This window comes from Poeciliopsis prolifica, unplaced genomic scaffold, assembly GCF_027474105.1.
Source record: "Poeciliopsis prolifica strain line A6 unplaced genomic scaffold, Auburn_PproV2 SCAFFOLD031, whole genome shotgun sequence".
NCBI lineage: Eukaryota > Metazoa > Chordata > Actinopteri > Cyprinodontiformes > Poeciliidae > Poeciliopsis > Poeciliopsis prolifica.
Genome location: NW_026562406.1, coordinates 2,800 through 74,888, shown reverse-complemented (window position 1 = coordinate 74,888; position 72,089 = coordinate 2,800). Strand labels below are relative to the sequence as shown.

The following is a 72,089-nucleotide window of genomic DNA, read 5'->3' as shown; positions in this document are numbered from 1 at the left end:
ACTAGCAGCGATGCATTTCTTCAGATGGCAGTAGTAACTCAGAAAGGAGATGGAGATTGAGCTTTTCACTGATTATCTGTCTCATACTGTCATGACATGGTGACAGTTTTTAACAAATATGTAAATAACATATTTTTAAATAAAAGTTATATAATGCAGCTTGTCACCCATTCTTTAAAGCTACTGACCTAATTCAACACACTATGAGGACAGTGGACAGTATGAGGACATACTTATGTGGAAGTTGAGGTGGTATCTCAAGAAATTTGCAAGAAATTCTTACCTAGTTTTTTTTCTTTCGGGAGAATTACTAAATCACAGTCCCACCACTTCATATCAAAGGGCGTGTTTCCTCACATTAGACTTGTGGCAGATCTTTGGCCAAGCGTCCGTCCTTCCGCAGTCTGTCGTGACCTTGGCCTCCCACCACAATGAACAATGGGTCCCACTGTCAACCTGTTCCAGCACTTTCCTTTACCTGGCACCAGACCAGGTTCATGGGGTCAGTTTGCTTCACTTATATCACAGAGTCAGCGCAGCCATCCGCTCCGAGCGCTGAAGAAGAGGCCGACATGGAAAGCAGTGGATACTTGAACCCGGGATGCGCCCTCTGGTGACTCTGAGCTAAATAAGACGGTTGGGTGTTATAGCAGGAAGTTCAGTTCTCTTACTACAGGGCAGTGACCTGATATTTTTACTCTACTTGTTACTGCATCCGTCTGTGCTTTGGAATGGAGTAAAAATATAAAATGTGTAAATACCTATCCACCTACTATATCCAAGTTTATTGTACTGTAGGTGAGAACCATGTGACTCATCCAGTTTCCTCTCAGCCAGTTACTGCCTCTAATTTATCCCGACTCTGGAGTTGCTGAAATGCCCTGAGTCACCTGCTTGTTTGGTGGAGCAATGCTATGGTGACACAGCCAGAGTCCTCTGTCACTCCTCCCACTCACACTGTTGTTATCCGCTACTGTATCGCCATGGAGAGCTGCCAACAGAAATTTATCCTCATGCAGATGTGAAGAGCAATTTACCATCGACCCCGCGCTCTGCTGAGTCTTCTCTGTAAACAGAAATTATTTCAGTGTGTGAGGATTTCGTAGCGTTAGTCTCGTCAGTGAGGCTAAACCTTTGAATCGTCAAAAATAATAATTTAATCAAACAGCCCAACGGGTATCATGAAAACATTCAACAGCAATTGCTCACCATTGTAATTATGAACCGTTGCTCGTCATCAGGTTTAAAAATGATGGAGAAAAACTCTCAAAGAAAAACGGCATAATTATGTCAACAAGGAAGCGCTGAAATGGTCAGGGAAAAACCTCCAAAAATAAGATTTTAATGGTTGTCAGGGGCTTTTCAAATATGCAGGAAAGAATCAAAGTAACACTCCAGGTATGTTTTTGATGACGGAATAACATTAACATTATATAAAGCTCAAGAAAGTATTTATATTTATAAAGGATGAAACTCATCCCAAATCTGGCCATGCACAATAAAATAAGTAAACTTATCAACCTAAGGCTTCTGGTGATTGTCTGAACTGAAAGCGTTAATGGAATCAAGTAAAAACATTTAGAAAAAGAAGGAGCAGGACAAAGATTATTCTCTGACAATTTAAAAAGTTATGGAAGTCCTCTGTCTTTCATCAGAGTGCAGAGTGATGCTACCGATCCGGTTGGGGGGTTAAGGACGAGCACAGTCCAGCGTCCTGGTAGGGGAGCATCGTATCGACAGATGAACGCTCGGTTTGGCCCAGTAGGCCCTCGCGGTGCAGTCAACCATGAAGGAGAGCTGGCCGGATTGATCCGGTTAAGAGACGGCGCTCTGCAGCGGCTGGGCGTCCGCCGAGACTCGGTGTTCAGTCATTTAATCTGAGCTGAGAGCAGCAGGGGGCCCCTGGAGGGAGGGAAGGAAATCTGAACGGGGCTCTGCATTAAACTGTTTCATCACATTGTCTGTTGTGGTCCATATGTGGTCCATATTGTCATTGCAGGAAATGTTGAAACAAAGCAGACCACAGAATAAACAAGAGTCATATATATACAGTTTCTGCAAATATGGCTCAGTTCATTTAAACAAGCATATTTATGTTGCATATTTTGAATATAATAAAGTATTTTCTGGGACAGCAGTGTAAAGATTTATCATCCTGTGGGTTCCTTCTATCGGTTTGTGCAGTATACTTTGAAATGGAGGGAAATTATTTAACCCTTGTGATGTCTTGCGGGTCAAAACAGACCCATTACCATGTTTATCTGTAGAAAAAATACCCTAAATTATCTATTTCTGGCTTGAAATTTTATGACTTTTCCTAAATTGACCCTGTCATGAGAAAAAATGATACTTTGTTTTTGTTTATTTTTCCAAATGAGTTGTATACCACTAGGGTACGGTACAAAAATTGTCTTTTGGGTCATTTTTGACCTGTGCATTTTAGAGGCATTAAAGCACCAGAAAAATAGTTCAAAGGCCATACACAAACTCTGTCTAATACATACACACATACATCAAATAAACTGGATTGATGTATGAATTGAACTTGCATTTGACCTGCACCTGGACTATCAATGTGCAATTAACCCCTCACATCACACGTTCCCAAACACAACAGAAAACTATATCAGACATAATAAAAACAAGTCATCTGGAGATCCAGATGAAGAACATCTGGATCACAGTAAAGTGAGAATAAAGTTTTCTGAAATCTTCTAGAACTTATTGTTCACCTCTGGAGACATACAATGGGCTTTTCCTTGTAATACAAACACACACACACACCGACACACAGCCAGTCTTCTGAGACTCCCACCTGCTCCGGATGTCCATCCTTTTTTGTGCTGTTCTTACATAAGCCATGTATTCACTGCCAGCTTCCAGTAAAATCCTTGAGTGAAATGTAAACACTGACCTGAATAAAGACATGTTTTCTACCACTGTTGCCATTATTGAACATCACTACATCACTTCCCTAAAGCCACCCAGAATCCACGTGGGTCGCTTAACTCAACTTACCATCACTGAAACAGCTGCTTGTTTCCAGGAATGTTTTTTTTTTTTTTTTTTTTTACAGTACTCCATCCCTGTCTCCATAAGGGTTTTGGATGCTGAAGCTTTCTGAAACATTTGGGTCTGTTAGAAGTGGTTACATGTGAAGAGAAGCAAACAAGAAGTGACGCTCTGAAAAATCCCTGCTCGTCTGTTTAAGAGAAAACAAACACCCTGAATCAGTGGGTATGTCTGCATCACAGCGGATTTACAGAGCTGTCATCACTCACTGACTGAGGGGCTGTGTGTTATGAGAGCTTTCCTAACATATTATTTTCTGTTTATATGTTAATTAAATTGGAATTGCACCAAACACATGTTGAAATGTTACATTTTGAATTACATGTGTTAAGAACTTGGATGGGTGTGGATGCTTATTTTATATGCAGAGGAAACTTAGCTTCAGGATTCAATATGGCAGCATTAAATATAATAAATAAAATAACTGAAAAAAATTACTTATGTTAGATACCATGGCGTATTTTTGATTAAGAAAAAAAACATGCATCCACAAGACAAGTCGCAGGCCATAGAATATGATGTAGTAGGTCTGCCGGGCCAGTTGGTGGCACTGTAACACTGACAGAGAACCACATAAAAAATAAACAAAAGAAACACTCAAGGGCCCTGAGAGAGAAAGCTACTTGTAAGTGCATTAACCCCAATGATCCCTGGTTTAAAGGTCCAGTATGTCACTTTTATAAAAATTGTTTTACATATTTAAGTCAAAAAGTCGTGTCTCTATGAAATATAATTGATAATTTGTGGGAAGAAATGTATCTCCTCCACATTCTCCATGAGGTAATGTTGTCTGAAAACGTTCACCACTCCCAACCAAAAACAACCAATCAGAGCCAAGAGGTAGGCCTTTTGCGCTGTCAATGAACCTCGTGTACTTGCTGCTGAATATGCTAATAGCAAACAAACAACTTATCAATACAGAAAAATAATTTATCTGCTGTCATCGGTGCCCATGCTAACTAGCCTGAGTATTCACGATAGGCTCCGCTAGCCGTATCGTAGTAGAGAGCGAGGAGTGGAGGGGAGAATCTAGGCCGTCACACTTGATTGTGATTGACAGCGATAAGACCCGCCTCCTGGCTCTGATTAGTTATTTCGAGTCAGCATTGAGAGAAAGAAGAGGAGCTGGATTCTTTTTTCTTTTCTTTTTCCCACACAGATCATCTGTCTCATATCAAGCTGTCACAATATAGTGACAGCTTCCACCAAAATGTACATTTATAGGCTTTAATAAATGCTAATATAGATAGCATCTGTAAAACATTACCCTGTGGCTCTGTTATGTAACTCAGTGGAGCGTATCTGACAGTCAGAACACAAACAGCAGATTGGAACGTTTCAAACCTCTAGGATTTCTAACAACAAAGATAACAAGCTAGCAAATCATTCCCTAGCTGCTTCAAAAGACAAGTACAGTCCTCTTGACATTTCACTGCCTCATGCACAGTGCACACATAAACACAGATAAGGAGCAGGAAAACTGCCGCTAACTCCAGAGAGAACTCCAGCCACTGACCCTGTTACTTAATCAAGAGACGTCGAGCTTCTGACACTTTCTACATGTGGGGTCTTATCAGTGACCTGGACTCTGTTTAAGGGACAACAATGTTTATCCTCTCTGAGCCAAAAGATAGGAGGAGGCAGCGAAACCTCTCTGCAGGAAGAACAGCTGGCAGATCAGCGTGAGCTCAGCTGAATGCAATGTGTTATTTGTTGGAATGCTTCAATGCCGGCGTTGACCACGAGAACAGGGTCAGAAGCTCAAGGCTTCGGTTTCCATCCTCCCGATGAAACCTTATTGTGAGGCTTTTATTTCTGTAAGCCTCTGGAGACGGAGTCGGGTCATAAATGTGCCAGTTCAGCTACATTCCCCCCACTTTGTGAAGCGGAAGATAACAGCATTTTTTCGCATCTCGATGAAACCCTTTGTCATGCCATCTTGGAAAAAATGGCAGGTGATGTTATTCAGACAGAGCTGTCTGGTTATTGTTCCAATAGGTTCGAGCTTATTGTTCGTATCGGCAAACAAAATTCCCCAACACATACCAAAAAACAAAAAACAAGACACTTCCTCTGAAGTTTGTCCTTATAAGGAGCTGGCTTCTGGAGTGGACTCGCTTTTACATGAAGGGGAAAACAACCGCAGCCCAGCCAACATGAAGCCTGCCGTTGTTTATGAGCGCAGTCTGAAGTGGGGGAACGCCTCGCGGCCTTATCAGTGCGACTCAGCCCCGCTGCATGGGCCATGGGTCACCTCCAGTTGTAAACAAAGTTCAAGAAGCCCTCCTTGAGTATTTTTAGCCCTCTGCCGACTGGAAGGGAAAGATAAAAATCTTCTGAGGCCAAATTGGGAAGAGCAGAAAGCAAATGGCCTACTAAAAATGGCTCCCAAATGAAGTCCTGAAAGCAGGAGTTGTTTTCTGGAGATTTGTGAGAGCTGCATGCAACACAGAGCGCTGTGGGAGGAAATGAACTCCCACGAAGTAAACCTACCTTTAGGTCAGAAAACCTACATTTCTAAATGTGATTACATGTCCAGACTTCAACTAGGCCGTTCTAACACATGAACACAGTTCTCTGACTGTAAGTTTAAGGCAGTTTTTCTGCTTGGAGGCTGAACTTCTACCCCAATTGGACATTTTTTGCATCTATTGAAGTTTTAATGCCCTGTGTTTACCTCCATCTACCCTCCGAATGGTCCCTTCTCCACAGCATGATGCTGACACCAACTTATTTCAGACCGTCTTATGTTAGCTTTTAATTTGGTAACTTCTTCTGGGCTGTATTTTATTGGAGTAAAGGGAATATACATCCGCACTCGTCTTTACAATGTCACTCACACTCATGCTAAAGACAAAAACAATTCACCATGACAGTAAACTATTTATCCACCATGCTAACTAGCCTCAGCATTCATGGCAACTGTAGCGTAGCCGAGCGCAACAAGGACAGCATAAGTGGCGCCTACACAATCATGATTGACAGCACTTAAACTCTCCTCCTGCCTCTGATTGGTTGCTTCTGATCTAGAGTGATCTATCTCTGAGGATGGCTGTAGGACAGGAAGGGGGCAGAGGAGTAAGATTTAAACAGATTATCTGTCTGATAATATGTTGTCAGGATGATGTGACGCCTTTAACAAAAACGTGAAAACATCGCTGCACATTTAACAGTAATAATTTTACATGATGTCATTTTACATTTTATTTCCAATTCTGCTTTATTAATTTTATTTCTCATTTCATCATTTTTTTTCACATTCTGTATCTTTGCAATGCTGCTTTATGCATATATATGCATCGAAAATAAGAGTGAGTACTAGTGAGATTAAGTGCATACACATCCTCTGCTTTATTTATTTATTTTTTGTGCATTTATGATGTAAGAAATATTTTAAACAAACACGCTCATATTTAGCATGGCCATAAAACCCGCCTATTCAGACGGATTATATTTGGGGGTTTATGTATCTGTTTTTGCATGTTTTTGTTTTTTACTATTATTACTTTGTGTGCATATTTGTTTTAGAGCAGTGGTCGAAGTCCTGCTTCAGTTTTCACCACGCAGCTGTTTCTCTGACATCCATGCGAGCCGCGGGCGGCGCCAGCTCCGCTCCCTGACGGCTGATGTCACCGCTGAACGCGCGTCCTGCCGGAGCTCTGCCCACCGGCCGCCTATAAAAGCCAGAGCGCTGAGCTCCTCCGCACTCAGCCGCTTCCCGCTCTGAACCAGCTCCAGCCGCTCTGGCTCTCACACCGCGCACCCAGCAGCTCAGCATCGTCCGAGTTGGAGCGCCGCGTCCGGAAGCGAGAGCCGCGATGTCTTCCTACGTGTCCTCGGAGTCCCGGCGGGTCAGCCCCTCCGTCCACGGCAACAAATTCGACACGGCGCACCGCAAGAAGGCCGTGGCCAACATCTTCGAGAACGTGAACCAGGACTCGCTGATGAGGCTCTTCCAGAAAACGGGAGACATGAAGGCGGAGGAGAGGGTGCGGAGCATCTTCTACACGCAGGACCCGGAGGAGAGGGCCCGGGCGCTGATGGCGCTGAAGCAGCGGAAGAAGGACAAGTTCCTCCGGATCGCGGGGATGGTCCGGCAGCTGCTCAAGCTGCGTTGACTCCTCCACCCGGCTTTAACAGCCCGTGTCTCGATCTCTCGGCTCTGTGTTGAGCCAAGCGAGAAAACATTCCCGATGGGACTGGGGTTCTCCACCGCAGGCGGATGCCCGAGGAGGCGCCGCCGGGGCAGCGCCGCGGCAGCTGCGGCGTTACGCACGGAGGATCCGCCGGCAGCGGGGCCCTGCCTGGAGCAGGAGGGCCGCTCGAAGAACCAGGGAATCTGAAGGGAATACACGCCTTTCTTCAGACTAGAACTCATGCATGCATGCATTCATCCCTCCGTGGATGCGCTGGCTGGAGAACAGCATCCCTGCAGGTGCACGTCACCGTGTTGGTGATGGTGCAGCACAGCTGCAGCGGGAGACTTTATGGTGCCGAAGAACCTGCCTCTATACATGAATGCCTGTACTGAACACAAGCCTTTTCTCTGAACTTCATCTTGTTGTATGAACACTCCAAAAAATGTGAAGCCGCAGCGTGACAGCACAATGATTTTTTACTGATGTGACATTCCTTTGACTGTCCTTTTTCTAAAGAAATAAATCATTGCTTTGTACCGAGTCTTGTCTGTCATCATTAAACGCCTGTCTCCCAGCTTCCCTGCAGCCTCTTTTGCACAACCATCAGCTTTAGATTCTACAGTCTGGCTCTTCAGATTATGTTTGTAGAACTGCATTAAAAATCGTTGGAAACATGAAGCTGAAAAGTCAATAATTAGAGAGATTAAAAAAACAAACAAAAAAAACAACTCAAAAATTCTGATATGTTTGGTTGAATTTCAGAGAAACAAAAGAAAAACAAATCCTTGCATGACCTGTGTGTAAACCACCAGTAGGGAATCGCCCTGCACCAAACAGACTAAATCACTATAGTAACTCCAAATCGCTGTGGTAACCAGAAGCTGACTTATTGTGTTTAACATTAAGAACAAAGGGGACAGTCCACATGGTGAGACTCATGGTGCTGAGTCATGAAATCCATTCCTTGGAAAAAGAGAAGAAAGGAATAAAAAAAAACATCTGTGAGTTTATGTCTTCATTCTGACGCAGACGAAGACATTCATAGAGACAGTTACTCATGAGGAAGTGGTTAATATTTACTGGGCTTCCCCCGTACAGCGCCTCATGCAGCATGCCTCACCAGACCGGCACAAACCAGTCTGGCTCAGGTCGGCCAGGGCGGGGGGGAGCGGAGCATGTTTGCACTGGAGTCTCTTCAATAATCATCAGTGCTCTCCAGATAAGAGCAAGCTAAGGGGGAATTACAGGGCTTAGACGTGTTGAGGCTTTGGTTTGTCACCATCTGGTTCTTCACCATCCCACACAAAAGCAGAAATTACCCCTCCACAGCCAACAGCCAAGGCAGACACAAAAGCAACCCCGCATTTATGAAAACAAGACCTTTTGTGCTCCTGTTTCAACGAGTCGGTGTGTTGGGTGGCTTAACTGCAGACGCACAGATCAGCTAAGTGGATGCCTTGCTAATCTGCTTGCCTTGATAGTCCCGCTACCGGCTCAAACCGGTTTTGCTGGGCTTGCGGTGCACGATGACATCTGACTGCAGGCGCTTCTCACATGTGTGCAGAGTTACAGGAAAGCCCTATATCAGGTGAACTAAGGTGTGGAGGCTTCAGGTGGGAGTTTGGGAAGGAGTGCTACTGAGCTGATGCAATAAACATGTTAATCACCAAGATAGCTGCCCACAGTCGCATCGAAGTGTTAGTCATCTGCAATGCTGCAATGGTGATGATTTTCTTTTGTATAGAAAAAACATAGAAACAAGCTCTCCAGTCATTCAATTAATTTTTTTATTTAAATCAACAGTTTTATGACCAGACTGATGTTTTACCTCTGTGTTGTCCAGTACTTTTTATTTAAAAGGGATTTTTATTTGGTGGGGGGGATGGAAAGTTATAAAACTACAAGAACGTTTTTGTGTCCAGAGGTGTCTTCGTTCATTCTTCTCAGTAGAACAGAATAGAAATGACCTTTATTGTGTAGGTTCACACCAAGACACCGGAATAAAGAACAAGGTGCTGTACAGCAAGGACAACATTTCAAAATAAATACAGTGCCGTTATCTAGAATAGAGTATGCAGTTGAGTATCAGGTCAAAGTTCAAACTCAGATATCTTATCAATCATTTCCTAAAATCTTAAACCAGCACTGTTGTTACGTCCTGTTCTAGTTCCAAAGTTTTAGTAGATGTTAGTGTCCATCTCCATCTCTCAACATTAATGTTTAAGGACTCCTTTTATTTTTTACTACATGTTCAAAATGGACTAAAACAAAACACATTTGGCAGCATCAAAACATAAAATAAATCGACACAAAATGGGGTGATGCATGAACAGTCGCCTCACCCTCCTCATTCACCTCCATGTAAAAGAGAAATAAAACACGTGTGAAACGTGTTTTAAAGTTGTCACATAAATTCCATGGAAACTAATGTAACAAGTAAAAATCCATCTCAGTGGTTATCCACAGCCTTGGCAATTATATCAGAGTTTTATAAATCTAAATGATCCTTCAGTGCAGTTACCACCTTCGATGGGCACTCGCTTTTTAAACTTTAATTTATTTAATGTTTCTGCAAAAGCCCCAGAATTAGCAATGCTAATGGTTGCTCCTCTTTAGCGGTCCTGGCCTGTTACTGTTGTTCCCACAATTAACAAGAATCCAAGGAAGGCTAAATAAAGACTGTAAAATGTAAATATGAAGAACTGTTCAGTAAATTTTAAAACATCAAAGCTTTCTGTCTTTCTGCTAAGCTGGCTTTGCTTGCTTGGAGGCTAACAGCGTTGTCTCCTTTTGCACAGGCGAAAAAAACCCCGTCAGGGTTAAAGGTTTTTTTTCAGTTACTCTCTTCGTTTTTTTGATATTACATATATTCTCTTGCCAAGGAGTTTTCCCCCCCCAGCTTCCTTATCCTCTCAGCGCTATCCAGTTGTTTGGGAAACGAAAGATAAATATTCCAGGTTGCTGTCTGGGCCATCTTTCCCGTGCTGGCAGCAGTTTACAGCGTTGGATTGGAGTCTGTCCTCTCCCACCCTCTTCCTGCCTTTCATCAGACAGAGACGCGGCGAAGGCTTTCATGTGAGCAGGCGCCGCGGAGGACAGACCGAGCCTGGAGGACAGAACGCAAACGGAGAGCGGGGAGAAGATGCAGGATGTATAGCTTAGCGATGGAATTGGCCTACAAAAATAGCCTTGCAAAAGTTTTCGTAACGCTTTCAACTGTCCTAATTCTGTTAGGATACACCCCGAACTTTGATGTATTTTATTAGGATTTTATGTCATGCACACAGAGGAGCACATCACAGTCCAGTGGAGAAAAACAATAATTGATTTTACAACTGAAAATCTGAAAATGCACAGAAAGCTTTGCTGCAATCGCAGCTTACTTACTTGTCCATCTGTCACTCCACCAGGTTTTAGAAACATCTAGTTAAAGTAAAGACTTCAGCATTGTGACTTCACTGTTATTCTGGTCTATTTTGGCTTCTGATTTTCACAGAAACCTCTTGATTCTTTTCACAGGACAGCTGGATCTGTACTGTTTGCTTATAATGTGACTTCTGGAAATTGGTTGCCATGGATTTCATTTGGAGGCATCAGAAGAATGGGGACTGAGCTTCGAAAAGCTTTAAAACCACATGCTCCAGTCGTTTGACTTTGTGTCGGGTGTCACATAAAGTCCAAAGAGACCAAAACTTCAGCTAAATGGAAATGAAGACTTCTGAAGGCTTCATTTCTGCGTTTTTATGTCCGTGATTTTAAGACTTTTTGAGGATTCATGGAAACCCTGCAAGCGGAAGTCCAAGCTTGCTCTCCTTCAGGCATCCTCGTTTCTGTTTACCCAACTGCAGCTGATCCTGATGTTAAACAGGGATCAGCCTCACTTTATTGTCTGAGCTCTTTGCTTACAGAATCTGTCTTCGTTCTTTATTGTCCAACTTAGCCGGTATGTCTATTAGCCAATTCATCCACCAACAGCCGTGTTATATGACCAAGTATTGGAACAATGATGCTAATAAAAGCCAGATGACCTAATGAGCGAAAGGTCAAACAGAAAGTATCTTCTCTGCTTTACAAAGAAGTCTTGACAGAGGCTTCATTTCCTCCTCTTTTCTGAGGAACACTCAAGATTAAAGACGGCAGAGTTCCACATGAGTCAGAAAGCCGGTCACGGCGTCCCAGGAAACGCAGTTAACTGTTGTTTTTTATGTTTGGCTTGACGAGACAAGATACAGACAAAATGAGTGGTGGTGGATTAGTGATTACCAGCAGGGAGGGGCCGTGAACTCGGTTCCAGCTCAGACCGGTTCACCCAAACATCTGCAAAGAGGAACTGAACATCGGCTGCCCACACGGTCCACATTAGTCAGCGTTAAGTGGAACAGCAGAACAAAAAGTCTTTTAAAAAGTTAGCAGCTCTTGATTTAAGTTTTATTTGGATTTGACGAACTGGTTCGGGATGTGACATTTGGCTGCTGTCACATTAACAAAAGGCTCCTCCTGATTCTATGTTTAGGTTGTTTCTATCATTAATTCAGACAGGCTGCTGGATCCTTCCTGGTCACTGGCAGAAAAGCCACAAATGAGTCGCTGGAGATCTAATTTTAACTCGCAGCGTTGGTTTTGTTTTGAGAGGCTGTTTTAAACAAATCTTCAGCCGCCCCTCACCGCCTGATGGAAGCGCTTTGGAGATATGATTACAGCACCAGGATTTATTTGACTTACCACAAAGTGTTTGTAATTCGTCGTATCAATGGATTTCAAACAATGTTCAAAATAAAAACTATCTGAGAAAAGGGTTGATTTTCTGAAGGCGCCTGAGTCCGGGCCCTCGACCTGGAATACAACAAAACTTCATACTGAAGTTTTTTTTCCTTTTTCTGAAAAGTAGCTGAAGCGTAAAAAGCAGATTCAGATAAACCCACAAAGTAAAATTTTTTGTTAATGTGAGGCATTTTAACATTTTTGTGTTAAAAGAGCAAACATCCAGAGCAGCTGTAGAGTTTTAAACCCGTTCACATCCCGTCTCTGGTTTGAAATTCAAAGCAGACTATTAAAGTCCTATTTAATTAGAAAGTTATTGAAACGTTCATATGATTCAGCAACTGTTCACTAAGTGAAACACATTATAGAGACGAAATACACAAAGCAATATTTTTGTAAGCCTTCATTTCTGTCAGTTATAGTAGCATGCTTACAGCTTATGAAGAACAAAATACTTCATATGAGAATATCACAATAAAAACATTTGAATACAGAAGCGTCGGCTTTATGGCAGTTTGTTTGATTCCTGCTTACAGGTCGTTATTTGTAAAATGTGCTTTTCGTCTGACAGTCACGCTTCACCAGTCGACAATCTTCCCAGGCAGGTTTTTTTGTGAAGTGCCCCGAGATCACGTTTGACTTGGCTTTTCTTCGGCAGTGGAACCTTGCACACTGATTTCTTTCAGGGGGGAAATTGTACCTGCTTTTTCCGGATCTCTCTGAAGCTCTCTGTGAAGAGGTTCTGGAGCTCTGTGAAGAGGTTCTGGAGCTCTGTGAAGAGGTTCTGGAGCTCTTTTTAGGCTCCTGGATCAAACCTCTTGATTGATTCCTTGGTCGGACGTCTGATTAGGGGTGTCATGGAGTGAATTTTGGTTATTTCCATTATTATGTCTCACTGGAATAATTAGAAGTTATGAAATTTATATGTTTGGAAAATGATTTTAGTGACAATCTCTTTGCCACAACTGATCGTAAACACTGTGTGCAACACGTCAGCACTGAGAAACGCTTTTAACATGTCAACAGCAGAACCAATGCTTTCTAAATAGTATCAGATTTCATCTGACTTCTAGACTTTTATGACGTTTTTCACGTCATTTTCTTCATATGTCTCATTGTTGCGCCATTTTTTATTTTATCCCCAAATTAACTTGTGGACGAGGTTCATTGGATTTTGTGCCCCAAGGAAAAAAAACGGCTCCTCATCATCTAAAGGCAAACTTGGTAGGAACAAAGATAACTTTCCACTAGTGTTGCAATTCCAGTGAATTTAAAATTGTGAAAGTCAGATCCTTGATGTTTTCCTGGTTAAGAAAAACAAAAAAGAAACAGAAAGAAGTTAAATCGGTTGGAATGTTTTTCATGTTTCGGTTTTGAAGCACCGCCCCCCTCTTGCACCGTGTGTGTGCCAAGCAGCTGGCAAGTTGGCAGTTCAGGATGGGGCAAAAGTGAGAAGGTCACAGTGATGTAAGACATTTCCAGGAAGAAGCTCCGATGTGTGAAATGAATAGAGCAGGCGAGCGACAATTTGCAGGCATTTTTAAGAGTTTTTCTTAAAGCGCCGGCCTGTCTGACTCATTGCGCTTCCTGCATTGGGGTCCCATATGCTCTGCTGCGTCATCCACAGTAGAGCGACTGGAATATTTAGGAATCAGACCAAAAACGAAACAAGAAAAATGTCTCACAATGAAGGAGGAACTCCAGGAATTTGGTACATTTCTCTGGACGACCAGTGCCATTTGTTGGGGACAAAGCTTTTCTGTTGAAAAAGCTGTTGACAAAGCTTTTCGGATGAGTCACTGGTTTGTGGACGGCTGCCATTGCTCTAATGTGTAACTCGCTGGGGACTCGCTTTAACACTGGCGCTGACCTTGCGTCAGTGAGCTGCGTAAACGGTGACCCCTGACCCTTGGACGGCACCGGCAGAGTTGGCGTGCAGACGCCTGTCCCAAACAAAACAATAAAATCAGCATGCTGGCTCGGACGCCCACCCCGGCCAGCGGCGGCCATCCTTCCTCTCACTGTGGCGGCTTGTTGATTTAACAAAGCACAGACTGATGTTGACCGTGTGTGTTTAACAAGCGATACAACTGTATTTGGCAGACCAAAGAAACATTTTGCATGGGGTGTGCTTGGAACATTTTATTACGCGTGTCGCAAACTCATCATCCTTCAGTGCGTCATTACTGTTTTTGATCTTTGGAAGGTTAAATCAAAGCTACGGTGGATTTCCCAATATGTACCGAGGAAACTCAGGGCTTTAGAGAAAAATCAAAGCCACAGGCCTGCTGAGTTATATCTGGCAAATGTCTTAAAGTCAAATACTTTGAGTTTGTTTGATGACCAAATGAAGCTTCACAGTCAGGACAGGAGCTAAACGAAATATCCTGAAACAATTCTAGCAAAAATATTGATAATAAATGAAATGGATATTGGTTTGTCTTGCAGAGATCAGTGTTTTAACCGCAATACTGTATGAAGAATGTTTACTTGAGTACTTCACTACATTTTTTGGGCATCTGTGCTTTACTTTAGTATTTATTTAGTGGATAACTTATTTCTTTCCACTTCACTACATTTCTAAGAAGCTGGTTGTTGCTCCTTCCTTTTGGCTCAGCTCGGTTTTGTTGTCCACTGTTGCTGTTTTTCTTTCTCATTTTGCTTCACAACCTTAAGGAAGAGAGGAATTCTGGGAATGAATCAACTGCAATAATATAGCAACTGCACCAGTGCAGATGGACCTGGTAGTTTGTCTACTCAGAAGCTCGTTCTGTATCATATCTGTGTCATTTATCTGCATTTTGAGGAAAAAGAAAATGCTGAAGAAACATAAAAACCTTAGAAAGAGCTAATGAAAATTGTGGGTGCTATCTCTCTTGACCATTTAACTGCACAAACTGCATCAGGGAAGAAAAAGAGAGAAAAAAAATTTTCCACTCAATTAACTATGCAAGGATCACTGTTATCACCACATGTGTAACATGCAGCTTGTTGCACATTTCACTTCAGCTTAAACCACATGACTCAAACTGCCATTGCTGCTTTTTGTGTTTTTTAAATTTGCATGTGTTGAAGAACTGATGTAAGCAAAGAGAGCCGAGTTCTTCCCAAAAGAAAGGGAACTTTTCTAATCTCCGGCTCTGGAGCTGTTCATGCAATAAGACAACGTGTTCTCTGAGATTGTGTGAGATGATTCCCTGGAGTTACAGCAGAGTTAAGTCGGGATAGGAGTCTCTATTGTTTGCCTGTATCAGTGTGTAACTCTATTCTGTGTAGGTATCAGAGTTTGTGTGTATGTGTGTGTATATGTGTCTGTTTTAGGCAGCTCTGGAGAAAGCCCCTTCCTGTGTGGCGCAGGAGGCTCCTTATAGGGCTGGGTGGCCGGCGGCCCTGCAGACTTTCTGTCTCTCTCCAGTTCCACCAGTGGGCCTTACTATTGTTCTCCTCCCCACTCTCTTTTGTCCTGTCCAGCCTGCCAACCCCTGTGTCTGTTCTCCAACACCTCCACCCTCTTCTCATGTCTCTTACCCTGCAGGTGCAGCTGATCTGGGGCCAGCAGAAAGAGGAAGTGCAGCTCCAGAAACAATGGCAACCCCCAGCTCCTATTTATATATTAAATCTTTGGTTGCTATGCATTTGACTGTCCGTTTTAGTGCTTTGACATCAGTTTTGTTAGATTGTTTAAGTCTGATAGAAAGGAGGAGGGACCCAAATGGTTGAAATCAGATTAAAATTAGTTGAAGCTTTGATAATTTTAGCTCAACAGCATATCAGACCCTGCACCCCTCCAGACCACAGCAACAACGCTGCTTCATTAAGGTCAGAAACCATTACAGAGAAAACACAACTGAAAAAATGAGAAGGAAGACAAGAATATTTATATGAAATAGCAGCTAATGGAATAATGCATTTACAAACCAAGACAAGCAGGATATGTTTTAATTGAACCAAATAATTGTTCAAAATTTAACATAGAAAACAACTACAGCTGACTCAAGGTTTCTTGGCGGTGCTGTTTAGACGTTGAACTTTTTCATAATCAACATATATATATATATATATATATATATATATATATATATATATATATATATATATAATATATATATATATATATAATGCTGTCTTCATGAAATCATTAAATATATAAGAAAAGTAAGAAGGAAAAAAAGACTTTTTCTCTGCACTGTATCTTTAGGTTAGCTACAGAGGAATCACTGTAGCATTCGTAAGAACCAGCACAAACTGGAGGAAATGTAGGGAACTCGTGCTGGCAGCCGTTCACAGGATGAACAACACATCTGCACTGTGATCGAACGAAGTGGCAACGCTGCACTCATGTCATCTCCCCCGGTGAAATCCTATGAGCCGATGATGTCAGCCGTGTGAAAGTCCTGGGAGTGTTAGCGAGATAGCATGGGTTAGTTGTAGCAGCAGAATGCAGACTGAAGTGCAAAGTCAATGTGGCAGACAGATAACATGCAGCAGGGCATCGAGTGCATTGCCTGCATGCTGGCTGCACAGCAGAGAACTGAGCAGACTTCAGATTAAAACCGCAGTTTAACTACAAGTCACATGATTACAGTCAGAACCCCAGACAGTAGATTTTATCATATTTGTTTTTGATTTTTTTTTATTGATTTTGTCCTGATATTTTTCTTGTTTCATTTGATAAACTCTGTACCTATGGCTTTAATGTCATGATAGGCTTATCTCCTAAATGAATGAAAGATACAGCTGAAGTAAACATGAACTGATGAACACAGGAGAAGGCAAGAATATGCAACGTGAACGCATGGCGTCAGGTTTATTGATGTGTGCAAAACAAATTATTATCAGGATCAACATGATCAATGGAAATGGTTTATTTCCATTTAGTTTCCTCTCATCAGTTTCATGCCCTAGTGATTGGACCAGATTGGACCAGAGAGAGTTTGAAACATGATCAAAGGTCATGAGGTGTCTTCTACTGAACAACATGGCGGCCTGCGGGGGAACACGGCACATGATCCAGTCCAAACAGCCATGCTGTGTCCTGAAGCACATCGTGTTCTGCAGCGAGGCACGGCGCCTTGCAAAGTTATTGATACATCTTGAACATTTTCCAATGCAACCTCATACTTCAATGTTTTTTGATTTTTTCTTTTGTTCTTGGGAGAAGAGACGAGGGAGAACAAGATGGGATTTCATAAGATAGATCAACACAAAGTTGCAACGTTGAAGCAAGAGGATCCATCACTTTCAACATTTTTATAAACGGCAGCAGATAAGAGCACAATCTAAGATGTGTGGTGTGCCTGTGAAGGCCTTGGAGATTTGTTAGAGCTGCGTTTTACAACGTGAGGACCACCAGTGACCAAACTGAATGTTGTGGCTTGAAGTATAACCACCATCATTATCCCACTGTAAAACATGGTGGTGGCAGCATCATGCTGTTCAGACTCCCTCTTGTGTCTTTCACTTTGTGATGTTTGCAATATTTAGAGCAGTCCGCTCTTTACAGGTTGATGAAAACTTCAGCTGTTGGCTTGGAGGAATCCTTGATCTTACACTACAGCTGCTTTTATTTAAATTCATTCAGAGCACAAACTTAAATGGAAGGAATCAAAAGGGAGTCGGAGCATTTTCCAAGTAATTTGTGTGAATTATTGTGCATCCTTTTCTTTGCTGGGAACTCCTCCCTGACAATTGTTCAGATTCACAGTTACCGTGGGTTGCAACTACAAGTCACATGATGCAACAACAATACCCTGATTTCCAAAGCGTAAACTGGGCCGGCGGCCGTCAGCTCAGACAGGATCTTGATGGAGCCAAAGGGAAACAGATAAGGCTGAATTGCTCTGTAGCTGATCTGTATCTGAGCAGTGTGAGCGTCAGGCGCTGCGCTCCGAGCAGAGCGGATGCGCGGCCTGTCCGCCGCTGTCACGCTCCGGCCTGCAGGGTGTTTTACATCTCTGGTCTCTGTTGGAACATATTGTGTTGAGCAGCTGCTGAAGTGACTAAATTACAGACAGAAACAATGGCCTTTGTTCACAGGTTAAACATTGTGCATCACCTACCACCTCAATGTTATCTTAAAATTACATCTAATATTCGACTTCTATGGACCTTTGTTGGAGAACTTTACACACACACAGACACACACACTCTCTATGTGGGGGAAAAGCTCTTTTGTTTCAAACTGTGACACTCATTAAAACTATCAACGTCTAATTGTGGGAGACATTTGAGCAAAAGCCCTCTGTCTGCTGAAATTGCACATTTAATAAAAAAAAAAAAATCTTTGCAAACAAACAGGGAATGACGGAAGTCATTTTAAGATTTTCACACCACATTTCACACTGTGGTGTGTGATGTAGAGTTCAGTCTGTTTAGCTGTCAACAAGACAATGAGTCTGTAGTCGTGTTGATGACGCCTGGAGGTGGTAATTATTGTCAGAGGAAACTTCCAGGATTGCATCAGTGTGGCAGCAAGATCAACGGTGATTTCCATCACATGGAACGCAGCAGCTTCATGGAACGCAGCAGCTTCACTGTCATCTCAGAATACAGACTCAGGTTTATGTGACAGTCCTCTGCTGATCCAGGAAGTGCAGCTTGCCTTGGTCATTGCCTTCACCTGGTTTATTGAAGCTGCTGCTGCTGCCCCGGTGTCCACGCTCTCGCCTCCCTCCTGTAAAACGAAGGAATGGAAGCAGCTGAGAAGCACGAGAAGCACAGCAGGTCATTAGCCCGCTGGACGTCATCTGGGCTCTGACCGGGCCGTCCGAGCGCGGATCATTTGCACGCAGAGCAAACACCGACCCAGCAGCTCGGGACACAAGGAGCAGCAAAATCAAGTCAGAGCCAGTTTCTGCAGATTCACTGGCAGTAATCCCATCCATCTGACCTCAGTGCTCATCCCTTCCTGGTAGTGAAAAGGCCTCAGTTAATACGAAGGAGCTGAACACCAGTCATCTCCCATCTGTGACAGATGAGAGGCTCACTCTCCCTCATGGGGTCACGCCTCGGTTAACGCCACAGAGCGTCAGATCACCCTGTAGATCAGCAGGCCTCATTAAATCTGTGTAACGCTAAAGCCCATAAAAATACGCATGGAGGTCCTAAAGTGCCTCAATCCAACAAGTAACTCAGAATGCATAGAAATGTTTTGCTTTATTATTATTATTAAAAATGTTAAATTATTAACAAATAAATTGAATGTATTAAAAACAACAACAAAAAAAAGGTCATTTCAGTATTTATTTAATATTTCCGTTGCTACAGCCTGTCATGAAATAGTTTAAAAAGCACACAGCATGTTAGCATGAACCATATTAGCGTAAATTTGCCTAAATTTTCTGAAACTACCAAAGAGAACAAAAAATCTGTGTACATATGTGGACACAATTCATGCCACAACATGAACTCAAGCGATAATCCACTGCTTACTTTTGCTCTGTGTTTGAGCCAAATGGCTCATCGTGCAAATGTCTTAGTGCACTTAAAATGAGTCAAAACTATTTCACTTGAAATAGTTTTCTCAAGTTATAAGTGAAATATTGTACCAATGAAACAGATGTTTGTTCATCAATATTAAGGGATTATTGACTGAAAACAAGCTCTTACAGCACTAGAAACTAGACCCAGAATACATGGGGAGATTTATTGTTTTGTTCTCTCTGACTGCTTAGTCATAAATCTAGTAAATAAATTACTCATAGCTGTTGGCAGAAATTATGTTGAGTGTTTTCAACTTCTCCTGGCATCGGTACAATTTTAAGTTCCATAAAATATCGGTTGTAAACTTCTAAATCTCACATGGAGGTTCTTTCTCTTTTGTTTCTCTGATTCTCAGCTCGTCGCCTTTGAGTTTGTTTTCCTTTTCTCCCCTCGGGGTCGGGTCGGGTTCGGCAGTATTAGCAGGTCTTTAACAGAAACCAGAACCCAGTCAGCGCTTGCTGACGTTCTGCATGTCTTGTTGTGCGTCTCCGCCGCTGAGTTGACAGCTGATCTGGTAATAGGCTTTACTGCAGGTGCCAGGCTGCCTGGATAAAGCAGCGTCTCTCTCTCTCTCGCTCTCTCCCAGCCTGTGTTGAGGTGACCTGCAGGTTAAGCTGAACAGGTTTGAGAGCGGTTTCTGAGCAGCCTTCTCTCGGCACATGCAGACGGACGCCGACCTGCACATCTTAATCACTGTTGCTGTTGTTGTCCAGTATGCAGCCAAATAGACTCTGTTTGACCCACAACTGTCACTGTTTGTTGTATTTTCACCATAATAAAGGAGCTACTTCTCAGTGAAATGCTGGGAAAAATTGTTGCTAAGCGCTTGATGGACGAATATTGTGACGACTTTCTGAAGGCGAATGTTGGAAAGAACAGGAGCTTCTTAAAGAGACAGAGGCCCAATTTCAAGGTGTTAAATTGAACCTCAAACTTCTTTTGAGTCATATTTGATTTATGTAACTTTTTTTTAATGACAGCTGATTGTGTTATAAATTGTACTTCGCCTCGAACATAACGCTGCCCCTTTAATAAATTGAAGAAGGAAAAGCAAGCTCTGGACACAGTGGAACAAGTCAAAATAGAAATTTTATTTAAACCCCTTTTTACGCCTTCAAATTTTACTGCTGTAAATTTGAGCTTTTGAGGAAGATTCAAATCTCCCCGGTAAATTAAAACTAATTTCATTCATTCGGTCCATGTTGCTCATCTGCATTTAGGAGGAGTGGGGAACACACTGAAAATGTCCGGGGATTTTTTTTTTGTTGTCATGTTTTTGTTTTTTTTTCTCAGGTCTACCTGACCTCACAGTAACGTGGTAAATGACGTGCATCAGGTGCTTGGGGAGAGTTTTACCTGCTGGGATTAATCAGCGTCTATACAGGGGAAGAAAAGGCTGAAAGCCACTATCAGTGAAATGCAGAGAGTGCCATCTGGTGGCAAAGGTTTACCCAAGATGATTTGAATTTTCTAAACATACAAGAACACAGTCTCAATATGATGGATTCTATATGAGAAATGAAAAGTAAAACTCCTTTTGATCAGCCACTGATAATGAATAATGATATTTATCATTTATACTGATAATTCGATAGACTTCTGTGGTCATGAATGATCATAATGAACTTGTGCAAAACTGATCAATATAATTTGATGTTATTAAAAGATGAAGCCTCCCACCATCAACACTGAAGAGAGTACATTTTTACTTTGCAGATTCTTTTAGTGGGGAAATGTTATGTTCATATTCTGAAAGGCACTCTGACTGCAAATGAATGTCTCCGCAGGCACAAGTCTACTGTTGTGTTTCAGCGGTTTCCATAATGTATAAGAGCAAATTGTGCTTTTTTGTTGCCTTTGTTTTACGGGAGATGTGAGTAGTTGTTGTGAATCAGCGCGCCACCTAGTGGACAAAATGTGATAGCACAATTTTCTGCTTCTAGGATCTTTGAATGAACGTTTTCTAGTAAATTCCCTGGTGAGGGCAGTCAGTGACCATGAACAAGCATTTTTGCAGCTGCATGCCTCCTCAGCCAGTTACATGTGGAACAATAAAAAAAAGTTGATTACAATGTCACTTCCCTATGTGTGTTTGCATCCAGCAGCCGGATCTATTTTCTGTCCTTTTTCTTCTTGATTCTTTGCATTGTGTTTTGTTCACTGGTTGTTGTTTCTTGGCTGTTAATTCCTCAGTTTGTCATATGATAAACAGACTGGCGCATGAGGTAACAAAAGCCCAGAACAAACCTGAGGCTTTTGAATCACAGTGAGTGAAGCCCATCAGAGAGAGAGAGAAAAAGACGCTTTGATGGCTTTGCCTCAGTGAGACTCACAGTGGGGCTTTTTTCTGTTCTTCTCCTTCACATCCAAACAGACTCTCTGTCTACGGTAGAGAAATCGAGTGTAGAGCTGGAGACGTCCACCTGAACACAACTAATCCCGTTCTTTAACTGCGACCACACAGATAACATCGGTTTATCCTCTGCAGACTCAGGGATCAGATACCAGATGATTAGGTGCTAATGTCTCAAAGTGGCGTTCCACTGAAGAGATGCTGAAGAAGTTCCTGACAATAAAACCCACCAGGCCTCATTTAGCCAAAGTCTACACACCAACCATTTGTCTAACTTCCTGCACTGTGTTTGGTGTTCATCAAAAGGCCTTTAGCTAGAAACAGATAGACACTACTTAGGTCTTTTTTTCCCCTCTCCACAATTAAAAAGAACAAATTGCTCTGTTCCCATTGAGAACAGGATGTTAGAACAAACAACGTGACAATGATTCCTAATTTACACAGGAATCTGTTAAGAGTTGATTCTTCACCACAACATTGATTTCCCATGTAAGCTGATGGGAACCTGCGTATGTCCTGCTGGAGCATAACCCAATCCAACATGCAGAGAACAGGCAGAACCTTTTATATTGATTTACTTGGTTTCTGGTGAACTAACGCCGCACAGCCAAAATCTTGTAGAGAAATGTTTTCATTTCATTCACTCAGTAATAAATGTGAGTAGTTCATGTAACCACTAAAAGGAATAGTAAATGGAAAGAAGCAAAAAATAAATATAGTCTTATAATATGTGCCCCTCAAATAAAGAGAAAATTAGCTATTTATCTTAGAAAATACACAACAAAACATCAGCTTATTCAAGGCCATATTGCTTGATCATCATGATCACCACTTTACCAAGTATTGTTTGTAATATTGTTCTGAAGGTTGTTGTGGAATAGATACAGACAGTTGGTTTGTGTCGTTAATGAAACACATGAATAAATCAGTTTGAAGCAGTTTTTCTGATTCATTTTACTGCTGGTGTGTTTTCAGACAAATCAGTGCCTGTGTCGAGATGAGATTCATTTTGGGTCACATTCCTGTTAAACACAGCAACAGTCTCTGTCTAATGTTTTCTTTTTTCCTTTACAGATATGTTATTTGAATCGGAGGCTCTTCCACTGTTCACCGGTTGTAAATGTGAAACTCGTCTCTGGTAATCCTCCCCATTAGGACAGCAAAGGCGTCTGCCTGTGCCAACATTTGTATCCCTGTTAGCTCCACACCCACATCCTTCCCTGATCCTGCGTTTTTCTTTTCCTTTTTTTTTCCCAAGCGCAGGTTTAGCAGAGATTTGGAACACGTTCTCATAAATAATACACGTCGCTTTGGCTATTCTTAGCCAGCGGATTCATGCGTCTTGTGCAGCAGATAGTTCTTCCCCTGCTGCGTTTAATGGATTATTGTTTGTCCCGCTGCTTAAGACGGAGAACGGACACCGAGGGAGAAAGCTTTGATATTCTTAGAAAATAACTGACGACGCTCTTACAAGTAGAGGTCATCTCCAACTTAAAAGATTATCAGCGAGAATGCTTCCATTCACCTGAAGACCTTCCTACCTGTTGGATTATTCTGTGATTTAAAGGGCCAATGTGATGTAAAATTGTTTTGTTTTTTCGTTTTTTTTTAGCTTTACATCATGATATAATATTATTCCATCATTAAAAACATACATGGAGTGTTGCTTTGATTCTTTCATGCTTGTTTGAGAAATCCTTTAATCTCCATGGCAACCACTCAGTTGTGCAAAAGGCCTGCATGGACTTAGCCCCGCCTTCATTCCTGCTGTTTCCCCGGTGAAAAGTCTGTCAGAGCGGATAAAAAATACACCGCGATCCATTTCAGACACTTTCCAAAGCTCCTCATCCACACAGAGTCACTGCAGCCATGCTCATATGCAGAAGCATCATTCATTTCCTAGATCTGATTTTTTCTTTCTATGCCCATGTTTGGAGATTATTTTATGCTGTAGAAAGGTTTGATTGGAAGGAGATTTCTTCTTGTAAGGTTTGCTGTAGAAGAACCAGGCTTTTATTGTTTCCTTTCAAACACATTAAACATGTTGTAGTGATTTAAAAATGTCATGTCCTTGGTGCTTTTTTGTTCATTTTAGGGAGAATTAAAGAAAACAGCGTTGGTGGAGTATAAAGATCCAACAAGGTTTCAGATAATTAAGCAAATTTTAATAAGAGACAAAGATAACCTGCACAAATACTAACTGCTGTTGTGAATGACTATTTGATTATTTAGAAAAATCACAATTTTACATGCCGCATATGATATTATTTATGTGATATTATTTGTCATCATCAATCAAATGTTTCAGAGACTTGCTTTGAAAGATGCAAATGCAAAGAAATTGGGAATCTTTTCCTCATAACAAACATCCAGAGAGACTTTTCTGTAGATCTTAGACTATTTAAATCAATTTTAAAGTAGCAATGTAATGCATTTTTCAGGCAGATAAAGCCATTTTACAGCACAACGTAAAATGTTTCCGTCGATTGTCATAAAATGCTGTGACGTGGCTTAAAAGACATTTGACTTTGTAATTTGAAATTGGGCCTCTGTCTCTTTAAGAAGCTCTTTCTGACACTGTCATCACAACAACGTTTCTCCATTAAAGCGTAAAGAAAAAAAAAAGATTCTCATCGGGACTTTGGAAAAGCTCGTTGAAAAGTCTATTAGGTATTAATAAAATACAAATTTTATTCAGCAATAAAACTGATAATCCACAGATTAGAACTTTTCACATGAATATCATTACAGTAATATCAGGACATGTTTAATAATGATTAAACGAATGGGTGCAAAGTCTGAACCAGCTACAGTCGATCCAGCAGGAGAGGGAAAGTCATCATCCATGCTTCATCATGCATTTATGCATTATGTTAAGGTTATAGGCATTTTTCGTTGAAGGGTTCATCTTAGTCCCTCTGTCAATCACTGGTGTGAGTCAGCACCGTCTCGCTCAGCGCTGTCCTTGTGCTCTACCCTTGGCCTCATGCATCATGCATTAAGCACAATCAAATTTGACATTTCAACTTGAATGCAACGTCTGGCGCTTTTCTTCCACCCCATCCGAAGGTGATTATATCAAGCATTCATGAAGTTCAAAGGTAGGGAATATCCTTAAAGGGCCCAGTTCAGACAGCAGAAGTTCTGTCTGACAACCTTTGTATAGAGAGCTTCACGTTTACATGTCTACTGAGTCTGTCCAGCTCCCTGAGGCGCTGCTGAAGCTCAACTTCATAATCATCAGAAAGTTGCAATGAGCGAGTCCTTCTGCCGTTCTCTCCAAAGCAACTTAAGCAGTGTCTGACCGGTCAGTGGTGTTCTTGTTTCTGACTGTGCAATGGCAATATAAGAGGCAAACTGGCTCGCTGTGCCGACCTGATGGTAACGTTAGGCTGCAAGAGTCGGACTGAATGTTTGTTCTGGTGTTTAACTTTGTCCAACACTCTCAGGTAAACGCATGAGGATGTGGTCGCATGCTAATACCAACAGGCCTAATAGGAACCTGTATGTGTGTGTACCTTTTTTTATTTTGCAAATCTTTCTAATGACCATCATTCTATTCAGTTGTAATGAAAAGCAACATATCAAATTAGGTAAAAGTCAATTTTTGCTTTAAAAAAACAAAGCGTTGAAGCAGTCAGAGACGGCAGCTTGTTCAGGTCTCCAAGCTGAACAAGTCGTGGCTGTTCTGCTCCCAGCGGAGCTTGTGGGCCTGTTATAATGCTAAAAATGTTTTCGCTTTGTTATTATTATTATTCTCCGGTAAAATGTCCAGAAGATGCTGGAAATATCCAGATACTGCAGTCTGGTAGAATATTTTTATCAGTTCGGATGTAAAAGAAAAAAAATCTGATTTTGCAAAAGTTATGGGGAAATAAAGCAATGAAAATGTGTTTTGGCTAATAACAGCATCCAGCATGTCTGAGGACAAAGTTACAGTAAGAGGCAAATCTTTATCAAAAGAAGCAAAAAAAACGCCGCACCATTAGCATAGCTGCAGTGAACCATGTTCAGAAATGATCTGAATGATGACAGACGTTTTTTTTTATAGCAATTTATTTGACAGGGTGAGCAATAATCACACTTTTAATGCTAAATTGCTCCAAAGGTTGCCATGAAAGTCCATCAAAAGTGCTGACTTTGCATTAAAGTGTCATTATTTACAAAAACAATGAAAGTTGGCACTTTTAATGGCATTTAATGCAACTTTCAAAGCAACTTTGCATTAAAAGTGTCATTATTTACCCAATGACACTTTGTGACAACAGTCATAGACATTCATAAAGACTCATTGATGTTCATGACAGGTGTTCTGTCAGTCCTATGCACCGCCCGTCACATAAAGGGTTACCGTCGTTTTTACTTTTCTTTTTGTCCCTTCATCATCCCAGAGTGGAGACGTTCTCTGCTCAGCTCAGTCTGACAGCACAGCTACAGTGTCAGAGTGAAGCTTCCATTCAGCCACAAAGAGCTTTCAAAAGGGCTGATAGATGATGTGACAGATGACAAAATGTGCAGACAGACTCTTGTTGTGCGTGGCGATTGCAGATAATGTGACTCCGGCTTTCAAGAGCGATTACATCCACCATGTGAACTCAGCTGTAGAGAACACGTAATGGGAACGACACCGAGCCCTCCACCCTGTCCTGGTCCGCCGTTTCTCAGAGTGGATCCGTCTTTATCTTGAGGATAAATGAAGACGTTTTCGAACGCCTAGAGAGTAACTTTGCTTCACTTTTTCTTAGATGCAATCCACACTTCCTGTTTGGTTCAATGTTCCTGCTGCTGAGCTCGAAACACGTTGTGGAAAGAAAAGTGCAAATAAAAATGTTCTTCATAAAATGATGAAAAGTACAGAAGACTGAGCCTCCTCTTCATAAGTGTTATAGAACAACAGAGTGTCTTAAGTCAGAGGCTTCAGATCTGCTCTGACACAAGCTTCCTGCCAACAGCATCGACAACACATCTTCAAACAGATAAAGAAAAACAAAATTACATCACCAACCAGCTCAAAATTGTAGCATAGTTGATTGGCATCAATTTTTAGTCAATCAAGTTTATTTCTATAGCAACAAGGCAGTTCAAAATGCTTTACGTCATAAACACATCATACAGTCACCGACTGTGAGACCAGAGTAACCGATACTGTATTTTGTTAAATCATTAAAATCATCAATACACATCAAATATTTTTTGCAATGTTCCAGTTATTCTGAATCAAAGGCAGCTCTGAACAGCTGGGGCTTCTCGTCTCGATGTGAGGGAACTCAGTGTTTCGACTGTTTTTCAGTTTTCTGGAAGTTCGTTTCTAGATTTGTGGCGCATAGAAACTCAATGCTGCTTCTCTGGGGATGCAGAGCAAACCAGAACCAGAGGACCTGAGAGGTTCTGGAAGGTTGATTCAACAACAACAACAACAACAACAACAACAACAACAACAACAACAACAACAACAACAACAGAAGGGCTGTAATGTACTTTGTTGCTCATGTTTGCCAAATCAAACTAAAATTTGAGGCTACAGATGGTAAAACATTTAGAGCTGTTTGGGAGCCAAAAGTCCCAGCTGAACCAACAGCCCTGACTCTGAAAAGAGCCAAATTTCACATCAATAAATATGCGTTTGTTTTTGTCTCCATAGCAACATCTTTAAATCCAGCTAGCAGCTCACTTCCTTCTGTCCAGATGTCAAAGATGAAAGTCTAGTGGGAAATATCCGGATGCAGCGTATTACCATGGAGACTGAACAAAACTGATCATAAGTCATTTTTCTTCTTCTTGGAAGCACAAAATTCTCTGTTCCATCATATTCTCCAGAAAAAAGAAATGTGTGCTTTTGTTTCATAGAATAATTTCGTACACACTCCTGCTGGCGGATCACAGCCAAATCTTAAGTAGAACTTCAAAATGCCTAAAGAAGAAACATAAGCAAGAGGCAAAAAATGTAAGAACATTTCTGAAAACAACACATAAGTCAAAAGTTTAAATCTATGTCCATAAAAAGGCTAAATTGTTTTCTGTCAGACTTTCACACTGGCTATGTTTCCACTACAAATGTGTTTAAAACTTTGTCATTATCCCAGTAATTTTCAAAAACACAAATTTGCAATTGTGGGGTTTCCTTTAAGTAAAAAAAACTAAATCAAAATCACACTGGATTAAGTTTGTTCAAGTCATTAAAAACATGCCATGGTTTCATCCTCCAACTACTTCCTGTTGTCGTCTTCTTCGTGGTTTGTGTCAGTGGGAACATCCGGTTGCTGATCATGTGACTTATGAGATGCAATAAAAGTGTTTGGTAAAATAAACCAATGTTGATGTGACTGAAAAACCACCTCCTCGTAGCACTAAAGTGCTTTAGTGAAAAACAACCTTTTTCTGAAATTGCCACTCTGCAAATTTCTTTTCAAAATGTCAAATTGTGCAATTTTCTAATCGGTGAAGACTAAGCTGTGATGGTCATCTGGTGGCAAAACAAAAAGGCTCTGTGGTTTTGCGCAGAAGGAGCCGATGGGATCCAGTGTTTACTGCGTATCTGAACATCAGCAGCATCAAACTAACCTCCTGTTCTTTAATGATAATCATGTAACAGTAAGGAAAACGCTGCTTTAGTGAGGAGAGAAGGGCATGCAGATGGCCTTCGGGGAGCTTAATGAGGCTGTGCTTCACCCTCAGGAAATTATGAAGCAAAAAAAAAAAAAGTATTTTATTAATGCAGCATTAAAAATTGATAAATGTTCATTAGTTTCTCTGGTAACTTTCATCCACTTTGTATGCATTGAGCGGATTTCATTTCCGCCAAGAAGATGAATTAACGGTTTGATGCAACGAGGGCTTAATTTGCATTCACAGATGGCTGAATTAGGGCCAGCATTAAGAATCTGCAGATCAGGACAAAGAGATAATCAGAACCGGCCACTGGGTGCTTGGTGAGGCATCCCAAAAGATCCATGCTCTGTTTTCACAATTTACATAAAGGGGAGTGAGCAATGAACAGCTTTACATTTATTCAGCTCTTCAAACGAAAGACTTCACCCATCAAAAAGCTTTGATCACAAAGACCAGCTTCCACAACTGGAAGTTATGCCTGGAAATTGCATGGCAGCAGTTTATCACTCCCTGCGGCTTTCGCTGCCGTTCCTGAAAACTGGACATTTTTAAGGCTGGTTTTCACAGAAAACCCTCTCAGGTTCTAATCTTGGGATTTTTTGTGCGACTTTATATCTTTTCTATTACAGATAATGGGGATCAGTGGGGAGGCTCCACTGGCTCTGCTGGTGACCCTTTGATAACCCGCCTCCTCAGACTGTGAAACATGGATCAGAAACACAGTGGAGCGCTCTGTTCTGGTCCAAGGGTGAAAGTGATGCACATGTTGGAATTGATCAAATATTCATGCTTTGTTTTTTTTTATCAGTCTAACCATCTGAAATATGCATGTGCTACTCTAAAGGGTTCCCCTCGCTGTTGTTTGGAGCCGACCTCAACATGTAGCCAAAGTTAGAGAGGGACCTTAAAAAAAGTATAAATACATATTTTTATGTCAGTATTTTGCTTTCTATATATAAAAGCAGCATTATTAAGATCATAATGACAGTGATTTCTTACTTAAGATATTTTAAAGATCTATTATGCTTCTGACAAAACATGTATTTTTTGTGCATAGTCATTGTTGGATGATGATATTTAATTTTGGTCATTTCTGTCAATTTTCAGCTCCTATCAGAATGAGCTGTTTTATGGCTTCTTGGCTCTTTCAATCCAAAAGAGCTGCTGCTGGCCACCCCCCCACCACTCCCCCCCAACTCACAACGTTTACACCCGCATGAGAAAACAGCTACAAACAAATGAGCAATTATGCAACTGTATGTCTTTGAAAAGCGTAAGTGGAGCCTCCTGCACAAGAATGCAGCAAGTGAATGTTGTGTAACAGGTCCCCTTTCTTGATCACCTATAAACATAATTAGTGTATAAATTATTGTGATTATAATAGTGATTTTGAACTGGATATGAACTTTGTAATGTGTGATTATTACCAGTGTAAATGAAGTATAACTGTTGCAGTGGTACTAAATTATAAAAATAACTTATTGCGCTTCTTAATATTCTGAAAAAAATAAATAAAAATCCATACTTTTTGCCATATTCTTTATCAAAAAACTATAAATAACTGCAAATGACTCAGAATGAATGTTGTTGCAGGTGTTTTTTATTCTTTTCTCAGACAAAAACAAAACACAAACACAAAGGGAGGCGGGGCTTATGATTCCTGGGTGACCTGTGAAAAACACAACATGTCTGATCAACACAGTTATCATTGCTAGATGAGCAAAGCAGATCATCCACGTCCTTTTTTCCCCCCACCTCTACCTCGCAAAAACAAATTCCACGTGCAAATCTTGATGGTCATATTAAAATCAGTCCTAAAGTCCTCGCTGTTGGGATCTCTTGCAGCAGCTGTGACATCAGCCAGCAGTTCCTCAGCTGTTCGCTCCGAGTCCCGACCTCCACAAAACAGTCCAGCTCTGTGTTCAAGTGATTCCAGACGTCAAAACTCAGAGAGGTCTGTTCGGAAAAAGCACTTTGTATGACAACAGTCGAAGCTACGTTTTGATCAGCACTGAAACTGACAGTGAATAACACGACATTCACTGTAAACAGATAGCAATAATATCCTAAACAGACCCACGACATCAGTGCATTTATCAGTTATAGTTCTCTTAAAACCCTCATTATTCAAATACTGGCTTTAATATGTCTATTAACATGTCATCTGAGAAAGAAAAGTGCTACATAAGTTTAGGATTTTATATATATGTATATATTTGTGTGTGCGCATTTTATAACTAAACTTTCCATACGGGAATCCACAACAATATTATCTTACAAAGCCATGACGGTTATGGTTCAGTCCTTTCCACATACACATTGTGAAAAGCTTTAAAGGTGAGAGGTTTCAGTACAAATGACTTTTTCCTGTTTCTCTCTCTCAGCAGCGTTTATGAGCCTAAAGCAAACAGGTGCTCCTCCCTGAGACGAACACTATTCACATGTCCAAATCTGCAGCACTGACTGCGTTTCACCACCATTATTTACTTTGCTTTAAAAAGCAAAACAAATCCCCCCAGTGGTAGACATCATATGAAATACTTTAAAAGGAATTGAAGCGACCAAGTTCATCATTTATCTCGGTTGAGATGCACCGATCTGATATTAATCATTACCAGGCTTTGGGTGTGAGCCGAAGGGAAAATTAAACCGAAAAGCCAAAAGCAGAGTCTGTTGCTGCCGCCAAGGTTTCAAAACACCAGAGACTCATAATGTAATATTTCATCGGACAGATAGTTGTTCTGTGATTTTAATACAGGAAACGCTCAAATGAGGCACTTCCTGTATTTCTCGGACAGATTTAATGCAGGGCGTCAAAAATCGGATTGGTGTATCTTTACTGTGACAAAAATCTCATTGTCACCAGAGGCTTTAAAGGGGCAGAGTTACGTAATAGGAACTTTTGTAAGCTTTACTTCATGTTAATGTTATTTTCTTACAAAAACATACCTGGAGTGGTTGCCTTTATTATTTTGTGCATGTTTGAGAAATCCTTTAATCTCCATTCAGCTGTGCAAAACGCCTGGATGGACCGAGCTCCGCATTTGAGATGAAGCTCCTCCTCCAAGCTTCCAAGGGAAGTAGGGTGGCATAAGGGCAGAGCTTTGGGTAAATACTGAGCGCATCAAATGAGGTGTTGAGGCGTCCCCACATGGTTGCCACGGGAGATTCGAAGATTTCTCAAACATGCAGAAACGAGTTATGCAACACTCCTGGAATGACATTAAAACACGATATAAAGCTGAAAAACTGTAAATATTTTATAATCCTCCACATTTAAATTCATATTTCAATCTATTTCTTACTCCATTTGTTTTGGTTTATTGATCATTTTTCTCCTTTTTGCATTTCAAAGCTCTGCTTGCAACCAGCAAAGTGGAGACGTTCGTTTCTCTTTCAGGGTGTTGGGATTCTGATCGAGTGGTTAATATTCTCACTTTGTTCACCTTTGTGTAAAAGTTGTTGTAAATCTGGAATCGTCCCTCAAAGCTCCAACATTTTGTGGATTCTTCGTTTAGCAGATTGAGCCACCGACAAACTAAAGCAGCAAAACAAAAGAACAGATGCTGGGATTTATAATGATACTAAACGCCTCGCAAAGAAACGCTATTTCCGCTCAGCATAGTAAACAGACAGACACACGTTACAAAATAGTAAGAGTTGGAGCAGTGTTATTATTGCTATCAACCTATCTCAAGCTGCAAAAGGGTTTAGGGCTACGACAAGAAAGCACTGTATCCAATAAAAGTTTTTCTGTGTGGGAAAAAAAAAGAAAAAAAGACAGCAGTGGTGAAGCCATATTTTTATATCGAATGTATAATTAAAAACGTTCAATTTCTTTCAAGTAGAAGCAAACAAACCCTCATTTCTTCAGTTCAAAGTTCAGCATAAAGTATTCGGTATTCTACTAAAAAAAAGTAGAGCTTTGTCCATGCATTCTGGAAAAGCTGTTGAGCATAAAATCCATAAGATGCTTTCTGAAAGACTGAAAGAAAAGTAAACAAACGAACAGTTTCCATCGGGGCGCCGGAGCTCAGCCTGGTGATGCGGACGGAAGCTGAAGCTCTTCCTTTTGTTTTGATAAAGGAGATGGTCATGCGAAAGTTGTTCCAAATAATAATAATAATAATAATAATAAAAACTTCTTTGTAGCTCCTCTTGGTCTGGGCAGCAGAAATACTCAGAGCGAGAAGAAAGAGAGAGAAAAGACAAATAAAAAAAAACCTGAAATGATGATAAGGCGACTGAATGAGCAGGACAGAGGCAGAGAAAGCAGGGCAAGCTGACCACAGCTTGTCTGACATCAATCCAGGAGTTGGTGTTTTCATCAGCGTCCCACGCTCACTGGACACATATCTGATTCTTCAGACTGTCGGAGAAAAACAGACAGAGACAAATGCCTCGTTATCATCACAGCTACGTGGCGCACAGACACGGTTTGATACGTTTGCACTTTGTAAAAGATATGAACAGAAACGCTTCAATCAAACAATCAAATTTGATTTGTATATCACATTTCAGCAACAAGGCATTTCAAAGTGCTTTAAATCATAAACACAAAGTCATGCATCATGGAATAAACAATACATTGTTACATATTACATTTCAAAATAAAGTTCTAAACAGGTGTGTTTTTAGTTGCGATTTAAAGGAAGTCAGGGTTTCTGCTGTTTTACAGTTTTCTGGAAGTTTGTTCCAAATTTTTGGTGCATAGATGCTGAAAGCTGCTTCTCCTCTCTTGGTTCTGGTTCTGGGGATGCAGAGCAGAACCAGAACCAGAACCTGAGAGTCTGGAAGGTTGATACAACAACAGCAGAGCTTTGATGTATTGTGGTGCTGAACCGTTCAGTGATTTGAAACTAACAACAGTATTTTAAAATCTATTCTTTGAGCTACAGGGAGCCAGTGGAGGGACTTTAAAACTGCTGTTATGTCTCTTATCTTCCTGGTTCAATTTAACTGATCGTTGCAATATCTTCATGAGAGACAGATGCAATGCATTCTGGGAGACATGTTGTTCTCTGTCCACCTGGATTGTCTCTGCAGCTGCTGTATTTCACAGTGAAGCTCTGTGTGTGTTTGAATCTGAGCCCCTCAAATCTGATGACATTAGGTTTGCTGTAAACATGCAATTTATGTTGTTTCTTTTCTTCCCTGGCAGAAAAAAATTGATTGTCTGATTATTAGACTGAATCTTGCCAGTCTTTCCCACTGCTACCCAAAATATCTATGTGACCCTAAATGAATCAAAACAATAAGTATTAGTAAAACAAACAAACAAAAAATTAAAATAACCAACAAAAAAAATCTTTATTTCTGCTTTGTATCAACACAGATTCAAGACATAAGATGATAACTGGAGATACACCAATATGATATAATACCTGATACTGAAAAAATAAAAACCTTGAACAGATATCAGTGACAATGTGCTGAATCGAAAAGTGCAGATCTATTGAGCCTGGTGGTTTATTATATATTTTACATAATATTTAGAATTCCTAATTTCACTCTGTGAACCATCTGAAAGGTTTGTCGCAGTTTATTTTGACACGTTTGACCAAAATAATGTAAAATGATCTCCTAATTGCACTGAGGGAAGAAAATCCAGTTGTTTTTACATGATCGACCACATTTTTGGAGCTGTGGGTGCATTTCAGTGTGCTGCACTGGTGCAGAGTTATGACATAAATGTGTCAATCAGAACAGTTATGTGTAAGAAACAGAAAGACTTTAAGTCAAAGCAGCTGGTCTTCTGTTCGGGTCGGCCGACATCAAGCCTCAGAAATCGGTGTCATACTCAGAAGTGAAAAAAAGTGGATATTACTCATAAGCATTAATCAAAACACTCAATAACATTAAATAATAATGCAACACATTAAAGCCTGAATTGACATGAGCAACTTCATATGTATGGAGAGGTTCTTCCAGGTTTTATGGGTTAAAAAATTCATGTTACACTGGAAAAGCTTTTTTTTTTTTTACTTTGGGAGTCTAAAAATCTTTGCTGCTGTTTGTTTTCTGCTCCATTAAACTGTCAGCTCCAAAATGTGCATCCTCCCCACGCCGACAGCAGGGCAGGCTTCTAAAGGCGCATGGGGCCGACACACACCTCACATCCAGAGTTGAAGCATTTCAGGATTACACAGATTAAAAAAAGCTAATTTTATAAACTAATGCATCAAATAAAAGCTCCAATTTGTTGTACGAAAATGAGAAAATGTCTCTAAACTTATTCTCATGGTGTAGATTAAGCAGTCGATCAACTGCCACTGGCTCAGAGCAACGACGCAACTTGACTGCCTCAGTCCCCCCGGCCTGCTCCCCCTTTACTCTGCCACTTATGCATTCTTGTGGTGTGTGACAAATTGTGTCAGCATATTATTCTGGTGAGGCGTTTTCATGCATAATTCATCCCGGAGCCTTCATTCTACACGGACGTCTTCAAATCCCTTTGAAGTTAATTCCCTCTTCTTGATAAATGGCCTCGCCCGCTCCAGCTGCGCGCGAGCTGATTGTCGGTGTTGGAAAAGTCACCTGTCCCAAACAATTTCGCTGTACAGCGTGGGAGTGGAGAAAAGATTCACTGAGCAGAGGAGAACAGAAACAAAACAAGGAGAACAGAAGAAAACAAGCAGTCCCACCCAGTTTTTTTCACGAACAACCGAGGAAACCTTCAGGCACTATAGAGAATTTTTTACTTTAAATAATGATTTTTCATGCGATGAAAAATCATTATTTAAAGTAAAAAATTTGCCTGGAAAACACACAGGTGTTTTCCAGGCAAATAGAAAAATTTTATAGCACAATCAAGTGACTATGTTACTTTCAGTTGATATAACAGTCAAATATGACTTCAAAGAAATTTGTCTTCATAATGTAACGTCTTGGAATTGGATCTCTTGTCTCTTTAAAAACCATTGCCCTTTCTGAATCTCCGGCTTCAGAAAGTCATCACAGCATGGTTCCTCTATTAACCCTTTAAAAAAAATTTTTTAGCGGCGTTTCACTGTCACTATCTCTTATTACGAGCACTGAAGATGGGCAGTTACACCAGGTGTTTGCTAACTGCTGCTGGCTAGTCTGAAGGAGCTGAGGTGGGGAGTCAAATTGGAGGACCGCTCTGTGAGATGGAGGTTCAGCAGCTTGGAAACTGCAGCTCTAAGGAGGAGCTTAGTCCTTGAAGGCGGAGCTAGATCCACCCAGGTGTTTTGCACAGCTGAATGTTGCCATGGGAGACTGCAGGATTTCTCAAACATCCATGAAAGAATAAAGGCAACACTTCAAGTTTGTTTTTTGATGAGGCAATAACATTAAAACATGATATTAATCTCAGAGAGGTTTATTTCATATATGATCCGGCTCCTTTAAGCAAATATTTTTATTTTTGGAGGTTCTTTCAAAAGCTGCGTCGGGACAGATTTGGACCCCGAGCCTTGAATTTCCCACATGTGACTTAAGGAATATATCCTGAAAATCTGAGCTTCATAGGACGAACCTTTGCATTTTTATAGTTTTGTTTTTTCAAAAAGTTGGTTCTATTCATAAGCCCCACCTAATTCCATCCATAATTACCAGATTGAATTTTATTTTCTACACCACCTCTGACTATGTTTATCTCTCTAAACTGTACAGCCGTTAACTGCTCATGGGTGTGTGTGTGTGTGTGTTTGTGATAATGCTGATAATCAGCTTGGGGAGGACAGAGAACACTGGAGGTAGTATGCAGACAGATTGTCATAATTTTTATTATTCTGCCTCACTTCCCTCAACCCTCTAATTAATTCCCCTGTACTCAGAAACACAGCTGACCATGGAGCAACCCACCGTCAACATCCAAGTGGGGCAAGACCCTGTAAGTTCACCTCCTTTGTATCTTTTTTTTCGCCTCTCATTCTTCTGCTGAACGTCTCCCTGAGGCCTGCTGCTCGATGAGAGAGCAGCTCTCATTCATTTCATTCTCTCTATTCTTCCCTGGAGGGCAATCGAATATTCACTTTGTTCTCACTCCCTTCCAACTGGATATCATCTATCACCTGTGGACAGGGTCAGATCCCTCCCCACAAGCCTGTCACAATAACAATTGTACTGGACGATAATTTGGCCCAGAACTTATTGTGATAAATGATAATATTGTTATTTTGAGACAATTTTCAAGTAATATCGTAGCAGCTGCTTTGTAACGCAAGAACACATTCTCAAAGATAAACTTTCATTTCTAATAACTATTTAACACTGGAAGTGAAAGACATTTTAAATATCTGAAACAAACAAAACAACAGAAACAACTAATAAAATGAATTTTGAAGTCTCTGTAAACAAAATTATCATTCAATAGAAAGGTCACCAAAGAACCAGACTGAAGATTTTTGTCATCCAGGCTTCGGTAGGAACAGAAAGAGACATGAGAAAAATAATAACTCATGGAAATGGAAATTATTGAGCTTGTCTTGATCAATTATACAATTAAATAATTTGTTACTTATTCTGACAGACCTGCCTGCTCATGCAGAGGACTGCCCCCCCCTGCAAATACAAATCCACAAATCTCTAACCTGTCTCTCTCTCTCTGTGTGTGTGTGTGTGTGTGTACGTGTGTGTGTGTGTACGTGTGTATACGTGCATGCACGTGCGTGCGTGTGTGTGAGTGCCTGTTTATTCTGAGCTGACCTGCGATGGACGTGGGACCTGTCCAGGGTGTGTCCCACCTCTCACTCCATCACTACTACAGTTGGACACCAGGCCCCTCTCCACCTTATAAGGGCTTTGGCAGGATGGATTATTATTCAGGAGTTTTTGGTTAATCTTTGTCACTGATTTCTTTTTTTTATTGAGGTGTCTGGATCTAAGATTTCTGATCTGTTTTTTTGTACTGAAGTAAGACAAAGCTTGTCTTAAGTCAATCATTTTTAAATATTGATATAAAAGTACTGTCAGATTATTTCATTTATAACATGCCTTTTTGCCAGTGACCTTTGGGGGGGCCAGGGGCTCAAAGTTAAAAAAGGGCACACAGTGGGAGCAGACATGTCCGAAAATGTCAGAGCAACATTGTAATTAGGTGATGCATTGATGAACCGAGCAGATATTTGAGACTTACACACTTACATTCTTGCACCAAATCACGTGTCATTTAAAGTGTAAACCAGCGCAATAATTTGTCACTTTTCATCGCCACTGACGCTCTGCCTGAACGCCTGGTCAGGACCCGCAATGAATTTTGGGATATGGTTGGTCGTGAAGGATACGCCGACCCATCCTTCAAACTTGGGGAAAAGAAAGACGCATTTGAAAGATTCAGAGCAAACGTTACAGCTGAGTAAGATTAGTCTTTGGATCTTGGAAGGTTCGCGAAGATAGGTGAAATCGTCCCCTAGGACAGATCTCTCTTGATGGGTCCAGAGATCACTAGACCCATGTGATCTCTGGACCCATCACTGGACAGAGATCACTGGACCCATCAAGAGAGATCTGTCAGAATAGAAGTTGAGTTTTCACACTCAACTGTCTCCTTTTTACCGTAAACTTCCCCAGCTGGGGAAGTTTCTTCTTTAAATAGATTGGAGAAATCGGTCTCTTAAAGAAAACTCACAGCAAATTTCCCCGGCCAGGGATGTTTGCTTCTCAGTCGGAGAAGGGTTGAAAAGATGAATATCAAAAACATCAGTTGTCCTGAGAGCTACTTTTTTCGAAATTGATACCAGGAAGTAGTTTGTTGAAAACTTTCCTCACTCCTGTGGTTAATCAAATATCCAGCGCCAAAAGTCAGGGGAATAAACCCTTCCATACTAAAATTCCTTGCAAAACACAGGCGAAGGGTCAAAGAGCTGCTTGTAAATTACCTGATGTTTAGAGATGGAAGCATTTATAACCTCAGACGTTCTTTGTTCTATGACATACTATGTAGATCTTTGTCATAGACGAGGTCATAGCTACAAAGAGCTCACTGTAGTTCTGGTTGAATGTCTTGATTCTGATCCTTGCCATGGATACGGTCAGATCAGTTCTTCATGACTCAATTAACCCTTTGCAACTGAGTCACTTAATCATTTGAAGCAAATTATTAATCATGACGGATGTTGGAAGTGTATATTTCAGGAGGCTAGAGTTAAATATTAAGTTTAGATTGACAAGAGTATATTAAAACCATGAATTTAAGTTGTATTTTTTATTTTTATTCTATCAGGTTTAAAATTTGAACAGGTTTAAAAATGAACAAAATATTCATACATTGGTATGAATATTTGATAGAGGGCACAGACCCCCCCCCCCCTCCTCACCATGGACCCAGAGTCTGAACAACATGGAGGCAGAGAAACTGACTTATTATTAGACTGAGAGGAGCCAGAATAGTTCATTTTGACAAATTATTATAGTTCGCTACATATTATTGCTGAGGGGCAAAAACAGGCCTTCTGACATACAAATTTAAAAATAAATTTAAAAAAAAAAAATTTTCTTGCAAAAAAATCTCCAAAAAACCTTCAACTAGAGGCATTAAGGATAAAAGGGGCAGGAGGTCAAGCCCCTTTGGTGGCGCTCTTGTTGTGCACAAGTGAGGTGAGCTGAACCGGAGAAGAAGAAGAGGTCCCCGGTCGAAAATAAACGTTGACATGTGCCACTTCCAGTTATCTGCTTGAACATTATTTTATTTGACCTAGTGTATCATACACAACACATATGACTGGAAAAGCTCTATATAAGTTCAGTCCATTTACCATAAACTGTGTGGATAGGAATGGGCAGCAGAAAGACATTACCGGCAAACCTAACTCACCTCAGTCCGAAGGAATGGGCCAAAACGCCATCAAACTTTTGTAGAGAGAAAACCCAAAATATCAGTTTGGAGTTTGCTATAATGCAAAATCACACAATACTGACGTGGATAGTGCTACTACAAACGCTGTGGTGGATCTGAACCAGGTAGAGGCGCTATAGTAGAGAGGCATTTGGATTTCCTCCCTTTGTCAGTAAAAATGTCTTATAAGGAGCTTTTGCACAAAACCAGTAAAAATTTGATTTTTATTCTGGGCCAGAGTGTTGGGCTAACTAACCAACCCTGCCATTTGTTTTACCACCGCATAGCTAAAAATACCAGTTCCATTGCCTTTTTAATTCAATAAGATGGTGTGACTCAGTAGATGACATGCCTCCATGCAGGTTGCTGTGTTCTGACTCACGCTGTCCTCCGCTCCGCCAGAAGAATATGGTATCAATGTGAAATAGACGCAGGCAGGTTAAATCTGTCCCGTCCCGCGGCCTGACAGCTGCAGCAGGATTCTCACTGCTTCCCCTTGCCAAGAGCAGCGCTTACCCAAGCAGAGATACCACAGAGCTACGCGCTTTCTGCCCACCTCGTGTTGTTCCTGTTTACATCTGAACATTTCCAGCCTGCGCCTGTTTCAGTCAGCCAGCTCACAGGACTCAACATTTCAAAGCAACTCTATCTGGATCATGAACATTTGGTTTCTTTTTTAAAAATCATTGAGTCTTGTTCAAGATTATTTTGAAATTTTGCCTAAATATTAAAATGAACATGATTTTGGCTAAATAAACGCACAAGCGTCAAAGTAGGAGCAGATATTTGCAAGCCTGCAGTTTGTACTACATTTTCGCCTACATTTGTTCTGCTAACAATGGAGCTTGGTTTGGTTGATCATTTTAATCAAGTCTTATTGGCCATTTTCAATTATTTCTTCTGTAGACTGCAATTAATGAAGTGGTCACTGCTAAAGTAAGTGCTCCTCTTCTGATAATAAACCCCCGATGAGGTAATTTGGAAATAGTTGTCTCCAGATAAACAACAAGACTGTCAGCCAACTCTTATTCTTAATTAAGTCTTGAGCTAATCTAATTTTCTTAGAGCTAATTTGGCCCCAAACCAAATTCTTTAAGGCAAACCTTGGTTTTAAACAAACATATTCACATTGAACTGTTATATTGCATCTAAATAATTACTTATGTTTTGTCTGGTGTAACCCAATTATAATTCGTTGACAGTTATTTTGGCCTCATTTCAATTTCATCAAAAGGAAACATTCACAGTTCATGCATGTGTTTTCCAGGCATATAGCGCACAATCAAGTAAATGTGATATGTTCAGTTGTTATAAAGTGCTATATAGATAAAAAATGACAAAGAAATTTGACTTTTTAAATTAATGTCTTGAAATTGGGCCTCTGTCTCTTTAAAAACTCCTGCTCTTTCTAAAACTCTGCCTTCAGGAAATCATCACAACATGGCTTCTACATGGTTTCCATGGGAGACCAAAGGATTTCTCAAACATGCCTGAAAGAGTCAAGGCAATGCTCCATGAAGGAATAACATTATAACATAATGTCACGCTCAAAAAGTCGATTTTACATACTGCTGCACCTTTACAGGTAAATGTCACAAATTCACCCATTAGCTCTTCACCATGAAAAAATATTCCAAATATTTCCCACAGCTATTTTTGATTTGATTTTAGTTGCTAAGAGAAAGCGTACATTTTAATGTAAATATTAACGGTCTCAGCAGATGAGCAATTAAATTGTGGAAAATGTTTATGAAATCCAACCAGTCAGGATTCACATGTCAGCATGATGCAGAGCAGAGGTATTTATCCAAAACTCTGAACTCTAACAATGTGGTGTGTGAGGGCATGGAAGTTAACCACAGTGACCCTGGATAGAGATCCAGTGACTCTGACAAAGTGCAGCAGACACCCGTGGCTAAACCATGGAGTCTGTTAAATGATTGTCACATCTCCTGATGCCAGCATTTCATTGGAGGGTAGCATCCAGAAAACAGCCAGCCGGGAGAATTAAATCCTGGACTTTCCCACCTGCTGCCCTGGACTGACTCAACGTCTCCCTGCAGAGTCCTCCTACTGAAGCTGCTTAACACCAAGTGGCTTCTGAATTCTATGGTGGTCGATAGCAAGTGACAAAAACCTGCTGCAAAAAATCAAGATTGAGGCAAACTCCAAAACACACACACACGCACACGCACGCCCGCCCGCCCGCCCACCACACACACACCCGCACACACACGCACCACGCCCGCACCACCACGCCCCCGCCCGCACGCACCACGCACGCACGCACACGCACGCACGCACGCACACACACACACGCACACACACACACACACACACAGAAAAACAACAAATGCAACGGAGAAATGCTGCAACCACAGGAAATAATAGAAGCAGAATGAAAAATGCTGAACAAAATAGCAAAACAACAGCAATTTGATGATCGCCAGGTCATGGGGCCAGATTCACACAGTTATCATGATTTAACTGGATGAACACGACAAACAATAAAGAAATGGTGCGTAATATTTCTTCTTTTTTTTCTCAATAATTTTAAACAGAATATTTACATTGATAATGTTACCTACTTCAGACTCCCCTAGCCTGGCCATTCTCTTCGTTCAATAATTCCACTCAATTCTCATCACCCTTCACGGTTCAATCTAAAATTTCTCCCATTCACGTAGATTCTCTCCAGCAGAATTTCTGCCGGGCCAATCGGAGAACAGAAGAAGTTGCAATGTTTGTTGTTGTGAGTTGTAGACTGCCTGTAGGTTTAGCAATGGCAGCACAGGAACTGACCAGAGCCATTCAGTGTTGGTTACTCTTCCACATATTGAACTAACATCAACAGCCGACTCATTTGACTCTGCACTTCTCTCTTGGCAGTGGAGGATGTTTGGTTTCAGAGGGTAACTTCTGGTAAGCTTTATACCATCAAACCGGCACATTAACAACTGGGTGAAATTTAAAACTTTGACAGAGCCCACGCCCGCAGGAAGCTATCATTTCTCAATAGCAGTGGGTCCAGACCCTCCGTGGGCTGTTTTTTTTTTTTTCAGAATAGACGCCCCCTAGTGGTCTGGAGCACTTTTGTTTTGTGAAGCAAGTTTGCAGCATTTGATACTTGCTGTTATAAAACTAAGTTTTCTTTTGTCTTTTTTTGTAGATTATATCAGTGTTTCCTGCAGTCTGTGTACAAGAAAACTAAGTGATTGCTTAACACAGTATAATTTACTGGACGGATAAGCAGGGATGCAGATCTTTGCCAGGTTTTTATTTTTTTAGTTTTTTAGTTCATGTCTTGACAGCAGTCTACCAAAACCTGAGATCCAGTGAAGTGCTCGCTTTGCTGTGACCGATGTGTAAAAACTTGTTGCCTCTCAGCTGGAGCTGGTCTCCTGTGGGAGCCACGGCCACCAGTTGGTTCCAGCATGAGAAAGAAAATGAGCTCAATTAAAGCAAAATGAATCTGTCTGAAATTCCTGTCGGGACTGTGCAGTTCACAACAATATTCTCACCATTTATGCAAGCGCCGCAGTGCGGTACGATTGAAATGCCCGGGAAGCAGATGAGAGCAATAACAACACATGTTGGTGTGGACGGAGCACGGAGGCTTTTAGCTCTTCACGGCGCGGCGGCGGCACTCACTTGTTTTGGTGCTTGGAGCCCTGCAGGTGTGAGTGGTACTGCGCCACCGAGTTGAGCGTGACGCCGCAAACTTCGCAGGTGTAGCTCCGCTTCAGGCCTGCAACCAAACACAAACACATGGAATGAATCAATTCAGGAAACACACGCCGGCTGCTTCTCAGCCTTCATTACGCCGGACTGACACGTCTTAAATCATGATGCGGGAATGTGATTTTCACTCTATTGCACAGTCGGTACATGGACAAGCCATCCAAACCAGAAAAGCAATTCTGCAAGGCAAAAAAATAAATAAAAAATTTAAACGGATGATTGATTGATGCAAATGGATTTTCATCTCACAGGTGGACTTGCAGTGTCTTTTTTATGATTGCGGGCAGCTGGTGATGGAGTGGAAAAAATCTATTAGACGTGCACCTACAGGGGATGGAAGACTTCCGGAAATTGCATTTCACATTTTCATCTGAGAGCATCTGGTTTTTTTCTTAGCACAAAATATTTGGCTATAGACTTTTAGGTTGCCCCCTTTAAACCACTTTAACTGAACTCTGTTTTTTTGCCCAGAAAGTCGACTCGTTTGTGGAGGTGTGCTCTGACCAGAACCAGAACAAGAGCAAACTCTGTTCCTGCTTCCTGCCGTCTTCCTTGTTGATTTTACAAGTAGTAACATCCGGCTGTTGATCACATGACTCATGATGAGAAAACAGTTTCCTTTGCAAGTTTGCGATATACATCTATTTCAGTACAGCTGAACAAACACCAACCAGTCCTAGTGCAGAAGCTTTTATCGAAAGTTTTTTTTTGCTGTGTTCCCATTCAGTAAATTATCTTTGTAATTCCCGTTTGTGCAAAATTCTCTACGACAGAGTTAAAATGGAGGCAGTTTTTCTTTTTCTACAGTCAAACCTCTGCTAGTTTCCCCACTTTTTAACTCCTCCAACAAATGAAAATTGCACTCAGAGTTTCTGCTGTGCCTCAAACGTTTTCTCTGTAAGTTCTGTTCTCAGCAAGTGTTTCATCCAGGAAGATCACAACCTCCTTCCTCTATTTCCTGCGGAGCTGGCCACTCAACAAAAGATGACAGCCAAACGGTTAATAAAATATTCAACTTTGACCTCCTTCGAGGACATCGACTCTTGGGCAAGGATGTAACAATACAACATCTCGGTTGACCCCACCTTTACTAAATTTGGCTCATAGCATTTAGCATTTTTAGCATAGCATTTTTTTTTATTGTCATTGAACAGGATTCAACGAAATTTCTATTGCAACTCCCGTGCAAAAAGTCAAATATATACAATATTAAATAAACGAACACACAATAATAATAATATATACAATAACTAAAGGCACTCAGCCACACCAAAGAAGAAGAAGCAGCAGGTCCAATTATGGTAAAGTGCAGATGATGTGACAGTGCAAGTGCAGAACAATATGGGTGTGTGGTGGTGTTGTTTGTTTGCGCTAAACAAACAAACAAAAAAATCTGTGATTGAGCTTTATCTGAACTTCATGTCTGAACACAACTCAAACGAACCCAGATCTGTCTGCATTATTTGGCGTCCCGAAATGCTAATCAGTTGCTAATATTCTTTTAATTTAATCACACCAGCAGCCTTTTCACTGCGATTACAGATGCGTCGAGTGTTGCTGTGAATTGTGAGCAGCCCGCGTAATCGCTGTCGTGTTGCACTAATCTTATTGTGGCATGAATAATGGCCCACTTGATTGCCTTGCTTTCAAAATTAAGTTAGCTTCCCCATTCGCGTGGCCCACGGCGAAAGGCCGAGAGACAATAAATGTCACTGTGCTCTCATTGAGTCACATTTCCATATCCTCCTGCATCTGATAAAACGTTTACAGAATCATATGTCTCCGGAGATTGAGCTGCTGAAATTTAGAAAGGAGAGTTTTTTCCTCTCTCTCCTTTCTTCTTTCAACGTTTTGGCAGGAGGGAGTGGAAATCTGTATTTTAGCAGCGGTTTTCTTCTGAGACGGCGGTGTCAGCTGTTTTCCCCCTGACTGTTTTCCCATCTAACATTTTGATAGAGGGCAATATCAGCAACCCCCCCACCCCGACTCCCACCCACTGCTGATAAGCTTTCACTGTCGGCGCCACACGCAGTCAGCAGATGACATGAACGTTTTGCAGCAGGTAGCCTTTTTTCAGACTCTTTTCCAAAGGGTGAGATGTTGTGCGGCTCCAGGAATCAGTCAGTGCCATCCACCTGTAACCGCTGCCTCATGACGACGTGCTGCATGAGCAATGGAGCGCCGGCGGCCCCGGGGCCTTGACAGGCTCTCCCCTCCATCACCTTTACTTCCGAACCACTGGGGCGGCGCCGATGAGTCACTGGAAACTCGTCTGTGGAGTTGTGAAATGGAGATTCGGCTCTGGAGGGGAACGCAGGGGAAGAAAAATGGGCTCGCTGGTGTCATTTATATGGATTAGGATGGAATTTCTCTTTTTTTTCTCTCTATATGAAAACTGGAACAGATTGTGGAGCTGATGAATGTGGAAGCAAATTTCCTCTGATGTGTTCCATCTTTATTTAATCTTGAGCTAAAGTTTGGAAAGAAAGTCACCCGACTACAAACTGCAAAAACAAAAGAAAAGCAAGTTAAGACTGCATAAGATCACAATACATCTTGTGGCTATTTCAGATAGCACCCACCCCCCACACACACGTTTGTTTTTCTAATCATTTTAAACTTTTTTTTTATTGACTTCCATTCATTTTAGTAACAGTATTATTGCGTAACCCTAACCAGGCCTGACCTCTCAAATGACCCCGCCTGTGTCAGATCGGGTGTCACAGTTACGTTCAGAAACGTTGCATACAGACTTTCAGACAACGTTCACAGACGCATGACAAAAATAGAGATATTGTTAATAGTATTGGCCACCATCCAGGGTTTAAAGATATTGAAATTGATTAAATAAAATTTCAGCAAAAAGATGAATTTTCCCATAGTGAAACATTCTGACACAAAGTCAGAATGTTTGACTTTCGACTTTCTACCTGCATTGGGCCGACGTAATCTGAACATTTGCTCGATAGCTAGGTTGTCATCTTAAAGTGAAAGTGAATGTTAAAGAAATGCAGCTAGAGATGTTCTATTTGGCTATCTATCAATGATCAATCATTCATTTCAGCAAAACAATTTTTCACTAATATTATAATGGCAATCTTTTCGTTCACATGGGAGCAACGAATATATGTATATGTTGCATTTAACCTTTGCAGGTGACTTATTTTAAACCTTTGAAATATGAGAATCTTCCGACACGTTTTGTTTGAGACATTAAAAGTTGTTTTTTTACACATTTTATGAAAATGGCATATTTATATTTCAAACTTAGAAAATGAAGTACAGTGATTAATCATGATTAGTGTGATGAATCAGATGAAATCTTGCAATACTTGTAGCTGAACTTGTTAGCCAGCTAAAATCACTTTGTGTCACTTGATCAAACAATAGATGTAATATTTTATTGCTACTTTTATTCTATAACTTTGCTTCTTACAATCTTACATATCTTAAATATCCTGATGAGGACTGGATGTTTTAGCTGTACTTGTTGCTCGGTTAAGAATCCTTAATTATGCTGCAACAGCCTGACTATCCTGTTTCCGCTCAGCTAATTGTGAGTTATTAAGTTAGCGGTTTGCAGGGAGAGTGTTGGCAGCGTGGCTGATTGACAGCGCGCTCCTCCTGGTGGACTCCTGGTTTCTAAAGGTGGTGTTGGGCCGAGCTTCATGCGAAATGAGCCAGCTGCCACCTGGCCCATTCACAGGCTGGAAGCTGAACCCGTTCCTGCCCCGGCTGAACGGGCGCCCGCCAAATCCCAATGTGGACCAAGCAATTTGTTTGAATCACAAAGTAGACTGTAGCATGAAATGGACTTCCATAATGAAATCATTGCTCAAAAGTGCTTTCATCCCCTTGAAGAAATAAAATGGTCGCACTTGCCAAATCCCAGATAAGACCGGTCTCTGAATTTGAGCAGAAAGCTAAGATTAAATATCCCGAAGCGGTCAAGCATCTGAATCGAACGTCAGATTGAAAAGCCGGCGTTCTTTCTTTCTTTACTAAGAGGACCCTGATAAGCTCAGCGCAATTTCCCCATCTTTGAGGCTGCTATAGATCTATTTTTATTGTCACAGGGAGCGCTGAATAGAAAGCACGGCTGTGAGCAACAGCTTGATAACTGCAACTTGTGAGCTGCGACGACGCCTCTGAGGAGGTGAAAAACAAGCTAAATCATGTCTGCCACCACCACGTCTCCAATTAACAGCTGTGATGGGCTCCGAGGAAACCCGGCACGTCTGATGGGACGTTTGGCAGAGTGAGGACTGACCTCAGCTGTCTGAAGAGAGAACGGACAAAAATGAGGAAACACTCTTCAGTTCGCAAACCAACCGAGAAACTGCAAAACACACAGTTGCTAGGACACTGATCCATGACGACACGGCTGATAGGGTTCAGACAGTGTGTTTTGACTCTGGTCTTTAATGTTGTCAAGAGGCCAGTTTAGATTTGTGAGTCAGTTATGGTAAATGTCCTGTACTGTTCTGTGAAGCTCCAGTCATTCACCTATTCACACACACGCTGCTGTAGCCACAGCGGCGAGGCGCGTCAGGAAATGCAGAAATTTCTTTGAATTCTGTGCATGTTGAAGCGATTCATCAGAAAACTGTGAGGCCTGAAGTAAACCCGAGCAGACTCTGCGAAAGCAGACCCTCGTGGCTGCAGCCGGACCAAAATTCAGGATGGCGGAGCCGAATCTGCGCTGGTGAGGACGAGGTGACAAAAACTCGTCATCACAATCCTTGTTATCAAAACAAAGCAAAGTCCTGCTCTGTCTCAAATAAAAATAAATAAATAAAAAAACAGCCAGCTATGGAATATCACTCAGTGGCATCATCCATCCTCTCCTTATTAAGAGCAGGACAAAGCACACGGTCCATAAAGAGACCGTTCTTCTGAACAGAACTTGGATTTTTTTGCAAACTAAAAAGTTAAGATGTGTTTCTAGGTACGTGTACAGAGCCTGAAAAGTAGTCAATTTTGTCGCCATGGTAACTCTAAACTCCAGCAGAAGTAATATCATTGAGATAAGTAGAATCACTAAGAAGGAACTGAGTTAAAAGTTGAAAAAAGGAAATAACATAAAGAAACGCACACAATTCTGCACTGCGAGAGAAAATATTTTAGGAGGAAAAATGCGTTCAAAGTAGAAAAGATAATCCATGAGAATCCAGACCAGACTCAGAGCGATGTCAAGCGGGATTACAATTGTGTGTAAGACAAAAACACTTGGTAAGATGTGTTTCTGCAGTGCGCTGATTAGGACTGAAGAGGAAAACCATCCCCATCAGGAAAAATCAGCAGCGTCTGCATGTGGGGAGGAGAATTAGCTGCAGACAAGCGGACAGCAACCGAGAAGGAGGGAATGTCGGATGAAGAAAATCTCTTTCCCAACACTCGTCAGTGCACTCGTCATCATTCTTCCCATCCATCTCTTCCTACTTTCCTCTTGGCTCGCTGGCGTTCTGTTCGGCCCCGCTGCTGTCCTCGCCTGCCTCTCAGATAGCAGAGCAAATGTGCAATCTGACACTAAATGTTGCCATAGGATGAAATATGCATCAGCTTCCATAAAGACGCAGTTTAACGCGGTGCTGCCGGGCAGAAAGTTGATGGCAGGAGAAACAGGAGATGCAGAAGAAAGACAAAGAGGGAAAGTGGCGTTGAGGCTCCGTGAAAAGGCCGTCTGGGGGTTCAGCTTCCGGCTCAGATAACCAAACGATTGAACAACGACCTTTTATTCTTTACAGAGGAGCCGATTAACCATGCAGGTTTCTGACAAGCGTGTACCGTACAGTACTGAACCTTTGCAATTACGTAAGCTCATGTTGATGGTTTTGTCCAGTTGCCTTCATTGTCGTGTCTTCTGACTTGTTCGACTCGCACCAACTTGTCTGTAGAAGTCGCAGCTGTATTTACAAAACATGGAATTAATACCATATGATCCTGTCTCCTCCCTGACATGTTTGTTGATCAAATCGCTGGATTTACGCCATTTGATTTATATGACTACGTCATAAACGGAGCTGCAGTCATTTAAGAGCAGAGACAAAAGAAACGGGGAGAAAACAGGCCCCTGGGGGACTCCGGTGCCCGTGGTTCCAGGACAGGAGGAAGATCCCTCACCTGTCACTGCCAGTCAGTCAGGAAGCTGAAGATTCACAGACAGGATGCTGTACAAACAGCTAACCAGGTCTTAACGAATGAGCTGATCAGTTTAGAGAAGTTCCTGCTCTCCTCTCAGCCTTCACTGGCTCAAATGATTTTGTGAAACTCTTAGTGACGCACAGTAACCGGGAGACAGCCAACCAGGCAATTCTGTTCCTCTCTTGTAAAACAGTATCAGGCTGTCAGCCGCAGCACAAGTCAGAGATCAGATTTACAGTGAGACGGGCTCCAGGTTTATGGGCCCTTCTGGTTCACACAGCCAACATGTTTTCAGTGGAGGAAATGATTTGATGGTAATTTTTTATTCCCAGCTTGAAGAAGAACTTGATGAGCCACATGCGACGCATTACGCTGCTTTCTATGTGGCGTCTGATTAGGCGGATCATTAATATTTATAAAAGGGCCTTCCTTAACAGCGAAATGGAAAACAGACGAGGTGGAAAATAGCCAGGCACAAACGTAAAACTATGTGCATCTGTACGTTTGGAGCAATCAGTGAGATTTGAAACAGTTACAGGTTCTCAGATGTAATTTTGTTTCAACCGTTTTAAGAAAAGAAGAGGCGTTGCTGTATTTTTAGAAACTGCAGAACTCCAGAGTGGCTGAAGATTTTCTGCTCAACAGCAGAGTCAAGATGTAAAACAATAAACTACAGGTTTATTGTTTTACTCCTGGTTTAAAACAATAAACTACAGGTTTATTGTTTTACTCCTGGTTTAAAACAATAAACTACAGGTTTATTGTTTTACTCCTGGTTTAAAACAATAAACTACAGGTTTATTGTTTTACTCCTGGTTTACAACCATTGCACCAACCAAAATGTAATAAGGGTTGAGAAGGTAAAACCTACGAATGGAATGACTATGGATTTTTTTTTCTTTTGTGTGATGAAGCCTACGCAGTTTTTTTCTATTTATGAGATTATGGGCAAAGCATTAAAAAAAATCATTTGAAAATGTAATAACCTCAGTGTGCGATGGTAATAACATTGCTTTTCTTTGGGAAGACGATGTCCTGAAAACAATGTGGGTTACATTGATAATATGTGAGACAGATTCCAGTTTGTTCATATAAATAATAAATCTTCTTCACACTCGAGGGTGACTTTTTAAGTACCACATGACTCTATGATTGGACCAATCCTTTACTTATATCTCCAATAGGAAAAACCATCAGACAACATGGGATGAATTTCCACTGTTATGCTAATGGTTCTCCACAATATCCATCCATAAATTGATTTATCCTGAAGATATAAAAACCCGAATGACACTAAACTTTATTCGTTTAAATTCTGACGGGACAGAAGTTGTCATCTTTGGAGCAGAACCTGTGAAAAAAGAACCTGGTCACTCTGTCACTCGACCTGGACGGCGTTGAAACTCCGATAATAAAGCAACGAATCTCAGTTCAACATGGGATTTGAACGAAATGTCCTGGTCCAAAATAACAGATTTCCTTCTTTTATCTCCAGATTGTAGACTGGTTGGGTGAACTGCCATGCACCCGCCATGCACCCCATGCGCCATGCACCCTGCTGAGGGTGTAGAGCTGGTCCAGGAGTTATTCCTCATGGAGGAGCACTTTTATATGTGGTGACTTGCAATACTAAAATCTACATATGTGCACTGAAAGGAAAAGATGGACAAAGAAATATACTTTTTTTCTTTCATACACAGATATGTAGATTTGTTTGGCAGCATTTCTGTTGGCTCATGGATTTTAAATTGAAGTTTCTCTTGTGTCCGACTGAACCGTTCTTAAGTATGTGGAGAGTACCTTTCATTTCCCCCATGTCCAGGGTCTGGCCCAGCTGCTCCAGCAGATCGGCTCTGGTGGCGTTCTTCTTGTGCTTCTTCCCGTCGTAATGCTGCTGAGCCATGCCGGGGTTGTTGAACCAGGCGTTGCACAGCTGGCAGTATCGATCTGAGTCGCGGCGCTGTCGCGGTGACATCATGGGAGACGTTTCTGGGGAGCTCTTTACATCACTGTGGGATGCCTCTGATAGAAAAACCGGGACAAAACAAACGTGATCATGAGTCTGCAATTTGGTCAGCAAGTTTAAAGAAACGGCTTTACCTAGTGAAGCTACAGGTGAATCTTATTTATCGATGCATCAGTGTCAAGCTGAATTACTTTTATGTAATGATCATGTGACCATTCGGTCATTCCAATCCTCTACGAGGCGATCAGATAATTCTTAGCCAAATTAGTCAGACAGCCAGAAAAACCCAAGATTAGCTTCATCCGCCATGTATCCCTTGGTAAATGAAGCATAATATGAGACGAAGTTATATAATTGTGTCATTTCTGTGATGTTTGTGATATACGAGAAAGCTAGATGCGTAATAATCTGACAAGTAATCAAATCTTAGACGTAAAATAAAAAAAAAACAATCATAGGAGTTGAAAAAATGTCAACAACAAAATTGAATTCAGTTTGAATGTCTTTCATACTTTTACAATTGTGATTTCACTAAAATAATAATTTTCAGAAAAAGCTCTACTTTATGGCCAAAAACAGAGAACAATATTAAACACAGTCATGCATTTATGACAGACAGACAGACCTTACTTCTTACTACAAACCGGCCCATTCTACTGGTTTTATCCATCCTGATGGATAAAATAATATAAAAAGAACAAAAAACATTATCTGGTTTACACCACATACCAGTTTAAACTTAGACATCCACGAACCATTCACACATTGCTTCCTGGGACGCAAAGTGGTTTGTGTCCTCTGTGCTCCTGCAGATCTGGATTTGTGGATCCCACAAAATATCTACCAAAACAGCAACACACCAAATAAGAAGCTAAACTACAAGCTCCCTTACAGCGACTTAATGCTGCCGAGTTCTCTAAAAATAAAAGGATACGACCAGCCATCAGGGGTGAAAACACAAGTTTGTCTTAGCAAGCAGAAAGGGAACAAGGCAAAGGATTTAACGAGCTCTGATCTGCAAAGCTGAACCAGCGGCCGCGGCCCTGTGATTGGAGCCCTCAGAATAACAAGCTGTTATCTTCATTAAATGCCTGAAGAGGAGAAGCTAAATTCTCCTTGGCAAACGGAGGAAATAGCCCGTTCTTCTCAAGGCGGGGCCGTTTGTGCTTTCACGCATGGATGACGCCGTTAACCCCAAACACCGCCCAGGGCTCCCGATACAAAACGCCACTATCAGCTTAATCAGTTTTAACACTCCAGCACTCAGATCACCCTAAGTCAACATTTAGTGCTGTCCCATTACGTACCATTACACCAGTCAACATTTCGAAATGGCAAATCCGGTGGAAAAAACAGCCACGGGGGCAGACTGTGAGGAACCTTTGCTGTCAGCATCTGGCTGAAGCTTCCCCACAGCGGCGGGCGCTCGGTTCTGCACAGCTCTCATCTGAGACTCGGTGGTTGCAGGACGACCTCTTCAACTAACTAATGCAACGTCAGACCACATCTAGACCTTGCAGTCGGTTCAGTGAGCAGTGATCTAAATCAGAAAGCACGGCGATTTAGATCAGGTATGATGGAATCAACAGTCTTTGAACGGATCAGCAACAGCAACATGCTGGCAGTTATCTGGCAGCCCGGGATGACGGATGAAAACAATACAGACGCTGTTCTGAACTCACAGGGAGGGAAATATTTACCGAATCCATCACAGAACATAAACAGTTATTGCAGTCAACAGCGTGATGCTTAAGCATGCATTATGTCTCATATTTATAGCGTCTCGTTTTGTAAGCAGAATTTGAATGATGCTGTACATCATCATCATCAACTAATTTCAGTTCAGTGGATGTGAAACAATGCACGTATTTTGCAAGGCCGTTGTTGGTAATTGCCGTGATTTGATTTGCAGGCGTACAGAAAGTTATTAATCATGAATTCTGCAGTCTTGAGACAATTCTGTAACTACAGGGTGTATTATATTTAATACTCTGGGGGAAATGCATTATAATTCTGGCAGACAGCCAGGCTTTAGCTAAAGCTATTTTAAGGTAGATTTACAGTTGAAGCTTTAAACTGGGTGTGAGGGCGTGCGCACTAATAGGACCTTTGTGCCTTGACCTCACTTCCTGGCTGGATGTTCACCTCCAAATTTTGTGACTTGGCCTGAATGTCACTCAAAATGGATGATTTGGAAGTTGTTCATGTCAAACAGGTTTGCCTGCACCAGCATTGACATTATTCCTCTATGAGGGCTCATTTTTGGAGTAAAAATAAGTAAATAAAAAACTGTATTCCTAATAAAAAAATGTATTCTCTACTACTGCAATTTGCAGAAACACACCAGTCCCGATCAGAAATGACAAGTCAGAGCCAGGAGGAATGGCTTAGCAGTGTCAATCATGTTTATGCACGCAGTGCTCACACCCTTTCTCCACGCAGTGAGGAGCCGTCAGGTGTGCTTGTTCAAACTTAAAGTCCACAGTTTTCTCAGAATGTCCTCCTATATCTTTAGAAGCTGATGCATTGAACTGAATCGTCCTGTCTGCGTCTCCTGCACCTGGTTGCACACTGAGGGGCTTTCATATGACCAAACCCAGAATAATAACAATTACATTAGAGGTTAGTTTTTCAAATAACTGATATGCCCGTTAGACCTTTTTCCAGCGCTGGCTCCGACACACCCACCCATCCGTCTTAAAGAGCCATTGACTGATGGTCTTGTAGGTCTCTACTGGCACTACTACATCATTACTCATATTTAATAGTTAAGGTGAAGCAAAGAAATGTGATATTGGCCTAACGGTGTTGAAAATAACGGCACAAAACCTGCAAATTTAGGCGTTCTGTTTTCTAACATTAAAGTGGAATATAACAGTCATCTTTTCATCACTTGTGGTGCTTTCTGTCTCAATACTCCTGTAAGCAGCTGTAAGGATTATTCATATTTCACATGTTTTCACAATGCAACCTCAATCCAGCATCTTTGCTTTACAGGATGATGACGAATACACCAAAGTCTGCTACCAAAGAGGTGTGTTCTGTGAAAGTGTTTTCCAAAAGTTTATTTGAGCTTATAGTGTGTAGCTTTCAGGGAGGGTTCAGCTCCATTCAGAGTGCAGAGGGTTTTTGCTCGACACTGCACCAGCTGCGTCCAACACTCTAAATGAGAAGACCTTCACCAATTTAAAATACATGTTTAAACATCAGCAAGGAGAAGCTGCAGTTTACTAATCTACCACATGGAGGGGCAACCCACAGGAACACAGCCTAACATGGCTCTTTATAATTTTACATCCATTCATCTTTCCATCTGGGGATGCACGATGTTATTGGCATGGTATCGGTATCGGTATTAGCTGTAAACTGTAATTTTGGATATCAGCCTTTCCATCAGCAACATTCACTGATATAAAAGGTTTTTTATATGACAAACCGGGGACGATTACATTTTGAAAATGATGTAACTTTATGTTATTAAAGCTAAAGTTTAATCAGTAATACCTTTAGAACAAATTTATGTCAGATTATAAATTTTTGGTTAATGTCAAATTGTCATAACGAAGACAATTTGAATGTCAACTTTGTACTAAAAGTGTCATGATTTACTGAATGACACTTTATGACAACGGTCATAAATATTCACGAAGACTTACTTGTGTTCATGACAGGTGGTCATGTCCTGTTTATGACAGTGTTATGACAGTCTTATTCACAACCCGTCAAAGTATTACCAGCTAGAACTAAACCTCCTGTGTTGTATTGTATTGGTCGTGTCCATTATATGTGGGATTGTGTTTTTGGTGCCAGCAGGCAGGAAGAGTTGGATCCAAACGACCAGATAAACAGGACTTCCTGCTGACATTGCTTCTGTAGTAATCAATATCCCAGAGCTCCAGGTGTGTTGGATTTATCCACCAGGATGTGTCTGGGTGTCTGAACAACAGCGGAGCTTTATTAACAGTTTTAGAGAATAAAGTCAGCTCTGTCCAGGAGGCTGCGCTTGTTTTAGTTCCCATTAGCAAAGAACAACACATTTAACATTTTAATGATAAAACCTCAAAGCATTTTGTTTCTGATGGTGAAAGTTAACTGTGCATATGGCTTTGTAATGGAGTAAAAATAATTAGATGTTAAACTTTGTACTTAAAGGTGAGAGTGGGCACTGCAGGCGTCACATTCAAGGCAGTAAAAAAGCCCGGCGAGAAAAAGTGAAAAACATTTGCAAACGTAAAAGTTTTCCCCTCATTTCTCATATTTGCTTGTTAGTGGGAGAGACCCTGGTAGCAGGGTGTCAGCTCAATTGATGGCTGAACCAACCCTCCCTACATTTTTTTCGGGCTGAGCTGGAGCTTCTCCTGTTCTGAACCATTGACCACAGATGGCATCCTTAATGACTGTGTCTGTCACTGACACATGGCAGGGAGAGCAAAGAGCACAGTGTGCTGTCAGAGCACTGCATCATCACGCAGCATTCCGAGCATCTAACTTGAGGAAATACAACAATGTGCTGCATATCTGAACATTTGAAATGCTAAAATGAGAGAGTCCTAGTGTGTTTCTGGCGTATTTCATCAGTGACAACAGGGAAACTCAACGTTGCTGTTCGCCTTAGGCTCTGCAGCAGGTCATCAAACCGGGGCCTCGACTTTATGATGTGTCCCTGCAAACCTGAATCAAATGATTTAATTACATTCTCAGTCTGTAGTCAAGTTCTCCAGAGTCCTGCTGGTGACCTCATTATTTGACTCGTGTGTTGAAGCGGAGACACATCTAAAAGTTGCAGGACACCTTCGTTTGAGGCCTGGATTGGAGAACCGCTGCTCTACAACATCTCTGTTACTAAATCTGGCTTTTTTTTGCTTTCTAAAAATATGCGTTACAGCAGACCTCTGCATATGGTTCACAGAATACTGGCCTGTCCGGGTTTTTTTCAATAGAGCAAATCTGAAATATCTTGGCTATGCATTTCAGGTTGATGTATCCACAGGCAGCACATTATCCTCACTCGCTTTCTAACAGATATATCCTGAGAGGAGGAGCTGTGTCTGGAAGGCGGAGCTACGTCCACTCGGGAGCTTAAAGGATTTCTCAAACAGGCATTAAAGAATCAAGGCAGTAAATTCTGTTTCTGATGAAGAAATATCACAACATGACGCAAAGCTAAAAAAAAAAAAAGATAGATTTTTGATAACACTGCCCCTTTAAATGTGCTCAGTTTCTTTGACACTCGTGTATCCTAGCGTTGTCTGATGAGTATTTGTCAACACAAGGCGAGACAAGAAGTATTCCTCTTACGTCATCATAAATGAAATAAGAGAAATGAAACACTAACCAGCATTTCGATGCACTTAGCAAAATGTAATGTTTCCTGGTTTACTGTGTGGCATCTTTTGTGCCTTTGTATTTTTTTTGTAAAGGTTCTGTTGGCTCTAGTGGCCTTTCTTTCAGAGTGATCAGACAATGAGAGCGAAAGAGAAGACATGCGAAAAAGATCAAACCGGGAATTGAACCTGCAACGGCTGCAACGAGGACTCTGGCTGTGTCAATGCGCCACCACATCACCTGGTATTTTGTGTTTTTAATGCACTTTTAAGCACTTTGAACTGCCTTGTCACTGAAATGTGCTACAAACTATTGATTGATTGATAAGACTGACAATCAGATGTGGTTTTATCATGCTAATAACTTAACAGTAACTCCTGAAGCAAACATCAGCTTGAGAAGAACTATCATGGTGTTTGTGTCACTGCATCTGCTTATACTAACAAAACTCCATATGCTTCTCTTTCAGCTTGGAACTGTGAAAGATTTACAAGCATAATGTCAGGTTTTATTATTTTAGCTGTGCAGGACGCCACAGTTACACACTTCTCTCACGGCAAAGAAAGACCAGCTTGAAACAATAAATCAAAGTTTCAAACTATGGTTTCATTCCAGTTTTCTCAATCCCCTCAATATGCATAGGAAAATGCAAAATAAGGGACAGTTTGGCCCTAAAGTACCGAATAAATTAGTTCAACACAAACTCTGCAGCGAGAACAAACAGCAAACCCCATTTTTCTGCATCCACTTCTGGTTCAATCACTGCCTGAGAGCATAAATATTTCAAGCTGCCTAGTAGATTTAAAGAGAAGCAGAGAGATCGATGCAGAGCCCCGGGATAAAAGTGAACGGAGCCCACAGGTGAACGAACGGCAGGCTGTAAACGCAGCACATTGAGCCGTGTGCTGCAGAGGTGACCCAAGAAAACACCAGCTAGGGATTTCTGCATGGTTTCATTTAGGAATGAATTTTTCAATGTGCTTTCTTTTCTTAAAAGACAAAAAAACAAGCATTCTGTAGCCTCTGCTGGTCTGACGATGCAGCGTTTTTGTGCGTTTTTTTGTTGTTGTTTTTTGTGCTTCACTTTGGAGTGAAAATGCTACAATGGTTGTGCAATAAGAGGAAAATATTCAGCTCCTCCTTTCTGACCAAGACTTTGGCGCTCTATTAAGTAGATTGGGTCTTACCACAAGTAATAAATGAATACATTTAGGACGGTTGAACAATGCATGAGCTCAGATAAACAACACCATCAAGCCGCGCCGCCTTATCGGTCCGCACAGCGCCTCAGCTGCGCCCAGAGCAAAAAGTAAAAACACGGAGCTGCGGAGTGCATATAAATGACCCGGTCAAGCAGAGAGCCAGGATGCGCTCGTAAACAAACAAAGCTCACGGCCAAACTCTGCACATACACGCATGCCATGCGTGTATGTGCAGAGTGTGTGTGTGTGTGTGTGTGTGTGTGTGTGTGTGTGTGTGTGTGTGTGTGGGTGTGTGTGTGTGTGTGTGTGTGTGTGTGTGTGTGTGTGCTCAGTGACTGAGTTTCACACCAATTTGACAGTAAAATGTTTGCAGTTTGTGGCTTCGTGTTAAAGCTCTCACACCCCGTGACCTTTGCTCATTATTTCCACAGCTGCCGATTTGTAAGAAGATTAAAGGTGAGCAGCTGTTAGTGGTTCACAATCATGCCAGCCTTCAGTCAGCCTGAGGTAAGAACTGAATATCCCTACAACCTTTGTTCTCCTCAGTGGGCTGCAGCAGCAAGCGACGGGCAAGTTGAAGAATGTGGGTTTACAAAAAAAAAAAGTACGAAAACAAAACATGAAAACAGAACTAAGAGAAACATAACAGACAGTAAAAACACATTTACAGCATAAGCAAACCCCAAGCCGGGTCAGCGTGTGATTAAATTCACTCAGTGATTTGAGAAAAGCAGATCCTCAGCCAGATGTTAGGCAGTAATGAATGTTTCCCCATCATTTCAGAAATAAAGTGGTGAACTAATAGCCTGACAACATGAGAACGTTCCAACAGCACCAGCGATAATTTGGCCTGTAATTGTCACAGTTTGTGGGTGTTTTGCATTTTGGGGTTGCAGCTGTGCGCATCATGTTTAGTGATGAAAAGATGGAGCGCGTACGCAGACAGGTACTGATGACAAATTTAAGCAAATGTTGTTGTTTTTTTCAATTATAAAACACAAGAAGAAGAAAACTGGGACTTGGAAAGGAGCTAGGTGTGAACCAGGGTGTTAAAACAGAGTCTGGCGCTGAACAGAGGAAAATCAAGAGCTTGGATGAGCAGCAAACAAGTGAAGCACATGAGAGACGTTCTCCATAACCCGACAGCAGACAGTTCCTCGGTTCCACTGGGTTCAAGTCCTTTTGCTGCAGCATTTTATGTTGGTGGATCTTCCAGATCAAATCAGAGTGAATTACTGACTGCTGAGCATCCACATTATTATCAAACTCCGTTATTTATACTCAGAGCATTTTCACAATATTATGTACCTTTGGTTGTGATGGCAGGCTGTTCTCCCAGCAGCAGTTTGAGCCTCTTAGCGTGGATTTTACCCTGGTAGTGAGACTGTGCCACCACTGCTGAGGTGAAGGACATGTTGCACAACGTGCAGCACTTGTTCTTGTCCACGTCGCTCTCATCGCTGCCCTGCAAAGGAAAACAAAGGCACCAAAATGATCTGATGGTCGAGGCACAAACCCAAACGTCAAACAAAACCAGGTACCAGTTTTGTGAGGTAGACGTTGCCATGGAGCCCATTTCCCACCCATAATTAGACGGAGACTGTCTTTACAGGAGAGGACAGGCAATGAGTGCAATCTGCTTTGCTTCATCACCTCATTAATTATTGTGGGTTTGATATCTTCTGGAAAATGTTATTCGGTTTTATATGCAATAGGAAAATCCTTATAGGTCATAAAGTACAGCAGAAAGAAAAATAAAGGTCATAACAAATCACAACATTATTGTATCTTGACCACTTAATTTCTCCAACATTTTGTTCAAACTTTTTTATCATTGACCAGTCGGAAAAAATACACTCCACATGCATGCAGCTAGAATTAATACAGGGAACTATAGATGTATTCATTTTGTAAAATGTATTCATTAAGCGTTTTATAATTAATTGTTAACACTTGCATCTGTCATCATTACAGTCACTGTTCACACATCCATCCACACTTCCTGTCAATTTACACAGTATTCAAATTAATTAAAAAAGCAAATGTGAATAGAGACCCTTTTTTGTTTTGCTTTGTTTTTTGTTTCACATTTTCATTAAGAATGCTGGAAAAGAGCCAGAATGCAAATGCTGCCAGCTGGCACCGACTCCGCCGAGCCGTTAAACACTTCAGTCTTTTCTCTCTTCTCTCGCAGGATCCAATCGGGGATTTCAGCAGTACTCAATTACTTTCAGCAGCACTCCATCACCTTCCCCCGGCCAGCAGAAGGACTCTTGTGTTCTCGGCATTAGTCGATACGGTGGAACTTTTTCCCCTCTGTTCTTCAGAGACACAAAAAGCGAAAATGAAGGTCATCACTCACCAGGCTGTTCAGGGGGGAGAAATTTACTGTTTTATCTGATATTTTCTGTCAGTTTTGTGGGAAGACTCAAAAACGGATTATATTTTCTGTTCAGCAGAGATGCGCCGATCCCATATTAATATCTGGAATGGTCCTGATATATATTTTTCTCAATTGTAGGATCAGGTATCAGAAGCTAAACCCAGAGGGGCCCATCTATTCACTCTAATGCTATGATTTGTCTCGCTTTAATATGAATTAAAGCGAGACAACGTTACACTTGTCTCGCTTTAATTAATAGCAGTAGCAGTAAAGTTTACACAAAATAAAGTGTAAACTTTATTTTGAGTTCCTAATCGCATTTTCTGAACCATTTGAAAGGATTTTTGTAATTTATTTCTACATGTTCAGCCAATGTGGTCAACCTGTCGTATCTTTCAGTTTCAGTTTCTTTATCATTTCTTTCACATCAGCTGTTTTACTCCTAATTGATTAGATTACAGTTGTGTTGTTTTCATCTGCTTGACCAAGTTTGTGAAACTATTGATGTATTTAAGTCTGCTGTGCTGGTGCAAACTAATCAAATGCATTGATATTTTAGTACAATTATGTCTGTGTTTTAAAAAAAAGAACCTTTAAAAACAAAATCAGGACCGTTTTTCTGAATTGGATTGGTAATGCCTGATACTAATCAGGTATCTGTATCCAAGTAAACAATGTGGATCAATGCATCCCCATAAACATTATTGTGAAGTAACAGCACGCAAAAAATAAGCAGAGATTCAAAACACAGAGCTAAAGTTCCTTCTACACCAAAAAGGAAACCACTGTCATTTCTCAGAGAAAAGCACAATTACATATTTTTGTGTTAGACTCTTTTTTTTTTATCACAATGATTACTTGTCATGTTCCTCCCTTGCTGTTTTTTAAAATTACATTTCTTTATGCGTGGATGGAGAAACGTCTCTCGTGTCTCGTCTGGCACACGAAGCTTCACCGATTAAATCGACATTAAAACAGGAAGCCACAGCTTGGAGTGGTTACTTCCATTCCCTGAAATTTCCATAAAGTCTTCAAACATAATTTTTTTCTTTCTTTTTTTTTTACTTGTTTTTTTCCCTCTGCTACTATTTGCATATTTACAAGAAATAACAGCAACCCAACAACCGTCGTTAGAGAACGTTATCCTCAAGAGACTTGATGTTGATGGATGTGTTGGAACAACAGCGGTGACTAAAACTGTGTTCGAGAACGAGGAGAGTTTCTTCTTGCAGTATGTTAGTGCCCGGAGTAACCGGAGCCTTTTAGAAGCCGCAGAGACAAAAAACACGCACACACGAAAAACAATCGGGCCAACAAATCAGCCATGTAAATGTGGAGAGAATCATTGAATCATTTGTAACGGTAACTGGGTTGCGTTTGCTTCCAAAACAAAACAAAACATGGACTGAGACGTGGATCATTTTACTCCTCTGCTCCTATGAAAGCTCTCCTTTACCAGTTGGTTAACCTGTTTACAGACAAAGTCTCTGCTTTCCACACCGTGAGGAATAGCAGCTGAAGGTCACGTGACCCGTAGATCAACGTTTAATTTTCTGCGACGTGAAAGCATCTATTTCTCATCACACTCAAGTTGGAGGGTAATTACGCTAATTAACGTTTTAGCTAATGATGCCCTCGCTTAGAGAGGCAGGTGAAAAAAACGTCCTTTTTTCGTACAAGAAAGGTAGCTGACACTTCATAGTGGAGCAGTTTATGTGATAGAAGAGAAGTGTTTGGTTCAAACACAAAAGCTTCCCCTCAGAGGAATCTACTGTAGATTCATTGTGTGGGAGGTTCTGAACTCAAGAGAGCAAACATCCAGCTGATAGATGAGCTGGATAAATAAGCTGTTATTTAGGTGATTCAATAAAGAAAACCAAACACACGCTCAAATTTAGAATTGTTTGGTTTTTTTTATTCCACAGAACAGAAATGCCAAGAAACTCCAACGCTACCAGACTTAAAGCTGCCGAACATAATTGTTACAAAAACTTATTTGGTCTGTTGAAACTGTCACTATGCCATGATAGTGTAATAACAGACAGATAAAGAGTGCCTTCTCCCAGTGCTAATTAAGAACAACCAATCAGAGCCAGGTGGGTCTTAGTGCTGTCAATCACTCACATGTGTGCGCCACTTCCCCCCTTTGCTCTCCACTACAATGCAGTTTTTCCCCAATTAGCTTAGCCTGTCATGAATGCTAAGGTTAATTAGCATAGCCACAGGTGAAACTGTTTACCTTGAACAGTGAGTTGTTTTCTGTCCTCAGAGGGAGCAGCACGTTCACAAGGTTGATTACACACCTATTATAGCCAATGAGAGTTTTCACACTTCTTCTGCAAAGCATCTCCGCATGAAAATCTGTCAATTAATGGAAATCATCCTCATGCTAAAAACGTGACTTGTTGTATATGAAGTGCCACTCAATGCCATGCAAAATAGTAAATATATATTTGTACCAACCATGTGAGTGTGGAGGGAATTTCACCTCAATTTTCCTCTGAAGAAGGAAAATGTCATTGTTCCTTCTTGACATTGTGCTAATACAACCCTGTGTGCTCTAGACCAGCGAATGAGTGAAACACTTATTTGATTAGCAGCTTCTTTTTACGTCTTTCCCTCTGAATTGCTGCAGCAACACTTTAAATCGGTTTTCCAGTGACAGTCATGGAAAGGTCTTTCCATCAGGATTCAAAACATAACGAATCTACTGGAGGGTAAATTGACTGTCCAGTCGCTAAAGTTTGACTCTTTTTCTAAACTTTCACTCTCAACGTTTTACAGAAACGCTGCGTGTTGTGAGCAAACGACTCCAATGTCCACAAGAAGAGAACCGCAGCTATTCCCCCCTCAGAGTGTGATAACAGAGAAGCTCTTCTGTGCTGTGAGTCATTCTGATACACACACACACACACACACACACACGCATGCACGCACGCACGCACGCACGCACGCACACACACACACAACACACACACACACACACACACACACACACACACACACACACTGAGAGAGAACCCCTCCTCCTGCCCTTGGTCTTGTCCTTTACTAATTCTCATGTAGAAACTCTCTGGAGCCTCTGTTTCTTCAGCCACCAGGGACGCATCAGGCGCAGAACTCCATTTTATATGAAGGATTTCACAGCAGCATTCGCAACAGGAGATGAGATGCTAACCTCAAACAGGCAGGATCCATAATTTCACGCTTAATTAAAGCTGTATAAACGAGGCGCTAATTGTAGAGGAATGCAATTAATGGAGTGGTGTAGGTGTGCGTTCCCAGCCTGACAGTCGCAGCATCACAGGCAGACAGAGTCTCAGCTGCATTGGACTGTTGAGCAGAAGGCGTCGCAGGAAGAAAAAGATCTTGCTTCTCCATTTGTTTCCCCAGAACCTCATGAGTCATCACAAAGCCAAACACACGCTCTGCCTCGGCTGCTGCTTGTATCGAAATCTCTGCTCAACGAGAAATAACAGAATTCTGCACTGGTACAATATAGGACTCTGCCACACTTCATAGAATATGTAACTAATGGAGACAGGAAGGGAGAAGGTGGAGGGGAGGGGAGGCTGAGGGGAGCAGAGCTTGTTTCTATTCACATGAGGCATAATAAAATAATCTTTTTGATTTGCAGGCAGTAGATTCTCTTTGCTGTCAGCGCCGTGCAGCACATTTTCTTCTGGGCGGAAGTGAAACCTTGTTCCCTCGCCTCGCCTGTGTTTGCGCCATTGTGTTGCGCCATCGTGTTTGCGCCATCGTGTTTCGGTGTGTGCCGTCTCACTGCGTCGGGCTGGTGCCGTTTGTTTTTTGCCACCGCTTCAAAATTGGTGGTGAACCCACAGCCTCTCCTCCTTCCCCACCGCCGGGAGATTCCAGCGTTTGATTCCTCGCAGCTAATCCGAGCGCTGCACCGAACCCCCCGGGCCCAACCTGGCTCGGCACAGGATGATGTCTGGGCTCAGTCAGGAGGCCGGGAAGCTCCAGCTACTCGTGTGCACGTCCCCCGAGGTGCACAGAGAAGAAATAGGACAGGACAAGATTTTAAAAAAAAAAAAAGACTGGCTCCTAACATAGCTGTGGACAATCCGGTGTTTTCCTGCCAAGTGAAGCATGCAGGCGACACTAAGCAGACACTATACCCTACAGCTGCTGCAGCACACACAGTAAAGTGACCTTCATATTAAACCTGCAGGCCAAAGCGACAGCAGGGACACACATCCTGCTGGTCTCTTTGGATTAATGTGATATCGTTCAAAAAGCTGTGGAAACAATTTTTAATGTACGTTTTAAAATTTTAATAGAAACATGTCAGGCCACCAATGAATGACATGTTCCCTCATTAGCTTAAGCATGATTTATGGCTTGTATTTTGTCAGCCTTTTGGCAGTGGCAGCTTTGCCTTGCCTGGACAATTTCTTTTTACATTTTTTTTATATTTGCAACCAAACTTTATGCTTTAAAATTTTTTTTTATGTCGTCAAAAAAGTAGCCTGGACCTCATTGAGACTTAGAGCTCTGGATGCTTTCAAGACACCAAACAAACAAATAAAAAAACACATGAAGTGGAGTCTAACTGGTCATCACTGCTGGTCTGCTCCTGGGCGGACTGGCCATCAGGCATACCGGGCATTTTCCCAGTGGGTCGACAGGTTTGGGACCAACAATCCTAACATTTTATTTACTCAAATCAAATCGATCGGCAGCCCACTGACACCGGCCAATCACCGGCCTTCTCCTCGTTTAAGGAGGGATGGATACATTGAAAACAGTGATCATGAACTACTGTTAATATTCTTCAGTCCCTCCAGGTCCTCAGAATTCTGCGATCACGGAAACTATCGCTTACTCTCTCCTTCAGGTATTTCGTACTTCATCATCCTCTCTGACCTGGACTAAATCCGTCGCCCTGTCCAATAGGCTGCCAGCGCATTGCAGGATTATGGCCAGGAGAACCAGTGGAACAAAGAAGGGCAATCTGCAACATATCCTCCCGTTTGTGTGAGATCAGATAACACCTTGTCCAGAGAGTCCAGAGAGTCTTTCATTATTATTAATAATTCTTTATTTATGCTGAAAAATCCCAAGAGATTCATCATCAAATCTGTGCCAACCGTTGCAGAAATATTTCCTGAATTTAAGGTTTAGCCAAGGTGGGACTCATAATTCAACATCAAAGCCCTGATTCAAGATTCTGCACAACAGGTCAGGAGGAAGTTATGAGACCAAAGTTGATTCATCACTGAAGTGCAATCAATAATTGTAAACAATTATTGAATTCTGAGTATTTAATAGTTTATATGCAGTTAGTGAGGCAGGAATAGAGGAGACCGGGGATCCCTGTAAACCTGTTTTGCTTCAGCATATTGAACTCCTTGATTTTTGGAGATGGAGTTCTCAAACTATGACCCAAAATACCTACATATGTTTATTATTAACTTTATGTATCTAACCAGGATAAAAGCTCCTACAGGTCATGGCATCGATTGAAAACAGCAAGTGTATTTCAGACTTTCAGGGGTTAGTGTCAAAGACACAGATGTCCTTTGTTGCAAATGTAAACTACCACTTTACATGTGACGGTTCTGACCTCGTTACGTCTGGGACTGTCACATGATAAAATGTTACAGTCCCAAATGGTTTTGCAAGACATAACATAAATGTAGCCCTCCATGAATAATGTTTCAGAGTCAAAGGATGATGTTACATCCTTGTCTTGTTCAAGAGGCAGTTCTTAGTAAGCCACCTACTGATGACCCATTTTTCAAGGTGCTTTGATTTTTCTAAATGAACTAATTCCAGCATCAATTTTTTTCTTCCTGGGAAAACTGCACTGCGGCTCTCAGGGAGTCTACGTTTCTATGATTTTCAATTATTCAACATTTACGCTGTGTGATCTCACACACTTCCAGCTTCCGGCTACATATGGCAACACTTTTCACTATGAAGTGCTCCACTGCCCTCAGATATGCACGCCTGGGGTCCTTCTTTATGCTGACCTCTGCTCTCAGAGAGAGGCTTTAGCCAAATCACGGACCTTTAATAGACACTAAGAGCAACAATTCACATGAAACCGCTCTGCAGTGAAAGATGGAAGCACTTAGAGAAGACAAATGAAAGAGTGAGGGATATGTTTCAAAGTGACAGGAGCTGAAACGTGAAGTTATGAAGGTGAAACTGTGTTCCACTTTCCTAAGTCTATTTTTTTAGTCCGTTCCAGCTGAGGAAACATATTTAATGCATAACCAGCAGGACTAAGGAGGCGTCCTGCTTTTCAGAGCCACGAGAAAGGTCTGAGAGTTGTCAATCAGTCTTGTGTATGTGCTACTCAGTGTGCTAATATCAGAGAAACAATGTGCCGTTCCAGAAAAACTGTTTATCTGCCATCATTAGTGGCTGTACTAACTCGCCTTATCATTCATGGCAACACGAGGGTGATTAACAGCGCTAAGACCCTCCTCCTGGCCCTGATTGGTTGTTTCTGACCAAGTGGTGTATTTTTGTCAGGGGTTGTGGAACCACAGGAAGCTGGAGTTATTTACAGATTATCTGTGTCACACAAAATATCAGGCCACAGTGACGGTTTAAAGAAATAGGTAAAATTATTGTTTTTGTAAAAGTTGCAAACCGCAGCATTAAAATTTAAACTCATGACTGTCAGAATTATTTAAAACAAACAAAAAAAAACATTTGTTGACTATGACGAAATGAAACATGGGAGGCAATAAGCTATGCATTGTCTACAATTCTCTTCTGCTGTTTAAATTATGTAAACAATCAGCACTAATGTGCAAATAACAATCTGCACCAGCGTTACAGACGTGTGTTGCATCTGTATGCAGTTTATTCTTAGGCTGGCCATCTGTAGCTCATTTTGTGTCCTTTAATCATATTCAAATTAAATAGAAATCCTTATGTTTGAACCTTTTGGAGACAAAATTAAGTTTTCAACATATTTTTCTGGATTTATTTCTACTACTGCAAATATTATTGAATTCTGAGTACTACATGCAACGTCATGGCTTATGTCAAAATCATATCCTTATTGCTGGATTTATTATTTCATAGATCTGGTCTATGAAGGCCATCTTGAAGGCTGGTCCTGCTTCAGCCTTCAAGTTGAGAGAGAACTTAAATCTAGACAGGTCTTGTTTTTTTCAATGCTTTTTCATGCCTTTGATTTAATGTGTTATATGAAATATGCCGTGTGCGCGCGTCTGTGTGTGTGTGTGTGTGTGTGTGTGTGTGTGTGTGTGTGTGTGTGTGTGTGTGTGTGTGTGCGCGCGTGTGCAACGAGAGTGCAATCTGCTGGATATTGCTCAAGGTGGGATTGAGGCAATGAAGCGCAGGACCACAATCACTTCTCGTTCAGCGGAGCCGGGGCAGACAACTGTGCCATCTCCAGTGCGATAGCTCCGTCAGGATCCTGCAGTGTTGCTGACGGCCTGATTTAATCAGAAATGGCAGCTGAATAAACTGGCAGGCAAACACCAGAACCACCAGATCAACTACACAAGTCTGCACACATGAATATGCATATGGGATTTACTGCTGCTAGCTGAACTGTGCCAAAAAATCCAACAAGCTATTTATATTCGACAAGTCAACAGTTGAGTTAATGGGGAATGCTGTACATCTTTTTGGTAACACTGGTGTCCCTTTGAATAATTCAGTTCAATAAACGTCTCAGCTTTTTTTATGGCTGTGTAGAGATTCATGCAGTCCGGAGCGCTTTTCAAAGCATTCAGTCAGTCACACTCCGATGTGTGTTTACATGTGTATTCCACTGAAATTTAGAAAGTAGTGTAAATCCTGGAGCTTTTCCATCCCGTTTCTGTTTGATTTTCACTTTGGACTTTGTTTTTTTCTTCTGAGGGGCAAAGAAGGGAAGTGAAGGTGAAAGGAGATAAATAAGTTTTTACCAGACAAAAGTGTGAGCTGATAAAGTCACAAAAATGTTACTGATTTAGTTAGATCAGATTTCTTTAAAAATCAAATTAGAATGAAAACCTGAACTGATTGAAAAAGACGAATGTCAATTTTTAATCCAGTGGTGGAAAATAGTCCTAATTCAGTTTAAAAAAAAACACACACAGCTTCCCCAAAACAGTTTTTTTGTAACCCAGTGTTATTTGAAGCATTAAAGTGTAACATAAAAAAACTAAAGGAAGAAATCTCTAAATAATCTATAATACATGTCTATCGCAATATAACAAACTCTAGCAAACAAACTGAAAGCAACTTAACTGCTCTGTCTGGTATCTGACAACTGAATTGGCAAAGCTGTCAACAACATATTGATTTCTTGCAATAAATTTATCCCCTAATTTAATTGGCAATCTAATCTACAACTGCAATTATCATCCCTCAGGGCTTGTATGCTTTATGAACTACATCAGGACAGCATTTCTAAATTTTTTATGAACCAAAATCTTATCGCCTTGTACAACCTCCGAGCTTTTTTTTCTTTTCTTTTTTTTTTGCAGTCTCAAGGAAAATAAAGTTGTAGTGCAATTCTTATGCAACCATCCATATCTGTCTGAACTTCCTTACACTGCAGAAGATTAAGTGTGATGTGAACATTGACTCCAAAGTGTCACAATAAAGCGATAAAACTGGGGTTTGCAGTTAAAAGCTCCATTTTTCATACTGTTGATCTTATTGGCGCGTTTGAGTTTCCTTTGCGGTTCACCTCTAGCAGTAACAGAGCAAAACTTTTATTCGATCTAACCAAATCTAATCAGTTTGGTAGGAAACATGAAGAACCGGAATCCTACACTAGAAAATGTCCAGCTACTCATCAAGAACATGCTACCGACTCCTGCCCATCCCCCATGAGAACATGAGAGCAGGTTATCAAAGCGACTGGCATAACCAGCAGCGTGTCCAGTTGTCAGATGCCATTAGACCAATGGGTCCATATGTAGGGCCGTGCCAGGTCAGACACACTCCCAGTGTCTGGAGGCAGAGCTGCTGAGTATATTTTTAGATTGTGCCACCTTTTAAGCACAGCCTGGTCGCATCACATCTGTGTAGTTTAAGTGTAGCTCTCTTCCATCATGACAATGTGCCCTTTTACGAAGGGCCTAAGGTCGGCCCACAGACCCAACAGTGATTTACTGTGACACTTAAAAAAAACACACACACACACACACGCACACACACAAAAGTTGAGAACCAACGTGCAAGGCTCACGCTGGATTGATCAAAACTTTCCCTCGTTCTGCTGAATCCGAATGAGATGATGAAATTTTTAATTGGGTTATTTTTCATCTCAATCCGCCTGTGGCAACAGGAATCAGGTTGCTCTGAGTCGTACAGGACCTAACCTACTGCTGGAAATTAAAGCACTGAAATGAAATGACACCCCAGTAACGTTGCTCTACTGAACGTCATCGCTGGATGCTGCAAGGAGATTATTCCACACCTGTATTGAATATTTTAAGCATCTATTAATGTGTTTAGAAAAGTCAAAGACAGTCTGTGTATGTAGATAAACAATCTTTCCTTGGCGCTCCAGCTTCCTGCCACAGTCTAAAATCTAGTAAATATATATATATTTTACACTAAACATATATATATATATATATATATATATATATATATATATATATATATATATATATATATATATATATATATATATATATATATAGTTAATCTTTTCATGTTAACAAATAAAAGAGGATAATTAATTATTTAATCATTATTTCATCTATAATTTGAGTCATTTGATTGTTTCCATAGAAATGATCAGAAGCAATACCTTGTACAGATTGGTACAGATGTGCTTGCATTGTACAATGCGAGTCGGATTCCTTAGAGCTGTTGAGTAACGGCTGCCTGGTTCTTCTTCCATTTTCCACATCACTGGACAGCATTGCATCTTTTTAGTTGTTGGGTGGATTTGAGGGTCAAACCTATTTGTTCAGGCTGCAAATCAATGTTAAAGAGCAAACACTGCTTCACCGATAATATTCTGGTCTTTTTCTACCACAGTCAGCCAGGTGTAATTATTCAAAATACAAAGTGTTTCCCAGCCCAAGCGTTGATGTACCAGGAGCATGTGGAACGGAGCGGTGCCACCTCTCCTCTGTCATCTGCTGTGGTTCCGACCCAGGACTGTTTTACACCTACTTAATGCAGACAGCAGACATGTACAGAAGGGGCTTCATTTATGTCTACGAAAAGCAAACTTATAAAGAGCAACACCAGGAAACCACACCCACTGTGACAGTTTTTCTAGCCCCTCCTCTCAAAGATCATGAAGGTGCGTTTGGGGAGGAGCTGCAAATTTCTAATTTGGCTGAAGAAAATATTCCAGATGAGAAAGCAAGTGAGCTTTTTGAGGCTGGAGAAGTGTAAGTGACCGGGACAGAACATGTGTGTCCTGATGGGTTCAGTTATTTAAACATTCACAATTTGAGACACAAAAATTTCTGGGATAAAAGGGTAAAAAGATTTGACAGGTTTTCTGTTTGCAGGTTTCTCTCTGGGCGCTCCAGCTTTCTGCCACAGCCTAAAACTCTGATTATGCATACATATATATATAATCTTTTCATGTTAAATAAATAAAGAAAATTATTTTAATATTTAGTCATTATTTTATCTATAATTTGAGTCATGCAGAACTGATCTGATCGTTCTGCATTAATAGTAATATATATATACTCTTAGAAATACCCTGCCACAGAACTGCAGTGAGCTCATTGATGAGGTCACAGATGACCTCATGTACATCACAATAGGTCAAAGAAGTTCAGAGACTTTGAATGCTAGAATCTCAATACACTGAAACATTTCAGATCCAGACAGTTCGTCGAGATTTGACTTTGTCTTTCTGAAGGATGTTTATTGATTCCAAGGCGCTTGTCCCCCGTCTGTCTCCAGCTTGGCTTTGGGCTTGGACATGCAAAACAATGTCAAAACAACAAGTTAATGGTGGGTAACTATGGCAACCAGTGACCGTTTAAAAGCCCACTGACATTTTCTGCAGTCCGGTTGCACGAGCTTCTGCCGCTCTGACTATCAGACGAAACTGTGACGTCACAATGTGACATCACAATATAACTCCAAAAGCAGAATTCTGACATCACCAGCGAGTATATAAGCTCCTCACATTGATCTACTTTCATCAAAACCTGCTAGCAGCCGTTGTTGATACTTGTGTCTTGAGAATTTATTTAGCAGTTCACAGTAAGACTTTCAACTTTGTTTGGTGCTCATTTCTTGTGGAGATTGACATCAAACTTACCGTTAAATCTTTACTGAGTTTCTAGAGAAGTGATTTATCTTAGAACCTGAAACAAGCAAAGATCACAATGCAGTCCAACCAGCCTAGAGTCGAAGAGGTTTCATCTGACAACATTGTTGAAAGGGAATTACAGCCACCCAAGCGCAAGAAGAAGAAGGTGTCATTTGCAGTCTGGTGGGAGCTGTACGCGCCTGAGGAGTTAAAGATTTCTGCCGAAAATATCAAACAGCAGGACGCTTCACTGGTGGTTGAAAATGAATCGATTGCCAAAGCACAGGAGACAGTGGACCAAAAAGGGGACAGACCAACACCTGAGAGTGAGTCCAATGAGAAGAACCAGGTACCATTTAAAACCTGGTCGGAGGAACACGTCCCCATTGACCAAGAGATTTCTGCAGGAAACATCGAAAAGCAGAAGGATTCACTGGTCAGTGTAGAAGAGTCCATCGCTAGAGTGCAGGAGACAAATGAAATAGCAGACTTAGAGGAACAGCCCTCTAAGTCTAAGGAACAGCCACCAACAACCAGGCGCCACAAGAAGAAAAAGATACCGTTTCATATCTGGTTGGAGAAACAGGCCTCTGCTGATCTAAGGACTTCAGCTGAAAGTACTGCAACGGAAGACGTTTCACCAGCTACCAAAACAGCATCGATCTCCGTACTGCAGGGGACAATCGACGTTGCAGGGAAGGAAGAGTCCTTTAAGTCTTGTGCTAAAAATGTTTATAAGCAAGACACTTCTCTGCCTGAAGAAGTTGGTGATCAGGAAGATTCCTTGAAAAAGGAGTCTTGCAAAGAAGAACTTGTGATTTCTACGCAACTGGTCACCAAAATAAATCCATCTCCAAATCACAGAAAAA

General features: G+C 41.3%; 2 protein-coding genes across 2 annotated transcripts; one reads left to right on the top strand and one right to left on the bottom strand.

Moving 5' to 3' along the window:
- The first annotated feature begins 6,712 nt into the window (after positions 1–6,712).
- On the top strand, positions 6,713–7,752 carry tcima (transcriptional and immune response regulator a). Its single transcript, XM_055050770.1, has one exon. The coding sequence runs from the start codon at positions 6,891–6,893 to the stop codon at positions 7,188–7,190; it is 300 nt and encodes a 99-aa protein (XP_054906745.1). The 5' UTR covers positions 6,713–6,890; the 3' UTR covers positions 7,191–7,752.
- Positions 7,753–29,994: 22,242 nt separating this feature from the next.
- Positions 29,995–59,892, bottom strand: zmat4a (zinc finger, matrin-type 4a). Its single transcript, XM_055050937.1, has 7 exons — positions 59,821–59,892; positions 58,901–59,057; positions 50,900–51,121; positions 42,866–42,962; positions 32,641–32,785; positions 31,863–31,954; positions 29,995–30,372 (listed from the first exon to the last, which is right to left on the bottom strand). Exons 1-5 carry the CDS (start codon positions 59,878–59,880, stop codon positions 32,758–32,760), a joined length of 564 nt encoding a protein of 187 aa, XP_054906912.1. The 5' UTR covers positions 59,881–59,892; the 3' UTR covers positions 29,995–30,372; positions 31,863–31,954; positions 32,641–32,757.
- Between the last annotated feature and the right edge of the window lie 12,197 nt (positions 59,893–72,089).

What these genes read in the sequence shown, in the direction of transcription:
- zmat4a (XM_055050937.1), bottom strand. Translation starts at nt 59,880, where the DNA reads ATGCCGAGAACACAAGAGTCCTTCTGCTGGCCGGGGGAAGGTGATGGA. An exon ending in GCCTGCCATCACAACCAAAG is followed by an intron (nt 51,122 to 58,900) that starts GTACATAATATT and finishes TTTTTCTATCAG; the next exon opens with AGGCATCCCACAGTGATGTA. An exon ending in GGCTCCAAGCACCAAAACAA is followed by an intron (nt 32,786 to 42,865) that starts GTGAGTGCCGCC and finishes TTTCTCCGACAG; the next exon opens with TCTGAAGAATCAGATATGTG.
- tcima (XM_055050770.1), top strand. Translation starts at nt 6,891, where the DNA reads ATGTCTTCCTACGTGTCCTCGGAGTCCCGGCGGGTCAGCCCCTCCGTC.